Consider the following 72,089-nt stretch of genomic DNA (forward strand, 5'->3'; position numbering starts at 1 on the left):
TTGGTTGTCCAGACCATTGAAATATTAAAGCTGGTGAGTGCCTTGGGATCACCTATTTAGAGCTCCTTCCAATTTAACTCACACATTTGTTCAACATTAATTTTGTCTTCTTGAGTGAGTGTAAGAAAAACCCATCCATACACAGCAGAAAACTAAACTGGTGAATCTGTATCTTGAGGATAAATCCTGGGCTTTCTACTATAATTCACCAACTCCTGATGCTTTGTCTTTGGAGCAGTTGACCTGAAACACTTACTCGCTTTTTCCAGAGCTTTCCACGTCTTAGTTTTCCTCAGTGGATAGAGTTTGAGCAAACTAAATGCCCTGAGGAAAATTATGAGTAGCGTCTGAAAGCTAGTAAGTGGACCTCGAGTTGAGTCTTTAAGGGCGTTCACAGCAGCCGTGATGGGTCTAGTTGAACCAAACCCCGGAGCGTTCGTATCCTTGGTGCGGTTCGTTTGGGTTGGTGTGAACGCAGGATTCGAACACTGCTACGGACCAACCGCTCTCTGATCCCCCTTGAAGGGTTTGTCTCAGACCGCTGTCAATTTAACACTAGAGCGTTTCATTTCTGGGGAAATGTGCAAGATAGCTACCTAGATAGCAAGCCTCTAAAAGGGTGAAAGGTTTGCATCATCCAAAAAGTGTAGGAACGCACATCACATGTTGAGTCATGCGCGTCATTGAAAGTCAACTATATGACCAATAATGGACCGTTTAAATTTTGCCTTTGTAAACCAAACCAAATCAGTTAGAGAATTGGTCCGCTTCCGGAACCGGACCTCCAGATGTGAACTTGCCCTAAAATGTCCGACGACTGTTTCCAGATTGAAACAGTCGTACTGAATGTTTTTAAGATTTGAGATAATGGAAACTAAAACATGGTTATTATAGAACATTAAATGATAACTGAATTAAAAGTAAACCCTCACCATGTATTCAAGTTGTTACTGACTCTTGGACAATGTAAATCCAAAGCATCAGTTGCCCTTTAACCTTTTGAGTATAACACTGTGGACAGCAAACAGGTCTGAAGCAAATCAACCAAAAGACTAAGGCAACAACAAAAGAGAAAAATTGTAAGCACTTGATGTCTATCTTTGACATGCTGACTGACCAGACCTGACCTGGACAGGATAACTATGCAAGAATGAGTGACAGACTGAATGTGCATACTAGAGTTCACATCCTTCCTGTAAACTGTAGTAAACTGACATGTTACATAAGAGCTGATAGATGCTGACAGGATTACAATGAGAACGATATATGACACTGTTAACTATTCTCTGATAACTTTGGCGACCAACTCTTTCATCTTTAGCATTTCATATTTACCAACCAACATAAAAGCAGCTGCAATAAACTCAATTAACACTGAACCGAAGCGTTTGTACATCGTTGTCGGAATTATTCAAACAATGCAGGCACAACTAAATGCAAGCGAAGAATTAAATACTCCCTTCATTCATCCAATTTGACAACCCCCAAAATGAGACATACAAAATATAAAATGTAAACATTCATTTGGACCGGTGACGTTTTTCTGTAGCTTGCCATAATTACAGCTGAGACAAAAAACAACAACACAAACGAGTATAAAGACATTAGCACGAGCTGAAAATCAATGATAAAAAGTTCTTCAGTGTTCCAAAGAGTGACTGATTCTGTGTTCACACTGTGAGCAACAAGACATAACAAGTTCAACAATGGGATGCTGCTTTTCAGAGGAGTTATGGAAAAACAAGGCAATGATGTATTCTGACACAAATGCTCACATGGAAAACCATGAGATTCATGTTAACGTGTACAAGTGTGAATTATAAGTTCCATTATAAAATGCAATGTCTTTCACAATTAATTAAATAAAAAAGCTAAAGCAGCATGTGGATATATTCAGTATACCTTCAGTAGATAGCATAGCAAATTAATGCTGCGCAAATGTAATCTGCCTATTTTAGCTCCATGGGTTTTATAAACATACCATTGATGAGAGTCTGTGGAGCAGAGACAGATACATGTCAGAGCTGGCTAAAGCTGCGCTATTATTTAATAGTCTGATTTCGAGGGACGGGACTTAGCGAAGGGTCGATTATGACAGCATTTACCAAGCAGTGAAAAAGGCATAAGGAGCTTAATATTGTAGATGCAGACCTTTACAGCTCATTAAACCATCCAGAACTGTTCAGAAAACAGACACTTATCAGTCAAGTTGCTCTCAGCGTGGACGGAACAGACAGACACCCATCACATGTAAGACTGCACTGTATGTATACAAGTTATACACATCATTGATTCTATGAATAATTTACACCTGAAGTCTGTGTCTTGACAGCTACAGTTTGGAGGACGCATGTATGAGAGGCGTCAGCCACACATGTGATGGTCCCGGTAAGGCATGGTTTTACTGACACTGGTACATAAATACACGACAGACAGGGATTCCCTGCTCCCCCAAGCCTTTCAATTCATCCAGACTTTAAAAAAAGACCCTCTTTGTTTTTATTATTAAAAAAAAGGAAAACTGAAACCCCTCCTTTCTCACCCACCCATCCAATCCCTGCAGTGCTACAACCTTCCCCGACCACCCGAACCCACCCCAACCCCAAACACAGGCTGAGACACAGGACAGCTTTAGTTTCAAGCCATTCAAAGCAACAAGTCCACTGATTGGCTGAGATCACAGGCCTACCAACGACACAAGAGTGAGCAGAAGCAAGCCGGTGAAGAGGTGGAGCTGTTGACTGGACAGTGTGGAGGTGGCCTCGTTCTGCACCATCATACCAGTTCCTGTGTGAGAGACAGTATCTAACAAATCAATTTAACAAAATGCAACATTACATTACTGTGAATCAAAGGAGTATGGCTCTAACTTTATCACATGCTTTTCCTTCTGCTAATAATAGTTAGACATCACAGATGCTGCATCGGACCAGTGAGCTCACTGCTCATGCAGCACGCTAAACTACTAGAGAGATGGAGAGAAAACATTGCTAACAAGCCAAAATGTTAGAGAAATGGAAAGAAAATGTTGCTAATAGGCAAAACTATTTGAGAGATGGAGAGGAAATGTTGATAATAGGCTAAAATACTAGAAAGATGGAGATAGAATGTTGCAGGTAGGCAAACATTTTAGAGAAATGGAAAGAAAATGTTGCTACGGTTAAACAGATGGACAGAAATGTTGCTCATTGGCTAAAGTAGTAGCAAGATGGAGACAGGATATTGCTAATAGTGTGAACTATTTGACAGATGGAGAGAAATGTTACTAAAAGGCTGAAGTGATGGAGAGAAAATGTTTCTAATAGTTTAGCCCTGTGAGCTTTTGGCTGCAGTTAGGAAAAGCTAATAAGGTGCATTTTTTCTTCATCTCTGAAATGTGCCTATAATGTTAGACTCTATTTTTTAATAACTTTGCTTGTCAGTTTTTGGTTAGATGCCTGAAATAAGGTCTGTGGTTAACACACACTTAACTCATTCATAAGCTCTGTTCTATGTTATATAATACCCCTCCTGTGAATGTGAAGTGTCTTAAAAAAGGCTGTTGCTAACAAGTGGCTAAATGAGGCAACAAAACGTCATGTCGAATAGTCCGCCTTTACAGCCCTGTTGTGTTTACTCAAGCACATGCAACCAAGGTGTAGTTTGCCATAAAGAAAAATTCATTTCTGCAATAATCCAAAATCCTGTGTTAGCGTGGAGAGATCGGCCAAGGTTTGTTATTGGTCAATATTAATTTAATATAACTTAAGAAACACTGATGACTGTACATATTTAGAGAAACTTGTATTTTAAAAAGGTTTTTGAAAAAAGCCCAAAATTAAGTTTGCAATTGTGTTCACATAATTATTCTACCTCCCACAAAGATACCTCATTTGGTAAAACTCAATATGTCCCTTGGTACTCACCGATATGTATCTATAGCACTAAAGTATCAAAAACAATCAAGAAAAGGTGGCATCAAATGTCAGATTAGGTAGTTTAACATTGTAATCAAAATGTTGCCAATATTGGACTAATTGATTTAGGTTAATAAAGTGTTTACGTTTAAACATTTTAAAAAAGGTGTTCTGTTGCTTAATGTGAATAGTTTATATATTTTAAAAAAGAAAGTAATTCAGTTTTTTCAATTCAGTTTAGCCCAATATCACAAATTATTAATTTGCCTCAGAGGGCTTTACAATCTGTACACATACGCCATCCCTGTCTCACATCGGATCAGGAAAAACTCCCCAAAAATAACCTTTCACAGGGAAAAAAGGGAAGAAACCTTCAGGAGAGCAACAGAGGAGGATCTCTCTCCCCAGATGGACAGAAGCAATAGATGTCATGTGTACAGAATGAACAGCGTTACAGAGTTACAACACATTCAATGAATATGACAGATATGTATGAATAATGAGTAGTAGGCATGGACCACGATCCAGTAAAGTAAGGTAAAGTAAGCTATCAAAGAAGCCTCTTTTGTTCCTCTTGACCTTTCCTTTATAACCAAAGCACCTGAAATGTCTGACCATAATAAACTCTCACTGTCCTATGTCTGTTTTAGATACTGCTGTTTATGATCAAAATAACAGATATCCTGATGTTCCTATCTCTAATATAGCACATCCTTTCAAGTTTCTTAGAAGGGGTTACTGCCTCTTAGAGCACCGCCGATAACCGATGATTAAAAGTCTTATTAGATGTCATTATATTATGTCATGACAATAGTTATCAATCTTTCAACATAAGACCCAGAAATCTTTATATAAGCCTGTCAGATTTTTTAAAATTCCAATGTCGATGTGTCTTTGGGCAAGACACTTAACCCCAAATTGCTCCCGCAGCGGTGCCTACGGTGTGTGAATGTTAGTAAGTTAGTGTTAAAGCGCTTCGAGTGGTCGGAGGACTAGAAAAGTGATTTACAAGTACAGGTCCATTACCAATGTGCAGATTAAACAAACTGAAATAAATGTCATTCTTGTTCTTTTGTTCATTACGCAGCCCCCAGAGGTCATATGTGGAAATCCATGCAAAATGTATCAACCTCTATGCACAGATTGCTAATAGAGCGTGCATGTTTTACCCCCACTGCTCTCTGTTATCACCTATACTGGGTTTTAATCAGCCAAATTCACAATAAATCACTGAGTCCTTATAAAGCCACGGTCTCTGTCTTGCAAATCTGACTAGTGTCATTCCTGCTGTATTTCTATCTATTATTTGGTGATTTCAATGGACATTTAAACCATCACAGCAGACTGAAGAACATCCACAATTGCCCCACTAGAGAGCTGCGCTCCCTAAATGCGGGGCTACTTGTGGTGAGTCCTAAAAAGTAGGATGGAAGCCAGAGCCTTCCGTTACCAAGCTCCTCCTCTATGGAACTAGCTTCCACTTTCAGTCCGTGGGGCAGACACAGTCACCTTAGAGTAGACTTAAGACTTTCCTCTTTAATAGCGCTTGAGATAAGATAAGATAATCCTTTATTAGTCCCGCAGTGGGGAAATTTACAGGATTACAGAAGCAAAGGGGTAAAGTGCACACAAGCAATAGTAAGATCAAATATAAATAATAGGCAGTAAACAGTAAATAAAACAGTAAATAATCTACGGTAACTGAATAATATATACACAGGCAGAATAAATATGGCTATTTCCACAGTGTATTTATATTAATATTGCACAGGTTGGAGTGAATCAAGTGATTGAAGTGTTTTTAAGTGTTTTTTGGTCTACTGGGAGCTCAGCTGGTTGTGCAGCCTGACAGCAGCAGGAAGGAAGGACTTGCGGTACCTCTCCTTCACACACCGGGGGTGAAGCGGCCAGTGGCTGAAGGAGCTGTACAGAGCTGCCAGAGTGTCCTGCATGAGGTGGGAGGTGTTGTTCATCAGGGATGATAGCTTAGCCATCATCCTCCTGTCTCCCACCACCTCCACCGTATCTGGTGGACACCCCAGCACACTGCTGGCCTTCTTAACAAGTTTGTTCAGTCTCTTCCTGTCAGCTGTCGAGTCAAAGGAGGTCTTGAGGAGTGTCTCTTTGTATAGAGTGCATGTGTGTGATCAGACCAGTCCAGTTTATTGTTCAAGTGAACACACAGGTACCGTATTTTCCGCACTATAAGGCGCACTTAAAGGCGCACTTAAAGGCGCACTTAAAGGCGCACTTAAAGGCACACTTAAAAGCGCACTTAAAAGCGCACTTAAAGGCGCACTTAAAGGCCTTTAATTTTCTCAAAAAACGACAGTGCGCCTTATAATCCGGAGTGCCTTATATATGAATTAATTCTGGCTGTGCTTACTGACCTCGAAGCGATTTTGTGTGTTACACGGCGCTCTGTCAAAATGTTTTAGTACGACTTTGGTAAACTACAAAGCCGCACCGCTTGCAGCATTATGGTGCGTTCACACCAAACGGCTTTATAACTCGCATCAGTTTATTCGCCAGTCAAGTTGTGTTCATTTGTGTCTTTCGCAACCAGTTGCGAAAAGGGGGCGTGGCTTATCTCCGTGGCTTGTCTCGGTAAAAACAATTATAATTTCCTTCATCCACCACGGTCGAAATAAACACTAGTTCTGCTTTATACTTGTTGAGGACATCCCATAAACGTCGGAACATCTAACGCCCTCGTGTTTGGGTTCATAACATCACCCGTAGGCTCACACAGTTCGGGGAGTTTCACCGACTCCGCCTCAATAACTTCCGCTTCCAGCGCTACCAGAGCAGCAGCAGCCCAACGGGCTGATTGGCTGGCGAGTTGCGAAAGTTTCGCAATTCGCGTTGGAAGTTGAAATATTTAAACTCTGGCAAAACGCATCTATCGCAACGTCCGGCGAATTTCAACCAAACGCGTCTGTGCGTTGACTTTACATGGGATCCAGACGCGCGAAAGATTCGCAACGCATTTGGTGTGAACGCCCCTTTATGGCTACCGTAGTCAGGAGCGTCGCGGAGTAATACATTCGCCATAATATTACAGTGTGTGTGTATAAGGACCGCAAAATGGCACCTGTCAAGAGACACGCTTACGACGCGGACTTCAAAGTCAAGGCTATCAGTTTTGCAGTAGAACATGGGAATAGAGCCGCTGTGTGAGAATTCAACATTAATGAATCAATGGTACGGAAGTGGAGAAAGCAAGTAAAGAAGACCACACAGAGTTACGCTAACGTTTGATTTAGCAGTATCAGACTGTTTTTTTTTACGTGTTACAACTGAACAAGGTTGGGAGTTATTGTGAATACGCTCATTGACGTTTGAACAATGTTGAGAGTTATTGTGAACACGTTTAATAAAGTTTGACTGACTGACTGTTTTGTTTCGCTTAATGCGCCTTATAGTCGGGTGCGCTTTATATATGAAAAAAGATCGAAAATAGACCATTCATTGACAGTGCGCCTTATAATCCAGTGCGCCCTATAGTGCGGAAAATATGGTACTTATAAGATTTTAAAATCTCAATGTCCATTCAGTGGATGTTCACTGGTTCCGGGGGAGAGCGTTTACATTACATTACATTACATGCCATGCCATTTAGCTGACGCTTTTATCCAAAGCGATTTACAATCATGTTACATTCATACACTGTAGACACAGCTACAGGGAACAACTCAGGGTTAAGTGTCTTGCTCAAGGACACATTGACTAGGGGGGGGATTGAGCCACCAACCCCCTGAATGAAAGACGGACCTGCTAACCACTGACCCACAGTCGCCCAGTTTACCCTGGCAGAAGTCCACCACCAGTTCTTTGGTTTTACCAGAGTTGATCTGTAGGCGGTTCCGCTTATAGTTAGGGCTGGCTCAGGTTTGTCCTGGTCCAGCCCCTAGTTATGCTGTTATAGGCTTATAGGCTGCTGGGGGACGTTTTAGGATACACTGAGCTCCTCTCCCCTCTTCTTTCTCTACTTATGGACAAATGTATGTGTCTTCATTGCACATTACTAACTCTACTTCTCCCCCTATATATTTGTGCCTTCTCGCCCCACAGGGTCCATTAGACCTGGCTGTGTCTGAAGCCGGTCCTGGTTCCTAACCCCCCCCCTGCCTCCTTGCCCCTGCTTCCTGCATCCAGCCCCCGGACTGGGCCTGGACTCCTTCCCAATGGCCCTGCCTCCTTCTTTGTGCTCCCTGCCTCAAGGGCCTGGCCTCATTGGTCCGGCCTCTTTCGCGATGCATCCTGCCTGGTGGGCCGGCCTCCTGCCTATGTGGCCCCTGCTGATGTTTCATGGATTGTGAAGGTCTGGATCGTGGTCCATGCCTACTACTCATTATTCATACATTTCTGTCATATTCATTGAATGTGTTGTAACTCTATAACGCTGTTCATTCTGTACACATGACATTTATTGTGTCTGTCCATCCGGGAGAGGGATCCTCCTCTGTTCCTCTCCTGAAGGTTTCTTCGCTTTTTCCCAGTGAAAAGTTTTTTTTCTGTTTTTCTGAGGAGTTATTCCTGATCCGATGTGAGGTCGTATGTGTAAAGATTTAAAGATTTAAAGCCCTCTGAGGCAAATTTGTAATTTGTGATATTGTGCTATACAAAATAAACAGAATTTAATTAATTTCCTCCACATGATACTGTCACATCAGCTATTAAATGGTAAATGGACGGTACTTGTATAGCACTTTTCTAGTCTTCTGACCACTCGAAATGCTTTAACACTACTTCATCATTCACCCATTCACACCCATCCATATACACTGATGGGAGGGGCTACCATGCAAGGTACCAACTGCATCTAACATACATGCAACATTCATACACAGCCTGCAGGAACAATTTGGGGTTAAGTGTTATGCCTAAGGACACATTGACACGGACTAGCGGAGCCGGGGATTGAACTTCCGATCTTCTGATTAAAGGACGACCCGGCTATACCACTGAACTACAGTCGCCCCTATAAATATTAAACATAGGGTTTGTGTTGATGCCAAATTAGAACCTGTCTTAGCCACTAGTGACACATAAAACCACTGAATTGAAAATATAGGCCACCATAGCCCGAGAGGAAAGGAGTGCTGTAGGGCTGTTTGATCCCCGGATTGTGGGTACAGATACAGTTATTTCTGTCAATGTTTCTGTGAGTCCTCCAAGATCACTTCATTTGATCATCAATGCCCATTTCACACTGCTTATTACTCAAAAAACATCCCTGTCCCCCAGAGAAAGGTGTGTGCTTCTCAGTTCCTCACCTGAGTCCCGGGACACAATAATCTCGTGTGCCGGCCCGTCCCCGCCTTCTCCCCAGGACCGGATCTCCAACACCACGTAGCCGCTGTCTTTTGGCAGCGGCAGGCTCATGGACGTCTTGGCCTTGTCCAGAACCTTCAGTGAGATCTGGCCCTCATGTTTGTACAGAACCTGAGAACATAGCAGGTCAAGAGTTTAGTTCAGACCTCAACGTTACAACACAAAGTGCAAGGTCAGAATTCACAATGTTTTTTAGTGATTTGCGCACTGCAACTATAAGTGTTTGTGTTAGAATCAAAGGACCATTGTTACAGCTGTTATCTTTTGATGACACCTTCATGCATAAGCTGATACAAGGCTCATCAACATGATCTTTGATTTCGTTATACTGCCTCTTTATTGCTTTGCATATCTCACATGTGGAGCAGATTACACATTGTGATGGGACAAAACATCATGATGTGGTTCTACCTGGGAGAACCCTTTTAGAGAAAGATGTGCCACATTACATGCAGACAAACACACACACACTTTTAGTCAGACAGCACTCACTTTGTAGCCCAGCACTGCAGACTCATTGTGCATGGCCTTCACGTGATCCCACCTCACCGTTACCGATGAGCCATCAGCCTTCCATGACACGTTGCCCGGACGACGATTAGGGGCTGTTATGGAAACACACAAATGTTGAAAATTGATAGGAAAAGAACAGAGTGAAAGCAGTGATTGTAGCATTGCAATAGATTGAGAACAGAATCATGAGTGTCGTCAGTGTTTTATGCTTCCAAGAAGAACTGTGTTGCAGGCAATAAAGAGATTTAAGTGTGTGCTACTAAGCTGCTTGCTCTGTGGAGCTGAGTAAACTCCACCACATACTGTTACTTCCCTGTGCTCCAGGAGCCTTTTTACAAAGTGCTCTCTCACCTCTGGTTCGGTTCCTTTGGTCCAAACATATGCTGATGAGCAGATGGATTTAACAGTATAGCTTTAGGATTTGAGCTAAAAACACAGGTTCAGTCATGAAATCCAGTTGGAGGCAGAGACCGTTTTAAAGCAGTCTCCGTATGGTTCGACTGAGATTGAAACCACCCTCACTAAACTGGCACGGCAGCCATTTTAATATTCTTAAATATGTTTTTTTCTGTGAATCTGTCCCTCTTTGAGACCCAAAGCTTGTGAGTAGTTTGCACACATGAGACCGTGTATGCATGTGTGCGTGCTGCAGCCGTACGTGGTTTCCTGGTGGTGACAGTGGTGCGCGGCGAGGGAGGCCCAGTGCCGGCACTGTTATACGCCAGAACTGCGACGTGGTACCGAGTGCTGGGTCTCAGTCCGGACACTCTGGCTGTCGCTTCCAGTCCCGCTGTCCGCACACGGTCTGCTGCCGCTTCGCGCTCGTGCTGCCGCCAGTACCGGATCTGAGGACCCATAGAGACGCCCCCCCCAAAAAACACATTAACACACATCACCTAAAACACTTTCTTTCAAGTGTGGTTTTAAAATAAAGCATTCTGCTGTCACAGCAGCAGATGCACTAAACATGTCAATCTTTTCACTGATTTATTTGCTTTGTATTAATGCATGTTGTAAATATTGGCGGTGGATATAACATAGAAAGAAAATAGTTGGTTATGTGATGTTGTTTCTCTCTCTCCTCCCTAATCTTTATGTATATGGTATTATACATTTATAATTACTTCCTGATTTCTTTTCTGTGATTAATTTGTTCAGTGGGTTTACACTATGTGTATTTGCTCAATAAACGTTATAAGACAATAGTCATTTTAAAGGACTAGATGGACTGAGACTGATTTGAGATGATACTTTTATGCTTTCTGGGATTATTTTGAAAGTAAACCTTCCCATTGATACCATATGAGCTGCATTTTATTACGACTGGTGACAAGTCAATGTTCTGTATCCCTGGGCTTTTGTGTTTCCCCTCCAACCAAAACTACTACAATAAAAAACAGACACTTCATGCTGAAGGCCAGGACACATTCATGTTAAACAACATGTCCCTGATAATAAAGTGTAGCAACATGGGAATTTAAACCTTCTCTTGTATTCTTGTAGTCACATAAGAAAGTAAAAGGTATTTCATTTATTTTCTTACCCTGTTGTGTGGTTTAGTAAGATGCTGTTGAATGAGGGCATGCTGATTGAGCTGGACTATATTTAGGAAATGTAAATGCATGTCCTACATTTCTCTGTACTTTGTAAACCAAATCGGTCCGTTCATGACTTCATCAGTTCATTTTTAGTCCCTCTGATTTTGACCCAACCACATTTTCTTATTCCCTCTCTAGCAGTCAGGTGCAGTCTACTGTGCTGGGCGAACATCCACATGTGTATCCATGCAGCTCATCACCTCATATCCTCTGAGGATGCCGTTGGCGCTGAGCTGCTGGACGGGCTCCCATGACACCTGGATCTCAAAGGCGGTCAGTGCCGTGGCGTTGATGTTTGACGGTCCCACTGTTGGCTCTGTGAGGATTCGGTGAGAGGTAAGGAGGTCAGTGTGTGCAGCTTCATGATGTACAAACAGTAAATCAGTTAATTCACAAGTGAGCTGACTGTGGTCCATCTACTACAGGCTGCCCTCTAATGGTGGCAAAACATACTGCAGCTTTCTTCCACTACCAGCTGTTGAGTAGTATTGCATGAATGTGTCTCCATCTGTTTCACTCCACTAACAATAATATATCTCTGAAATAAAACTTGATTTATTAAATGACCAATCTTAAGTGTATGTCCAGAAGGTACAGTAGGTAAAACACCTAAGCATAATATGGTGATGTTAGAAAAACGTTGGGCAATATCTCCATGACAACACTGGGCTGTGCTTTTTTGGGGATCTTGAAACTAGACTTCCTCTTATTCCGTTTATCTTCAATCAAGATGTGCTTTAAGAGCTCATGGAGGGCCCTGAAACTCTCCTCCTGCCCATCCCCCAATCTTAGATTATATGAAGCCTGTCTCACCTGTCTCTGTGGAAATGACTTGCAAAGTCTCCTCCAGTTATATCATTATTATTATTATTATTATTATTATCATCATAGTGGGAGTAACAGGATTCAGTGAGGAGCCAGATCAGGATGTTTTGTGGTCTGATCATAATAGAACAGCTATAAATAGGGCACACCTACTCTTTATAATTCATTATAAAGACCTCCATAGAGCACACTGAGCACTACACCTTACAAGAGAGACTATGTCTTCTCATGTTCTGACATGTTATTGGAGTCATGTTATTAGAGTTTTAGCAGATCTTACTGACGATGTCTACCTCATCTCTGTCTCCTGACATAGTTCTGCTATTAGTCTGAAGTGGATAAAAAAGAGTGTTTTTTGCTGGATTTATGGCGGCTGAAATCCAGAATTACACTTGGTGTTTGCCATCATATCTCTGAACGATCTGAACACAGGGAACCCTGAATGGCCTGGCATTCCTTCACCTCCTGGGCACTGCAGAGGTGCCGTTGAGCAAGGCAAGAATAATAATGCAGTTGTGATCTGCTATATTTATGGTGAATGCTCTCCACAGAGGCTTCCTCTTTACAGGCCTCCTTACATGTCATTATAATGATATTGTCTATTGTCCTTCTGTTTGGATTAAATGTTTTCTTGGTTCAATAAAAAAAGAAAACTGCGAGGCAGTAATGCAAAAATATTTGAATGTATTTTATATTATTTATATCAAAAGTCGGCATAAAAGTACATTAACAAAAGGCAGGTTGACTGCCAGGATGCCACATTTGTGCACAAAATTGTTTATAAAAAATTAGTTTTATTTTGCAGCAGACTCAATGTTCTTTCCTGCAATCCTTTATTTGTCAAAAAAATAAAATAATCCCAATAGCAAATATTCATTATAATATTGATATTGAATGTAAATGTTGTCATGAAAATGAGAATAAGACAAGCTTAAGAAGAGGCTCACTGGAGGTGTAGCACTAGGAACCTGCTGGTTAAACTCACCCTCCTCTGCAGAGTAGACCCCAGCGATCTGGCTGAACGGACCTTCTCCTCGGCGGTTGAAAGCTTTGATCCTCACCTCGAAGGGGCTGTACGGCGTCAGGCTGTCGTTGTAGTAAACATATCGTGACGACTCCACGTGAGGGATACGCATCACCATCCAAGATTGTGTGTCCTTCTTCCTGAATGCCAGAACGTAGCCAAAGCCATCACCGTTCTGGTACTCTCTGGCCATGGGCTGCAAGGTTCAGCAGAGAATTAAGCTCTGGCCCTCTACGCAGACAAATGTTCCAACAGACATCTGACAGAACTTTCCAGTGTGTTTTTGTGTGTGTGTGTGTGTTTGTGTGTGTGTGAACTGCAACATCAGCAAGCAAATTAGGTCTCTAAGGACAGATTCACACTCTTAAAATGATAGTTCGGGAACACGGATTCCTTCTGTACATACTGGCCGTTAGGAGAGCACTTCCTACTGTAATGCACAACCAAGAGTGATAGAGGATCAAATCCATCCATCCAATCCATGTGAACAAATTTATTTGAACAGTCTAAGTAAGACAAATCATGAATATCTTCCAAAGTAAGACTTTTTAGTCAAAAATCCCCACTTTGTATTCCTTTCCTTCCACCGCAGCTCAACAAGAAAAGAGTTGAGCTGAGTTGATTTTGTAACCCGAGAATATCCACTAGATTAGACTCACATGGACTGCAGAATATTGTTATTTATGTTACTGTGGATTCTGTCCCCCATTATTCACATTTCCATTCTTCAGGAAAAGTTCCATTCATGGCCCGAATATAACAGGAAGATGAAGAATGATTACAGCAAGCAAAGACTATTGAGCTGTCATACTGTATAGGCTTGTGTGTGAATGTGGTTTTAAGATAGACTTAGACACATGTGAACCTGTCCTATAAGACCAAAACCTTGCAGGTATCATATAATGATCATATGATCATATATTATTCTAGAATTCCAAGTGGAATAGTGGCATATACTATATAAGAAACACTAGTTGTATATAAAACAGTGGTTTAAGTGAATTACAGTTTTTTAACATTATTATGAGTCATCCACTCACCGTCCAGGTCACAATGAGTTCGTTGTGGTCTCCTCCTCCTCCTCCAAGACCACTGGGGGCCACAGTGGGAGCTGAGGGACAGGTATACAGACATAAGATGATATACATGGAATGTAGCATGGAACAACATAATGCTTTCAGTTCCCTCACCCACATACTGAATCATTTTTAGTGTGAACAATCAGTTTTCATCTTCATTATTTGTTTACATGGCAGACACATAGATGTATTAACAGAATGGTCGTCATAACACTGCATGGCCTGGCGCTTGGTGAGATGCCTTATGGCTAATTTAGGCACCAGATGTTGACAAGGAAGAAGAATGTGAGCGGAATAAAAAAGATGACATCTCTGGTTCTTCTGCATTGACTTCGCTGCTAAGTGGAGTGCCCTTATGACTATAACTAATTCAGAGCTATGGCAAAAAATGGTTAAGTTGCAATGACCAGAACAATATTTTGCAGCCTTAACCCTGCTCTAACAGCTCCCTTATCCCTGTATTTAAAGCTCCCTTAGCCCCGTGCTAACAGTGCCCTGGATTAAAAACTCATCGTAGTGAAGCTGGTGCAAGGCACGGCAGGTGCGTGGCGCTCGCAGGCTTCATAAGTTGTTGCTTGGTTGGCACCACTGAATTTTTGTAACTTGGAGCACCACCGCAATCACGCGAAAAGCACTATTTATACAATTATACTAAGAAGACCAATTTGCTTTTGAATGCTTTAGAATCATAATTATTATATCTTCTTGTTGTGGAGGTTGGTTTAGGGCTTTTTGCTGGTTACACCTACAGTCTATGTTCATATTTACATGTTATTCGTCGTCTTTTTGATTCTTCAGTTCATTTTGTTAGAATAATGCAGCTCACAGCGGCCTCCATTCATGCTCAGAGATGCGACCTGTGGCCCCTCACCTGCTTGCTGTGTGCGGATGGTGTGAGAGGGCATGCTGGGCTCTCCGCTGCCCAGGATGTTGCTGGCGATGACCTGGAATTCATAATCCATCCAGGGCATCAGTCCTATCACACGAGCCGACTCCGCATTCCCCTCGATGTTTACCGGGTCTGGCGCACAATTATTCACACGGAAATATATATGAAGCATCAATAATCAATAATCAGTGTCAATGTATGTTTTTTCTTCTGGATCTGGATGACCAGATTGTTTCATTATTTTACACACACACACACACACACACACCTGTCCTTATCTTCTTCCACTCTGATGAGAGTGATGATCGGCCCATGATGACGTATTTGCCAATGGGACTGTGGTTATCGTAGCCACGACTCCACCGGAGCTCCACCGATGCCTCGGCCACGTTCTTCACTAGTAAACCTCCAGGAGGTCCTGGGGGGCCTGGACACAATGCAAATATTTTATTGATTCAATGAGTAAGTTAAATGATTCATATCTCAGTCCTTGAGTAACAGGAGTTTGATCAGTACTTCATCAGTTAGATGTCCCATGACTGTCCCATGAGCACACTGACATCAGAAAGGAACTGTGGCTGGACGTTACTACATCTATACACTTTAGTTCAACAAATCTATATACTGTAGTTCAACACATCTATATACTTTAGTTCAATACATTGTAGTTCAACACATCTATATATTGTAGTTCAATACATCTATATACTTCAACACATCTATATACTTTAGTTCAACACATGTATATATTGTAGTTCAATACATCTATATACTTCACCACATCTATATACTGTAGTTCAACACATGTATATACTTCAACACATCTATATATTGTAGTTCAATACATCTATGTACTGTAGTTCAACACATCTATATACTTTAGTTCAACACATCTATATACTGTAGTTCAACACATCTATATACTTCACCACATCTATATACTGTAGTTCAACACATCTATATACTGTAGTTCAACACATCTATATACTGTAGTTCAACACATGTATATACTTCACCACATCTATATACTGTAGTTCAACACATCTATATACTTCACCACATCTATATACTGTAGTTCAATACATCTATATACTTCAACACATCTATATACTGTAGTTCAACACATCTATATACTGTAGTTCAACACATGTATATACTTCACCACATCTATATACTGTAGTTCAACACATGTATATACTTCAACACATCTATATACTGTAGTTCAACACATCTATATACTTCAACACATCTATATAATGTAGTTCAACACATCTATATACTGTAGTTCAACACATCTATATACTTCAACACATCTATATAATGTAGTACTTACTGTGACAAACTGGTATTTCCTGATTCAGTGGGACTGTTTTTAACATTTTGATAGAAATGTAGTTTTTAAAGGTCAAAACCGAAGGCTGCTAACATTTATTACCAATCACTACAGTTGTTTGATATAAATAAATAAATAAATTCAGAACCACAGTTGCCCTCAATAAAGCCTAATGTTAACATGTCTGTGTTTTCTTTCTGCTGATCTTATCAGACAGACTTCCATACAGCCCTCCCTCTGAAATTGATGACATGCAAATATTTATAATCGTTCTCTCTGTGTTTTGCAGGACTGTATTGTTCGCAAGTCATAACCCAGAGAACACAATTTTACAAAACAACTTTTTGACACGCCTACAAATCTTCCCACCGTAGGTTGTTTTTTGAAAGCAAGTCAAGTAGCTATAATGCATGGAAAGGGATATGGGTCTGACTATTGCAGTAGTTTTGCCATCCCTAGCGAAGTCTCTTTAAATGAGCGTTGAGTGGCGGGAGAGAAAGCCACAGCTGTGCTGGTGGGTCATGTTCGTCCACATAACAGCCAACATCTAGAGTTGTCCGAAACCAGTATCGGAAATTCCTCCAATACAGCCTAAAATGCTGGAGTAGCGAGTAGTGACTACGTAAGTCTACGCACCGATCTGATATCACGTCATCATATCATATTTATCAGCTCATTTATGCTGCACAGGAACAACAACAACAACACTGCAAACTAGTACGACACAGCTGTTGTTAAACATCCTGTTTGTTCGATGATAATGCCACATTGTGAAGTACAAATCTGTGTTGAAATCAGCAGGAAGAGAGCTAGTTTACTGCTAACATTAGCTGTTAGCAGCCGTTGGGCAGCACAGTCCTGTTTGGCTCAATAACGGAGCTAATGGCTAATGTTAACGGAGGTTCCATTGAGTTACAATATGATGTGTTCAAGCTCTATTCAGTAAAAATAAGATATTTTCACAGCAATAAAAAATAGAAAGGGAATAACGAGCTGTTTTACGTTTTAACGGACTGGAATCTGCCCATACGCAAGTTCAGGTATTGGAAGCGGGAGGGAATAAATTGACTCAAAGCACGATTGATTTGAAAGAGGTCCCATGAGACGTGAGAAGAGAAGACTAAAACCAAATACTGATTGTAAGCAACACAAACTGGTCAAATTGTTTATTATGGAACCTTTTTGCATTTTCGATCGCACAGAGGGCAAAACCATAATACAAATACGATCATTATAGTACATCTGGCAACACTGTTTCTTTGTCTCAAAGGTTTTCCTTTTCCCTCTAATAGTAAATGCAGTGGTATTGAGGACGTGACATGAGAAGACAGCTGGGAGGCATCTTACCTCGGACCACTAGCTTGGCTGAAGCTGAAGCGCTGTCCACCACAGTCTGAGCTGTGCACGTGTACATCCCTGCTTGACTCAGTTTAGCGCTCAAGGTCAACAGGTCACCAATATTTTCCTTCTGAAAGGGCACAGACAGAACACATTAGTTCAACATTGTGGTCGCCAGGAGTGCAGCAGACAGTGAAGAAGATCTGTATGCTGTAGAGGAACTGACCATAACTGAGCTGAGGTGAAGATTACAGGAGCTCATTTTCAGCTAGACCCACCACGAACTAATGGCAGCGCCTTATTACATCAACACTCATTAAACATAGAGACATAAAGAGCAGGGACATGAAATGGATAGTTAATCTCATTTGGGACCTTATTTCTGCCCGGCCCTGTGCTCAGGTACTGTGAAATGTTCAACTTACTTCCTGAAATGAAGTAATTACGGCTGGAAAATATCTAGCACACAGTGGCATAGTCAATTTAGTCTCACTGCCAACAGGTTTTTTGAGTTCACGGTGACCTTTGACAACCAAATTATAATCTATTTATCCTTAAATCTAATTGGACAAATATGGAGAAATTCCCGGACAACATGAAACCTTGTGTATGTTGGTGATGTCCCTCCAAACATTGTTGCCAGTGTAGCAGCATTTACTTTCGGCACTAGATCTCCAGCACATAAATACAGTCAAAAACCATATCAGCATAATAAGTAGGCCCAGTGTTGACGAGGGAAGCCTCGACCACACAACACTGCATTTTATTTGGACTTTTAGGGAACTGTAGAGCACCTGATCCTCAGTTCTAAAAAATCCCTAGTATTATAAGTATTGTATTAAAGCCTGATATATATTCTCCCTTCTGTTCCATAGAGCTCCATTAAAAACAGTGAGTCACACTGTTGAAAAGGTTGACATATTCCTTCATTATCATGAACACTGACACTGTAGATTATTTTGACTCAATCCTGCATAAACTGTACTGCTACCAGAAACACTCCAAATGTGGATTAATCCACTGCTGAAAAACAAAAGAACAATGTCCTACTGTTGGGAGCCACACATAGTGAGAAACATGGAGAGAATCGTCAAACACGTCGTTGGTGTTTGTTGGTTGGTCAAATCAAAGAAATTATTTGTAAAATAGAGAAAACTGCTAAATTACTTTCAGAGCAACACAGCTTACGTTTTCAGTTTGGTGGAGAGTGTAAAAGGCCAATGGAAACATCAGGAAAAGGTTTATCATCTTCAGTAAAAACTTTGATCATAGGAGCAGCAATTGATTTGCAGTCATTTTATGAGAATTAGACACTAACAACCTCAAAGCTCAGGTGGATTCTGCTCATGGTACACCATGGTTATTTGTTGTTTGATGCTTTGAAGCTTAAATGGAACTAATGAGAGTCCATGTCAGCCTCAGCTATCAACCAAGTCCTCTCTTTCCACCGATTATTTTTACAAACAGCATGGAGGAACCTCCATGCAGTAGGATTGTTCAACAGGGCTTCCTTCTTTCCATCATGCTTCGCAGGACTCACCCCCTCCACCCGATGGTACGGCCCGGCAGCGTCTTCCAGATCCAGCAGTACCCCGTTGAGGGCCCAGGTGAAGGTCAGGTCCATGGTGGGGTCGTGGGAGGCGTGACACTGCAGCGTCACGTTCTCCCCTTGGTTGATGTCGGCGTTGGAAGGAGCCAGCGTGATCTTAGTGGCATCTGCATAAAAATTCATGCTAGTTCAGATTCAAAGTAGCAGGGGTGTAAGTGCTCCAGGCTCTATGTGAGAACCACGCAAACAATCCAAAAGAAAGAAGAAAAGATGTACTTTTTTTCACAGCAGACATTTTGTCTTGTCCTATCAGGGCTGCTGTCTAATTGACTTTCTTTCTTAGTGTTTGAAATGACCTGGAAGTATGTAAGTGGCAGCCATGATAAGAGCTGGTGAAATTCGCCAAATACTAAGAAAAGGTGATTTGGTACTTCCTTTCTTATCTCCTTTAGCACAGGACACACTTGACCATCCTTTAGCAAGGGAAAGAAGATAATAACGTCCCACAATTCCTTGCGGCAGTAACAATTAAAGGACAGATATCGGGCTCATTTCCAGGTTCATACTTGTATTTGGGGTTTCTAGTCGTACAAGTGTCCATGTTTTAATGTTGTAAAAACTCTGTAAAATACATGTATTCCCCCTATGTCACGATGAATTGTACAATGCTCATTTTCTATGTGTTCTAAATAAAGTTCATAAAAAAAAAACACACGCATTAAAAACATCCACCATAACATAATTGCAGTGGGATTCTCTGAACACAGCGATGTCTTTTCATAAGCCCGTATTTGTTCTCCTTCACATCTGTGTCTCTTTGACTGCAGCCCGTGGATCGTGTGTTCAGGCTCACGGTCATGGCTTCATGGGACTCTTGATGGAACTGAGCCATTGTTAACAAATATGTGTTTCACCTGCTGTTTCCTGCCTGGGGATGACAGACTAGCAACAGCCAATGAGAGTTCAGTTTATAGAAAAGTGACAGAGTAGGTTTTATTAGTCTACCTGCAAATTAGAAGTGCTTATATCAAGAATTAAAAAGATCAGTCAATTAGAATGTGAATCATACCTCCTTCCTCTATAACAATCTACTGAGAGACAAAACTATGTGTGCTATTATTTTCCTGATGATTTTGGATTAAATAATTTTGGCCACGTCATGAACTGGGGAGTATATTTGATCATAAACATATCTTTGATATTTCCATTCTGCAATTGGTTTGCTTAAGTGTGTGTGTGTGTGTGTGTGTTTACCTCTGACAGACAGGTGTCCGGTGCTGTTGGCTTTGCCCAGGTAGTTCTCAGCAAAGCAGGTGTATTTCCCTTCGTCTGCCCTGCTGATGTTGTGGATCCACAGGATGCCGTCTGGAGTTACAGTGACTCTGACGAGACAGAAGCATACGGAGGGTAAAGAATGCCCGCAGCTCGCTGACTTCAGTACCTCAGTACCAACTCAAGGCAAAACACTGGGAACAATGTCATGTAATCCGATAAAACATCACAAACAATTTCTTCAAATATAAATCACAGAATATGGACATTTTGGCATCACAACGATAGTATTTGTAGGTGTTCCTGTTATTGCGTCCACCAGGAGAGCTTTCACTCTATGTGGTGTAGCAGTGACAAAGAAATAAATGAGTGTAGTGAATCACAATGTCAAGGTTATTCCGGCCATTTGCATGCTTTAACCGTTCCAGTTGCATCTTGCTGAATGTTAATAATAATCCCAGCGGGTCTGCTTCATCCACAAACCCACTGCTCTAACCTTCAGACTGTGGCTGCACAAGTCATCAGCTTAGCTTCAAGGGGCATTCTGTTTTTTTTTTTTTACTTAGATCTTAGTTTTTATGCTATATTCTTTATTAGTCATTTTATTCTCCAAACTAATTTATTAAATCTGGGAATGTGGTGAAGCCACTAGTCACAGCTTTATGTGTGATCAGGACAAATCCAATCAATAATTATCATCAGAAAAAAAAGAAAAATAGAAGTTATTGCCTTAACTTGTAAATGTTCCATTATAGCTTCACCTTTTCATTCTGCAGTACTGCAGTATTATGTGAGTGCACTCAAATGTGTGAGTACACTCACATAGAGCAGCAATATTAGCATGCGAATACAGATATATGTCATATGTGAGTATGTTACCAGTCGGCAACCTCCGGGTCTGAAAAGTGAAGCCAATGTTAAAATGCCTTAAAGCTGCATTCCCTTTAGTGTCCATCAGGGGGCGACTCCTCTGGTTGTATAGAAGTCTATGAGAAAATGACTCTCTTCTCTCTTGATTTATTACATTGTAAAGATGAGTTCATGGTTTCAATCTCTAATAACCTTTTGAATGCAAGACTTTAACTCTCTATTGTGTATTTAATGCCAACACTCAGATCGTTTCCGACTTTTCAGAATGTGTGTGACAGAATCTGATGAAATCAATGGAAATTAAACCTGCAGACGATGACATCACTGCGGCTTCTGCTGTTTATCGCTTGAGTCTGGGGTTAGGAGTGGAACGGCTGTTATTATCATAGTTTGCCTGGAGCTGTGTGAGACTGTGGCAGTGAACTCGATATCAAGAGAGAAGCATCTACTGCTATGAGTCAGTGGCCCAATCCCAATAGTATAAGGCCTCAAACCCCAAACCCTGGTAAATGGTTGAGTGTGAGAGACTGTAAGGGCTTGAAATGGTGTCAATATGAATGGGACAGCACTTTGCTGCAACATATCACGTTACCATGACAACGTCAAAAAAATATTGTGTACAATTGGGAGTATTTTTTTTTTTTTCACTCCCTGATTTCAACATCTGCCAGGCTTGTTTCTCACGAGATGAGGTCATTTCAACTAATCTATTTACTCGTTTTTGTCAAAACAGCTTCAATTACAAAGCGAAATGTTATATGCATAAATATAAATATAACATAACATAATATAAATATTTTTTAAGATGCTTATATATTTTAAATGCTTTTATTTTCCATCTTTAATCCTTTATGCTGTTTTGTAAATGTAACTTTCCAGGCTGAACACCCATGTGCCCGCCTCTTTGTTTACCTTTTTTTTACGTCTACATGCTTCCATTGGTAACTGCATGTTCAACATCACATGGCTATGAATTGTGGGTAATTCCCTTGAGCAAAGTCTGCATCTAATGCTGATTTACGGAAAGGGTTCATTAAGGGCTCAAAATGTCTGCCAGAGACCCCTCAAAAACTCGACGAAGTGACAGTGGGACAGTCCTAAACCCTCACGGCCTCCAAGTCTGTGAGTCCGTGAGGGGGGATATTGAGATTCGGCCAATTATTCATACAGGATGTGTTATTCAATCATAAACATTCTCATCATAATCACTGGTATATTCCCCTACGTGGGGGTTGGGGGGCAGCACATACAGTACCATGCAGACATATTATGTTTGGGAGTAGATTACATAAATGGTGTAGTACAATCTACAGATTTATAGTTAGAGAATGTTTCTTGGCTTCACAAAGATCTTCTACAAAACACACAATGCAACATTTCAAATAAATCCATGGATGGAATGCCTAATCCCCAAGAAGTGGAGCACATGGTTATAATAGATGATCTTCAAATATCATGAATATAGTTCATGACCCTCAGAATTGCTGGGCAACGTCAAGCTTAACAGGAAGGGGTTCACATGTCAGAGTTTGCATTTATAACATCGGGAAAGAGAGAAATTTTGAAAACAGGCCATTTGTTGATTTGTGTCACTGTTCACTGCTATTTGTCCAGTTTTTTAGTTGTTGGTTACCCAAACACCAGGCTCTCTATCTGAGCCCCTCCATCTGAACCTTGAGTTTCAATACTGACACATTCATATACGACTGAAATCAAACTGGTCCATCATAGGTGTTACTGTCTAGGTACTATGTTGTAAGGCTAATACATATCTAGCTATCTAAAAGTCAATCTGCACCATCCAGCCAATCAGAACCCATGAGTCTCAAGGGCCATGTTATGAAAATGATTAAACATCTGATTGGTTCATGGCTCAGGTTACAGATGTAAAGTAAAACTTGCTATTTAATGGGAACATTTAAGGTTAACTTCTATGGAGGAGTGGATTGAGCAGTGCCTATCACCAGAAAAGAATCCACGTGCAGCACTACGTAAACAGGAAGTGCTACTGTTCGACACTGTTGCCCAGAATATTCAAGCAGGCAGGAAAGCAGAAGGTAAACACTAACATTGCCTTTGCAGCACCAAGATTCACAGACTGTCTGATAGGTCTTGACAGCGGCGAGATTATGGCTGTAAATTAAGACAAGTGGGAAACCTCTTTCCAGAGCTATTGCAGCTGAAACTCAGAGACCGGCAAAAGTGGAGCAAGATCCTTGCTAAGCCAAGCAACACACCTCCACCTAACAAAAAGCCTAGTATAAGCAGGAGTCAGAGCCATCGTACTGATGCTGGATAGATTCTCAGTGATAACACAATAAATAGAAACATACAAATAACATATATAAAGAGACAAATAATAAAATCAATGAAACGCTAGCCTAGAATGACAAAAAAAGAAATGCTAGCTGCTAGTGTACGTTCCATAACAACTGCCTCAGTATGTGCAGGCAGCTCGGGAGGGTCTTTTATATTGTGAACATCATCATTTATTAATGCAAAATTACCTCTTTAAATTGGAATACGTCTCTAATTTCACATTGCCGTAGTTGATGACCTGTTTTAAAAAAGCAATAGCTCACTTCAGACCGCGATATGTTGTAATTATATCACAACTGAGGGGAGCTATTGACCAAAACAACTCAGGACACACTCATTATGTACTACCACCTACGTTTTTGTTTCTAGAGTAAGACTAAAAGTAAAGCATAACGACTGAGGTGGTGTGTTACACATAAAACACTGAGGTAAAGGCCTAGTACAGTATATGATACAGCAATCTGCATCTAGCCATCCATACTTTCGTGTACTGAATGCATATCCAGCTATCCCGTTAATGTCATGCCTCATGGTGTCTCTATTTATGTATTTTGTTTTATTTGTTTTATTTTTATTTTTTTTGCAATACAATAAGTAACTGAACTCTGAAATCAGAGTCCAGGTCTTCCTCAGGTTAACTCAGTATTACCTGCTGCTGTTGGTGAGGAGCTCCGTCCCACGGCTCCAGAACAGGCTGGGCTTGGGAGCAGCTCGAGGGCGACACTCGATCATCACCTGCCCCCCTCTGGCTGCTGGAATCAGTCTCCTTACTGGGTTCAACCTGAAGTCTGGAGCCTGAACTGGAAGGGCAGGTGGCAGGATAACAGCGCAGAGCAGAAAACAAGCAGGTTGATGGATGCGATGCAGAGGAGAAGAGTATGGGAGATGGAGGAAGAGTAGAAGACAAAATGCTATTATTTTGAGGCTAGAGTGTGGTACAGTATTACATCATATTAAAATCAAATGTGCATAAATACAAGGAAAATGTGCAACCAACCAACAGAAACCTGGTCTAAAGTCAATGGCACAGTATGTCCCTGCTATTTATTCTGATAGTAAGACATGGATGGGTTCACAACACATGTTTTTTTGCTTGTTTTTTTGCATGTAAATTCACTAAGCCCGGTAATTCTGAAAAGTTGCAGATAAAGATCAGGCTACACTAATGATATTAATATAACACTATTGGTAGATTTAGAGTCCAGTTGTGGCTACGTAGGATTGTTTCAAAGTCCTGTGATCCAAACATTTCCAATAACTCTTAAAGAGCATCCAAGAGTCCAAAAGTCAAAGTTTATTGAAAAAAGACAGATGTAATTTATTTAGATTTTAGATGTAAGATGTTTTAACAAAATATTCTACATTGATCCATATTTTTGTTGGCATTTAGCCTTTTAAAAACAACGTTTCCACTTCAGAGAACAACAGGCTTCTCTAATCTGTCATTTAAATCAGTCCTCCTTAGACGTCTACCTTGGACCCTGAGCTCAGCAGTGGAGTAGACAGTGCCATGTTTGTTCTCAGCGACACACTGGTACATCCCAGAATCCTCCAGAGCCAGATTGTTGATCTTAAGACGAGCCCCGTTCACCTCTACCCGGACCTGGGGGGTAGAAGAAGAGAGAGAAAAGAAAGTGAGGGATGGGATATGTAAGCTGTGAAACAAAGCATAAATACATACATGCCATTTTTTTAAGTCGCTTTGTGTCTCTGTGTAGTTCATTTATGTCTCTTCATGGTTGTTTTGGTCTTTTTTAGTTATTTTTGCATCTGTGGTTGCTATGCCTATTTTTGTAGTCGTTTTACGTCTCTGTGTAGTTGTTTGGTCCCTTTGTAGTCTTCCTGTGTCTCTTTGTAGTTGTTTTGCGTCTCTTTGAAGTTGCTTTGTGTCCTGAATCTTTCACAACCCTCATTATTATAATAATAATAATACGCAAACTAAATCAACATCTACAAATCTAATCCATTTCAGTGTCAGCAATAGACACTGGTCAAGTTACCAGCAAGTTCATACTTAATTTATGAGTAATCATTTACTACATGTCATGTCATGTCATTTAGCTGACACTTTTATCCAAAGCGACTTACAACTGTATTCATACACTGTAGAACAGCTACAGGGAGCCATTCAGGGTTAAGTGTCTTGCTCAAGGACACATCGACTAGGGCGGGGATTGAACCACCAAGTATTCCTGTTACTGAGATTCTTTATCAATTTGGTGACTGACCATTGACAATCACTGCTAAAGTAATTTTTGGGGGGGTTCCTGTACCGATGTGAGGGTCATGGGACAGAGGATGTCGTATGTGTAGAGATTGTAAAGTCCTCTGAGGCAAATTTGTGATTTTGGATGATACAAAATAAATTTAATTGAATTGAAAAAGAAGACAAAAACTCAGTAGAAGGAGATTTTAACATATTTGTGTGTGGAGGTATAACGAGCAGTGAGACAGCACCCTGCATGTGTTACCTGTGTGCTGAGTGGCTGTCCGTTGCGTAGCCAGCGGATGGAGGGTCTGGGTTTACCGGCAGCAATGCAACTCCAGAGAAGGTCTGAGCTGATCTCCACCTCTGAGTCGCTCATCACCTGCAACCACTCGGGCTGAGCTAGAGGTTTGGAGAAGAGAGATAAGGAAAATGTAACATAGATATAAAACATAAATGCATACATATATAAATACTTTAAGGAAATGCACTAAAGGTGACCTTTTGTCCGCTTCAGACATGAAATATGTGATATTGCTGATATGTTTAAGTGATGATTTTTACACAGATTTTTCCCAATGGCTTCATTCAGACATTTACTGACAGGGCAGAGCTGAAAAGTTATGATAGCGAGAAAGAGGAGTGTTCTGTTCTCTCATAAGCTGCTTCACTGATGGACTTTAAAACATATTTGCCCTTGAAGTCTTGAGTGTGAAAGACAAACAGTGAACACCACTGCTACATTCTCACATCAGTTTAACCAGTAAGGTCATGTACATATATCTTACGATAAGTCGATAACGTGAAAATGAGTTAGGTCATGTCCACATATCGTGCGATAAATCGATAACATTAAATGATTGAGGTCATGTACGTATATCGTACGATAAGTCAATAACATTAAATTATTGAGGTCATGTTATAGTGACAGGTATGTGCTTCATTGCAACACCACTAGATATTCATAGTATGTCTTCTGTACCTTGCACGTTGATGCGTCCCTGGTATGAGTCACTGCCCTCTGAGTTGTAGGCTTCACATTCGTAAACGCCCTCGTCATCGAAGGAGAGTTCTGGCAGGATGAGGGTGGGGGCCTCGGCACTTGAGCCCGCTTTGGACGGCATCAAACCGTCCACCTTCCTCCATCGCAGTTTTGGGACTGGACTATGAGACAAAACATAGAAAGAGACCGAGGTGAAACAAAGGAAGAGTTTCAGCACACAGACCAGATGGGGAGGAAGTATTAAAGAAGTTTTAGGGGAAGAAATACAAGTAAGAAGTATAGACAAGTTTAAAGCTGGACAAGGCACACATTTCGATCCAAAATACATTGCAGACATTTTTTCATTGATTAGATTAGATTAGAAAATGTTATTAATCCCCAGTGGGGAAACTCATATTGACTTCAGGGTGGTAAACTTACTTCCCATAGGCGAAGCACTCTAACTGGGTGGTGTGTCCTGCTAGGTCGTAAGTCTCTGCTGGGAAGCGCACCTTGATGCTTGGAGGTGATTTCCTGGGATTGACTGAAATAAAATACGATTGTAAACATTCACATGAAATCCCTTTCATAATGTATATCTCAATGTTACACACATGCATATGCATACACACAACAATAGAGACATTGTGTTTTTCTCTGAAGCAACATACTGATCCATTTACTGGCAAGATAGTTTTGAGATTATATTCATGATCTCTCATGGAGGATTACTACCATTACTATTTCAGGGATCGCCTGACCTTATGCTGCCTTGTTACCGGCCATGTTTTACACCAACAATAATCGTAAAAAACGGTACCAATAAAAACAACACATCAGGTTCTCCAGAGGATAAACCCAGGCCATTTTGAGCACCAATAAATCCCAGCAAAGCTCTAGCTGAGGCCTGAGGCTGCCCTGCTACTATCACTTCAATGCCAGTTTGTCACGTATAATACGGTGGTAGAGAAGTGAAGACACTATTTGGAGAGTCATTTTCTGCGTTTTGGACAATAGCATATTAGCATGAAACAAGATAGAAAAATTGCCCTAATGGAGGACAGCAGGACCTCATCCCCTCCCCTCCCACCACTTTCTTGCCAGCCCTGTAGGTGTTGCTGCCGAAGCATTTTAATCAGAATTTCAATGATCAAGTTTTTTCCCATAGTGAGAAAGAGAAAACAATTATTTTTTTAATTATAATGAGATTTGGAAATGAAAATGGTTTATTTCAAATCAATACCAATGATAAGAAATAAAGGAGGAGCAACCGCCTCTTCCTCTATGGGCCAACCACCCCTGGTTCACATATTCCCAGCAAATCAAACCTTTTGGGTGAAAAGCTCCAGACGAGCTAGTTGTGAATATACCCTAAGGCAGGCTACCACTTATAACATTAACACCACACCAGATCTTCTCAGCTATCCCTCTGTCCTCCATTATTTTTTACATTTATTCATCAGTTACACACACTTTCTGCATAACGTGGCTGCTAATAAATCATTCCTTCATACCGTCCGGCAGCACAGTGAGCTGGTTGGCCTTGCTGAAGGTGCTCTTGGTGCTGATGTCCATGTTGATCGTGGTGAAGCAGAAGTAGTTCCCGGTGTCGTTTGGCTCTGCTTTGGCCACGTACAAGTTGCCTGTGACTTGCGACACAAACCAGCGGCCGTCGTCCTTCTTGATGAAGTTGGGGAATTCGTTGATCAACCAGCGGTAGGACAGAGCTGCAGAGGAGACACATTCATTCGGAATGTAGTCGGAATGTACCGGGTCGTAATTATTGCCGTCCTACTAGTACTAGTAGATTTCAATATGGAATTCTTATCCCAGAACAGGTAAAACATAATTATTCTGATTTAAAACTCTGTGACCTGTGGACCACCTATGGACCCTTATGTGAGCTGCAGGTTTTCTGACAGCTAATTCTCATTTTTTTATGCTGTCTAACTGTTTTCTCTTATCTTCCAGGTGGTTTGAAATGCTAAATACTGTCATGGAACCCTGAAGTAGAGTGGATACCTGGATAATGTATAGGGGGCTGGCAGGCCAGGAATGCTCCGATGCCTTCATATGCTGTCTGAGGTCTCCTGCTGTCTGGAGGGAAGTCATGGAGGTCTGGAGAAACAATAGATTACTGTCATATACAAATGGTAAACAGAGGCAGTAATAGTACACAGTTGATAGTAACCAAAGCACTGTAGTGTTACGTCTCTCACACCTTCTATCTCTGCCTCAGTGACCAACTCACTGCAGCTCATACAGGTGAAAAGGTTAAAAGGCCTGCTCTCACTCACAGCCAAATTTGAGGTTCGCTGCCCGGCTGATGATGGTGCCACAGCGGTTGATGGCCAGACATTGATAGGAGCCTGTGTCTCGAATGGACTCTGGGCTGCTGATCACCAGGTTGCCGGCAACAAGGGTGTAGCGCAGGTCCAAACCCAGAGGGACCTCTGTGCCGTTCACAAGCCATCTGCAGAGAGACAGAGTGACGAAGAGCAAAAGGAGAGCAAACAAGGGAGCATTAAAAGGGTGAAGAGGCTGGAAAGAGTTGATGATGTTGGTGGTGAAGCCAGTGTCCTCGTGTGTGGTAGATTTTAGCACATAGGCATTGCTGCAGGACAGTAACATGCTGTTAAGAGTGGCTGAGCTACTGGAGACATCAATCAAGAATCTAGTGGAGCCCAGGCGAAGTCCTCTGAAGAACACACCTTCAGATGCCAGGTTCTGAGGAATAAGTGGTCCCGAAAAGTGAGCACAGCTAGAGAGAGAGAGAGTGTGTGTGTGTGTGTGTGTGTGTGTGTGTGTGTGTGTGTGTGTGTGTGTGTGTGTGTGTGTGTGTGTTACCCACCTGTAGGATGCGGCTGGACTAGCTCTGGCCTGACAGCTGAGGGTCACCTTGCCTTCACTCAGGCCTTCTGGGTAGATTAAACTGCTCGGCTGTTCTTCAAACAGTGGCCCGCTGTCATGACCCGACACACACACGTCTCCACCTGGTAACATGTTCAACAACACTTTAGTTACACACCACAGTTTATGCCAGAGACGTCCCAATGGTGAGGACCTACTGCTGTGTCTTGGACAATTATATTGTGTACTCTTAGACAGTAATTGCAACCAGCCATTACTTACATCTTGCCATTTATAGCTAGTGCAGTGTTCATGAAGTATGGTGTAAAGATTAAGCTGTAGCAGCTTTACTGCTGCATACAATAATGCTTTTTGCATATACAGTATATATACAATATATATTTATCATTGCAATACACATTCATTTTCTTTTTATAAGAATCCATTTAAGAGCTCTTAATTAATTAAAGAAAAGTAAATACAAATATTTCAATCAAGTTGAGGGCTGTTTGAACAAACAAACAAAGATGCTTCAGGGTGGGGCTACTGTGGCTACTGGTCTGAGAGATGTCCGTATGTTTGTCTTACAACTTAAACCCTTTAACAGTGTGTTTTCAGTTCATGAAAGTTAATTGCAATATTTTGGTCGCCTATAAATGTTAAGTTGTAATTAGCTCCGCCCTCTTGTGTCACTTTTGGTTGCAAAAAAACAAGATGGTGACGGACAAAAACCAAGATGGCGACAGCTGAAATACCAAATTGGAGGCCTAAAAAACGGGGGCTGCAAACCAATGGGGGCTTTCCTCTTGTGCTTTTGACGTCATGTGGAGCCAGAGTCTGCACAGTGTGATCAGGGGGCTTGAGGGCAGGTGCATGGTCCCGCCCACGCACCTGCCCAAGCCAATTGCTAGCCGAGCACAGCCACAGCTTGTTAGCGTAGCCACCTAGCTGCTCCATTAGCACCACAGTTTGGCACAACAGCGAACCATAATATCTATACAAATACATGTATGATGAAAAAGACTGGGGGGGGTTTATGACCTATACTGCAGTCAACCATCCCGGGGCGATGGAGATAATTTGGCTTCACTGTTGGGGAGCTGTGATGTCATCCATCTTTCAAAAGAGTTATGAATACTGTTAAAACAGTCACCCAATGTGCAAAGCTACAGACACCCATCACACTGTACAGCTTTATGACCCCAATAAGGAATAAGCCTATATTATGCAGTCTGGCTTGAAATGCAGGTCTGATAAAAGACATGCATTTTTTATGAGTGTAGTCTTCTTTTTGAAGACAGACGCAAAGAGCCTTATTGTCTGTAGCAGTAAAGCTGCACACAGATACCGTGGGGAAACTACAACTTAATCATTACACAATACTTCCGCTCAGCATGAACACTGCACCAGCTGCAAATGGCAAGAAATGTATAACACAGAATGTAAGATGTCCTTGTTCGAAAGCAGAGGATTGTGTGACATAAATTAGATATTTACATTGTTGGAAAAAGGTTTTAGGTCCAAAATGAAGACATCCCTATGCTTCTGCTGATACATGACTTCAGTGCTATATCACGGTAGCTGGTCTCATTTGTGTTCCTGCGTTCAAGTAAGATAACCCAGCAAACATTTGTGAATTCAATTAATTTCATTAGAACTTCTGATATTCTCAGAATATAAGGGCTGGGAAAAGAGAGCTCCTGGGTGACACAATGATACATTTCAAAAGCATAACGGGGCATCTCAGAAATACTGCTGAGTAACAAGGGATTTCCAACCTGAGTAGTATTTCTGTCGAAGGGTGGAGGAGGACAGGAGGGAAGGAAGAGAATACATATGTCCATCACTGAGCTGTGTATCTACTGAACACAATCAGTCGCTTTTATCCCAAGCGATTTACATTCATACACCGTAGACACAGCTACGAGGAGAAAATTCGGGGTTAAGTGTCTTGCTCAAGGACACATCGACTAGGGCTAGCAGAGGGGGGTCGAACCATTGATCCTCTGATTGAAAGACGGACCTGCTAACCACTGACACACAGTGGCCCTTTTTTTTTTTTCTCAATATACTCAATAAAGAATTCAATAAATTCTTCACACTATTCCCCTCAGCACAGAGGAACACACTGGTTCTTGATTGGTTCAGAAACACCACGTCGGTTTATCAAACAGCGCAAACATTCCCTCTGGATTATAGCCCTAAATTCAACATATGACAATAATATATTCCTATCCATATGTAACAGAAGTTGTTCAACACGTTTCCGAAAAGTCTGCAAAAGAAGAAGTTGTAAATATGCATTCAACGTCTTGTTAAATATAAATGTCTCTAGACGTCAAGATAACAAACTTACTGCAAAACAGAATCAATAACTCTGGCAGTGGTGGGAAGTACTCCAGTACTGAACTAAAGTACAGTTGAGAGATATTTCTACTTTACCTGGCAATATCCACTTTATTCTATTTTACACTTCTACATGTACTTCACTACGTTTCAATGATAAATAGTGTACTGTACTTAACTACATTTAAGGTGACAGGTATAGATACTAGTCCCTTTAGAGTTGTTTTATACAAAACACATAATCAGGTGACATCCTTAACATTAGTCTTTCAGAGGCTGTACTTTTAACTCTGCAGTGAAGGTATTGGTATCATCCATTGGTACCAATGTTAGCTTGACGGCTAAATAAGCTAAATAGGGCTCACAACCAGATACAACTTTATAATCACAAACTAGAGACCTACATCATTCAGAGAATGTTTGGCTTTCCTAGTTATATTGACAAGAAGGGGGTTTCTGAGCAGGTTCTACAACAGAAGTGCTTGTTTTCACAGAAAAATTCATTCATTTCAAATCACGGCATATATTTTCCCATGGTGTTCCTCTGGGTTTTGGTATTTTGTGTACATTTTTGATCATTCCTATCAATTCAAATTGATCGATAACAATGAAGTGTTATATTTAGAACTGTGTAACCAAAGGAATTTTTTTACAATCTTTTATAAGCAAATGTTGCTCTGTGGCTGTAAATAAGCAACTATTGTTGACACGTTCACCATAACGTCATGCAGGCATAATGAGTCAGTCTTGTGTTTACAGCTACTGTTGCAGCTTTAAAGGTGCAGTGTTGTAGTAGGAGTCAGCATTTCACCTCTACTAAGTCCATACAATGTGTATTTGTATTTGCTGGCTGGAGGTTCAAGGGTCCCATTTATAAAACAGTGCGTAGGATCCACAGTAAATGTTTGCGTACGTTCAAAGAACAAAATGCACGTAGGCCGAACAATTATAATATTTATAAAACCTTGCGTATGCCTGCCAGTAAGCTATTTCTTTTTATAAATTAACCTGTAAGTGTAAGCAGCCGGTTCAGCCTCACATCCCTCTACATGCCCACATTCAACCATAAATGATAAATGCACAACACCTCATAAATGGTGATGCATAGAGATGAGCTGCTGATCAGTGAAATCACCCGTGAATCTCAGAGACTACCGAGAGGATGAACACTCGCTCTCTCTGAATTCCTCCATTGATCTAGCAGTCTCACTGTAGGATATCATTAAAAAAAAAGAAGGAAGTTTGACAGGTGAACCGAATTAATGTATTCATGTACTTGTGTTTATGTCATTATGATTAGGACTTATAATGACAAAATGGAGTGACAGTCACCATGGTTACCCCTCTGCTCCAGTGAGCTGCGATACATTAAATAGCTGTTTACAGTGTGTCTGTGTATGCTGGATCTGTCACTATGGAATAAACCATAAATGAATCAATAAAGTTGTGTTCACTGCAGTGAATTCACTTTATGAAAACTAACATTGATCTGTTCTGCATTTCTTTAACACTCATCAATGGTATCTTACAGATGATGATATATTCATCAGCTGACCACGAGTGCCGGTAGTTCGGTCTCTAACCCTAACCCGGCTTCAGTTCACCACCTCATCATCTGTGTTTCTTAAATGTTCGTACATGGGTCAGAGTTTCCGTCAGGTTTGTTTTTATCGGTCTGCCTGGGAAGTGGCGTCCGCCTCTTTCAGGCCCCAGGTTAATGAGCCCCCTGATCTTACACACCACACCTTTCAGTAAAAGAGCTGGATGCTTATTTCACCACTGAACATCTTTAACATCTGAAACCTTTTTAGTACAACACATTTCATTGCTGCTTCAAACCTACTATGGCATTCATGTCCTCGCATATTCATTTGAATTCTCTGTCAACACCACATCACATGTTGTCTGTTTGTCATTGTGTATGATTTGGTTTGTTCTTCCTCAGAGGTCTGGTGGAGTGGAGCCATGGAACCGAGGGTGGCAGCACTCTACTGCTGTGTTTATGTTGCAGATAATGAAAGTCAATGAAAAACAACATATTTGCTTATTCAGAAAATGTGTTTCCGTCAGCCTTTAGAAGATCTTTTGCTTTATCCGTACACAGACTTTATCAGCCAGGGCGGATTAAATATGAAAGCATGTTTTTTAATGAAGCATTTTCAGGTTTCTTTGCTCTATTTTCTTCTATTCCACCATTTAATGGAAACCTTCCACCCCACAATTTGGTCTTTTTAATACTCGCTGAGTTTACGTAAACTTGTAGAACCTTAGCACGCACAGTGTTTGTTGGTATAATGCCTACTCATTTCAACAGAACAAAAACATATATATCTTTCTTCCTTCAAACATTTCACAAAACAATGTGTGCAGAGCGTTGTTACTCCCCATCCAGTGTATAAGCTTTATCACTATACACACACACACACACAGACACACACAATACCATATCTGTAGTCGAGCAGTGACTCACTCCTTGCGAGCTTATCTTTTAGTTGTACACAATGTCACCTCAACAGTTTAGCTTCATGATGGCTGCAGCTGCATTCTAGAGAATACATTTTGAGGCTTATATAGCTGCAGCCAAGTATATTGGTTTGTGTTGTGCACACATTCAATCAAACAGTGTGGATAGATTTTACGTCTGTGTCTGTGACACCTGTTATTCAGCTCAGCACTGATGATGATAAAGAGCACTTTTTACATGTGCTGTGTTCAGGGGACTGAGCCCCATACTGGCGCAGCTGGTTAATTCCAACAGAAGCTACAGCCGATTACCATCTACCTGCACCATCCATCAAACCGGTGCAACAGTTCAACGCCACGGCCCGCTAGAGAAGACGGTCTCCATGGAGACAATTGAATCCTCTCTCCTGACTGTGTGAAACAACAATGATGAAAATGTAATCCAGCCCATAACTCCCAAAACGAGCCACAACCAACACATGTAACTCGCTCTCCTTCTCTCTCACACTCAAACTCAAGCAAAAGCAAAATTGAAACTTTTTTGGTTCAATTAATAATTCTAATTCTGTTTTGCAATCAAAAGTAGTAAAACGTATTTAGATAATTAATACATAGTACATTAATATATAGCAATAATCTACAAGTCTCATTCTTCAATTTATCTTTATGAAATAAATGTCTAATGAATGTAGAACAATGACACAATCTGAGTTTGGACTGGTTCCCTGTAAGCTTGGCTGTCTATATTCAGTTCTGTCTGCCTGAAGGGCCAATTTACAGCACAGCGGAATAGGACAGACCTTGAGTTATGTTTATGCTGATGAAGGTAATGACATGGAGGCTCCATAGTCCATGCAATGCTACAGCTACACTCTTACCTTTCACAATAAAAGCCCTGGACAGATATCACTGCTTACCAAAGAGTATTTCACTAAGAAAATAGCTTCCAGTAGTTATCCCCAGGTAGTGGAGATGGTAATGGAAATGTTACCGTGTGCAGTGGGAAATCTACCCGTTAACCAAGGAGGCTAAGAGGGAGAGTGAAATGTTCTTTCTACTAAGCTGGATCACTCAGTGACAAAACCTGCCTACTTATTAATACCACTGGTTGTTTTAGTGTGTGGTCGTGTCTTCTTCTTCTGTAGTGGTTTAACAGCCCCCCACTGGACCATAAGCGGGGGTTCAGATTTGCGCTAAATTTGAGTCGACACACAGTTAAGAATGAACAGAACAACGTCAATTTCTTCAGCGCATTTTAGCATTTGGATACATTGGGCTGTGTTTTAATTTATTCAAATAAATGATGTGTTCTTTTTAACGGCTCTGACTGATACCGACATTTGGTCACGAGTTTAATCTGTTGAATGTGCTGACTAGCTCATTAGCTATCTATCAGCAGCCAGCAAACTGACACCAGAAGACATCTCCGCTGATTGTAGTTAAGAATGCGACACAGAAAGCTAATGTGGGTCTCACGTCAAAGGCTGATGCTCACTGTTGTGTTGAGTCTGTTCTCTGGCTGTTAGTCTCATCGTCAGCCAATGGCAGAACAAATAGAAAAGTAAAATGATCTGATGGCACGGGATTCATCTGTCTGCACAGAGGGGTCAGCATCATTCTGACTGGAACATGCATCATCGGGAGGTCATTTACAGAGCAGATGCTGTAGCAATCTACTGTCAGCCCTCATTATCTCCCTCTGTTACATTAGTGTCGATGTTAGCTTTCATGTGCTGTGCTATCTTGTTTCGACAATGATCACAGCTCCAAAAGAACCCGGTTATTTTGTTGCATTGTCAAATCAATATGCCGACAGGACTCATGTGCAGTAAAGAGGAACTTACCGACAGCCTCCTTCAGAGCTACTGAGCTGAGGACCAGCAGGCACAGCAGGCGCTCCATTATCCGGATCCAGCTGGATTATAACAGGATCGAAAACGGATCAGGAGCAGATGCGATCAAAACCTGATCACTTTATCTCACGAGAGGAAGAGGCGTTCAATCTGGGCCTGTGAAGGAAAAATAAGATTACTTACATGACAGCTCCAGTAACTCCATGGAGGAAGTGAATTCATTAAGCATTGATTGCTTAAAATGTTTTCATTAAAGTTGACTTCCCATCCATTAAACCCAGGTGTCAACCTGAAAAGTGAAGCCAATGCTCCAGGGGGCGACTCCTCTGCTCTTTACGGGAAGAACATTTTTGTCGGATAGTTTTTTAGCTAATCAAAATTAGCAGCGCAAAATACTAGCTAGCTAGTGCTAGTATTAGCTGGCAATTAAGCGTTTGCTGTGCTAACAGTACCTGGGTCCACTCATCGCCTACTCCACCATGAACTCCACCCCTTTGTCAAAATATGTTCACTTCTGCCACCAAAAACAAGATGGCCACGGCCAAAATGCCACATTTGTGACTTCAAACTTGTAGTCCACAAACCAACAGCTAACTTCTCGGTGAAGCCCTCAACTTCTTTTTACACGCTTGTCTATGCTAAAACCCCTTGGTCATTGGTCCCGACAGTCAAACTCTGCTTTTAACAACACTGTTCGTAGTAATGTATACATGTTCTGAAAAACATTCTTTTATTTGTTCCTTCTCACTCTAGATTCTTTCCATCAATTTATCATGTTGGGATCTAGTCCTGTTTCCCTTTGGAGGCTAACAACATTTCTAAGTCTGTCCATCATAAACTCCACCGATATCTTTTGCTTTGTAAATAAATCATGATAATTTTTTTTGGACAGCCCCACCAGCATCAGAGCACCCTTGTGTATTCACAGATAGGTTAAACTTTTGTTAAGCTACATCTTTTTCCAACAGTCGAGTTACCCATAACACCACCCCCACATATGGTCCTCCTACTGCAAATCATACTTGTCAGTAGCTAAAAGCTTTGTGGAAACCTCAGATCATTTTAACTCCAGTTACCACCTTTGTCTGGTCCTGAACACAGCCCTGTCTCCTGCTAGCTGCTTCAGGTAAAAGACTAATTGAAAAAGTTATTTTACTCTTTTTGACACATGGAGGTAGAGGTTCGCTGACAGTTCTTCAGTCATTATAGTGTTCCGTTCTGAGGCACTACACTCATTAAAAGTCTTACAAAGAACACTATTGGATCCGTTGGTGCTCCCCTTCAAATTATCAATATATGGAGGGCAATATTTTCCTTTTTCATGTCTCTGCTCCAGAGACAACCATGGATGGAGGCATTATGTCTGAAAACATTGACTGCATTTCTTCAAAAGTGGCACAAACAAACTCTTAAGCTGAAGGGTGAATTTGTTATAATTTAGTGGTCAAAGATCACTGTGACCTCACGAAATACATTTGGCCATCACTCAAGAACTGATTAGCTAATTATGGCAATTTCACGTGAACTTGTATGCATGCTAACATGTTAATAATAGTAAAGAAAAGTTAAATTATGTGACAAAAGTGTTATATTTTGTCATCAACCTCTAATTTGCCCTAGTCACTACAATACAAAACAATCGACTACTCTAATCCAAAGGAAGTAAACACGTTTCTCTTTCAACATAAAAATGTGTTTTAAAACAGAAGTGGTGGATTTATTGGCCTGTTTCAACATGTTGAAGCCACAGTAAACAACGTGTTGCATTGCTGCATGGCCCTTTGTTGCTGCTGAAATGCTCAGCTCATTTAAATCAGAACTCAAAACATTGTTGTTTACTGTGGCTTTACAACAACATTTGATACATAACTTATTTTACCCTGTAATTCTTTATCTGTTTGCTTTGTATTGCTTTTTAAAATTCATTTTTTGTTTTATGTTCTTTTTAATGCAATTGTGTTTAATCTCTACGCCTCTGTAAATCACTTTGAATGGCCTCGTGTCTGAATGCTTCTCTATGAATAACATTTCCTTGCAAACACTGTATTGTTTCCATGAGTATTGTTTAATCATGGATAGTAAGTGTAGTGATTTAGGAACTGAGCGTCTCAGAGACTATGTGGCCACATATAGTTCTGAGTAATTAAAGAAATCTGATTGTTGAGCTCCGATTGTTTTTTTCTACACATAAGGTCCTTCCCAGGAGACGACCCTGCGATTCAGGCTCTGATTCGCTCCGTATAAAGAAGGATTACAATCCACAAAGCGTCACAAGGCCTGGCTGACTTCACCCAGTGAAATACACATCACTGTTAGGATTCACGCGTAAAAGTAAAAGTGGGAGCGACGCACGACAGAGGCCATGGCGGAGGAACTCCAACTGGCCACTCACTGTCCATGCATCACAACATACCCAAGACAAGAAGCACATTCAATGATTTGCTGTAGTAGTTCAAAGTTCAAAGTTCAAAGTTAGCTTTATTGTCACTTCTTCCATTTGTGCAAACATACAGAAGATCTGAAAGTACGTTTCTCTCCTGTCCAACATAAAGTGATTGTAGTAATAATAAGAATAAATAAAAGTAATAAAGTGCAAACAGTTAACAACAACAACAAAGAACATGTAAACAATATATAAAGCAGCATTTGACATATGAGTCTACTTTAGGAGTGGGAGAGTGGGGAGAGAGTTCAGCTTCCTGACAGCCTGGTGGATGAAGCTGTTTGACAGTCTGGTATCTCCTCCCAGAGGGCAGGAGGCTGAAGAGACCGTGTGAGGGGTGGCAGGAATCGCTCACAATCATGGTCACTTTGCGGGTGAGGCGGGTGTTATATATGTCCTGCAGGGAGGGGAGGGGGGGGAGTGAGGCACCGATGATGCCTCACAGTAAAAGTGGAATGCTCAGCTGCTCACTGTGCATGCTGACGTCTGATGTCACGCACATCTGCTAACTGAGCTGGCAACAAAAATCCATGTTAATTTCCCACTATGGGCCTTCTGTCATTTGTTTTTAGACACAGGGATGTCACCCATCTGTCACCCTGGTTCTTGCTGAGGGAAGCCAATGCTGAAGTGCCTTCAAGCAGTATTCTCTCTACTGCCCAACAGGGGGCGACTCTTCTGGTTGTATAGAAGTCTATGAGAAAATGACTACATCACTCAGTCTTACACATATCAAATATGGTCACTTGTGTTCATTGGCTGCATAAAAACAACATGGCAACGGCCATAATCACATGCTGTGCCGAACTCAAGGCTTCAAAACGTCAGTATACAAACCAATGGAGGACGTCTCAATGACTATCCACTTCTTATAGACAGTCTATGATTTCATCAGACCAGGAACTTCCAGAATAAGTACTTCTTCCAAGATTCTCAATACCCAAGTAAAAACAAAACAAAACATTTTACAAGATTTCATTTAAACACATCATAACTATGTTATAATTGTTTTGTTTGAAGAGAAATGTCTCAATGATAGATGTGTCCAATGTTTTGGTTTATCCATCTGACATTTCTGGTCTTCTCTTCAAATACCATTACGGCCTTACAGAGCCCGTAGCACTGCTGTCTGTCTGTCTGTCTGTCTGTCTATCTATCTATAAACATAAAATGTTTTACTGATTGCATCAGATTCTTCCAAACTCCTCATAGCTGGTAATCAGCTAAAGAAGGTGTCATTTATTTCTTACTCTAGACATCCTTTACACCGACCAGTAATTAGTAAGAGAACATTACATGGGCAGATAAAAATAATGAGCTAAAAATAATATAAACACAATATACTGTATGCGCTGAAGCAAGATGTGAAGATAATCGACGCTGCTGTGTTCATTATTTTGTTGCAGGGAGACGGTTCCCCTCATGGTCAGCTTTTCAGTAGCAAGACCTTGCCGAAGACAAAAACAAAATCATTTTCCTCCTTAATTCCTGTCAAACTGTGTTTTCCTGTGGCCCTGAATGTTTACTTCTCATCTCTCATTACATATCTCATGATATGTGTGAGCTGTGGCTCACAAGTTGTCATCTGGAACTGGAAAACAATAATCTTAAAATATCAATCTGTCACAGGCTGTCATCATCAGAAAATAAAACAATTAAACTAACACACACAACAGAGATGTAGTTAAAGTAAAATGTATATGTTCTACTAAAAAGCTGCAGCATGGAGCTGCTGTTGGACCGCCAGTTTAGCCAACACATACACTTTTTTTAGTCGTCTGAAGTGTCTCTATCTTCCACTTCCACAGTTGAGTCTAGTGAAGGAAACTTGAAGACAGCAGCATAAAAGGTCTAAAGGGCTCTTCGCAGCAAAACTGTGGGACACACACACTCTATCTGTCCTTCACCACAATGTGTCTCTCTCACACCTTCACGCTTCATAAAGGAGAATGACCGCCCAAGGCTGAGGGTCTTTGAGGGCTGTGTGGACATCTGCTGATGGAGCGCACGCTCCCTTCAAGGACCACCACACACACTCACACACACACAGGGCAGCACAGTATCATTTAAATGGAGGTAGAGAGCATGTAAAGGCTGGGTGGAGGACAGATGTATGACCCTAGTTGAAGGTCAACCTTTAAGGGACAGTTTGGATTATTTAAAGGGGGGTTGTGTGAGGTATAGGGACACAATTATGATAATTGTTATTTTTTATCAATGTATAGATCACGATTATTCATCCCGATAATTTATTTAATTTAGGGACAAAATACTTGCTTTTAAACTTTGACATTTGAATAAACAGAGGCCATGTTGTGCTACATTCCTGCACAAATTAGGGCTGCAACAATAATGGAAAAAATATTGGACATTGCAATGCATTTTTTCCAGCGATATTAATTTCTTAATGATAAAAATGCAGGAACGTTCACACTAGATTTTGTAGACTACATATTAAATGCTTACGCCTGGACCTCATTTCCCAATAATCATCAATCTTATGAATTAAGAATCTTTTCTAAGAATGCTCTGTAATCTCTGAACGTCTTTCTCAAAGCAGTATTGAAAAGGTCTGTCTGTGGTGCTGAAGATGCTGACGTCACTTTAGTGTCTTTAAGACATGCTACATTGTAATAATACATACATCACAACGCCTTATGAACCATGCAATAGTGTCACACATTCCCCTTCATATTAGTTGTTTTCACCCTGTCTGCCTGGTCAATTAACTCTCATGTCATTTCAGATCCTGCCCGTCACACCTGATCATCCCTAATGCCCTTCGCCTGGTCCTCTGCCAGATTGTCTTGTGTCTTGTGCACAAACCCTCCAGTGTACCGTTGTCTCATGCCTGATCTACCTGTTCTGACCCTGTTTCCCCTGTCCCGTCGACGCTGGATTTTTGCCTTCCCCTTTTCGTATTTGTTTGCCTGTCTCGACTGACCTCCCGGTTTTGACCCTGCCTGAAACTGCAGTAAAAGTATTTTTCTTGTCCATCTGCCTCTGAGTCGTGCTTGTGAGTTCCAGTAGCTGTAACCCTTACAAATAGAAATGCTTCATATCCAATGAGCGTTCTACAGCATTGTTGCTCTTTATGATTCATGTTCCTGGGTGGTCAGTTGCAAATGGATTTTGTTTGATTTCGCTGCTGCGTCAAATGATACTCGCATTAAACCTTAAATGATGTGCGCTCCATCAGCAGTCCTGTAGGATTCATGAATATGCATCACACCTGCTGTATGTAAGCATGTAAACATACACACCATAAATGACAAGCAAATAACTCAGCTAATAAAATATACCACCAGGACAGCTTCAGTCAGAACAGATGATCATAAATTAGCCAGGAGGGAGACAGACGGATCAATTCTTTATTTTTATGTCATATTTTCAAATTCTCTAATTTTATGCTCTTTTAGTCATTTTACATCAAACATCACTTGAATTTAAGGTCATTATATATACGAGACTGGGAGCATTTCTGTTGCTTCTAAATGGCTCTCAACATGGAGACGCAGAGCCGTCAGCTAGGAGCTAGCGGTGCTAGCAGTAGAAACTGGGACAAGCTCACACTGAAATACATGTATACAATTGTTTTAAGGATCATCACCGCCTTAGACTGAGTTTCTTGTATAAGTGTTGTGTAAGAAATCAGATTACCGCAGAAGGACAAATGGAACAGTGTGGATAGACAGCTCACGACTTCATGGTGACGAATCGTTTTTGGTATCTTTTTAGGAATGTTTCTGAAATATATCCGTAATGAGAAATAAATACTAATCCAGGGGAATAAATATCTGATCAAACGTTATGAACTCAATACCTTTCTTGAGAGGTCACTGAAAACCACCAATAAAGAGCAAAAATAGGAAGACATGAGAACTAAGAATTCTAACACTCAAACAGCCATATCCTCCTGATAAAATACAAACAAACGCACCCTCAGGGGTGAGAGCATATCGGAGCAACACAAACACACACACACGGGCCCTGTGTTGAAGGCACCATTAGCACGCTCCGTTAGCTGAGCAGACTCCCCAGATTGATGTGTGAAAGGTGCATCTCTCGGTGGTGAGCTGTTTGTGTATGTGCTCGTATCATCCCCTCTGTGACGGTGAGGAGAGGTGGGCTGTATACCAGTTTAATCACTGACCCACTTGCCCGACTGAGCAAATGGAAAAACAACACATCAACGTTAAACGAAGCAGAGAGAAGATCTGATGACATCACACAATGAGGGATTTAGACTTTACTGCAAGAGTTGTCTTAACAGTGACAAGAGTTGTTTGTTGCTGTATTAATGCTCTATATATCTGAAGAGAACCGAGAGAAAAGTACTACCAAAATGCCCTTCTGGGGCTAAATATCTCAGTGAAGTCCAATATCTTACTCATTTTCTTTATTTAATATTAATTGGTCATATGGTCAGTCTATTTGCCCACCATTGTTTGTGTTTAGAGAACAGAAGCACGGGGCACCAGACTTTAATCTTTGGTGTGGAGCAATTCAATTCAATTCAGTTTATTTTGTATAGCCCAATATCACAAATTACAAATTTGCCTCAGAGGGCTTTACAATCTGTACACATACGACATCCCTGTCCCAGGACCTCACATCGAATCAGGAAAAACTCCCCAAAAATAACCTTTGACAGGGAAAAAAGGGAAGAAACCTTCAGGAAAGCAACAGAGGAGGATCCCTCTCCCCGGATGGACAGAAGCAATAGATGTCATGTGTACAGAATGAACAGCATTTACAAAGTTACATAAACACATTACATGAATATGACAATGTATGAATGGAACTCCAATCCATGAAACAGAAGGAGGTAGAGAGGAGGCGCATCAGCAGGGCCAACGCGGGAGGCCGGCTCACCAGGCATCAGACACCTCCAGGTCCAATGGACCCTATGAGATGTGAAGTCACAACGACTCCGGGGAGGAAGCAGAGTTAATAAGGTGCAATGGAGAGATGTAAATTCATCCATAAGGAGAGAGAGAAGATGAGATAGGTGCTCAGTGTATCCTAAAACATCCCCCAGCAGCCTATAAGCCTATAGCAGCTGTGGCATCACAAGGGGACAGGTAGTGGAGGGGCGCTACAGAGTGGCCACCAGTGCAAAAACTACATCTCCCAGCCTGCCTCACCGCTCACCCAGCTGCAGCTGCTTAAGGCACCTGATTGAGGCAGGGCTGGGAGACTTAAGGGAGAGCACCTGGGAAGGAGAAAGGAGAGCGGAAGGTGAACCCACGAGCACCTGGAAGAGGACAACAAGGGAGAGGACCTCGTAGCCTGAATTCACCAGGATTGAGTTTTTGTTTGGTTAATTAACCACTTTCTCTTCCGAGATGTTTTGTGTTATCTAACTGGACCTTTTTTTTGATACTTTGTTGTTTTTGGATGTTACCTTGCTGGTGGGATGGGAAATAAACCTGGACTTTTTGTTAAATACCCTCGGACGTGCCTGTGTTCATCTCTCTCTTTGCACCGCCCCAGGCTAGCCTGTCCTAGCGACAGCCCGTGACACTACACAGCATATCAAGGGGCTCAACCAGGGCAAACCTGATTCAGCCCTAACTATAAGCACTATCAAACAGGAAAGTCTTAAGTCTATTCTTGAATGAGGTGACTGTGTCTGCCTCCCGGACTGAAAGTGGAAGCTGGTTCCATAAAAGAGGAGCTTGATAACTGAAGGCTCTTGCTCCCATCCTACTTTTTAGGACTCTAGGAACCACAAGTAGCCCCGCATTTAGTGAGCGCAGCTCTCTAGTGGGGCAATATGGTACTACAAGCTCCTTAAGATATGATGGTGCATCACCAATCAAGGCTTTGTAGGTGAGGAGAAGAATTTTAAATGTGATTCTTGATTTTACAGGGAGCCAGTGCAGAGCAGCTAATACAGGAGTCATGTGATCTCTTTTCTTAGTTTTTGTGAGTACACGAGCTGCAGCATTCTGGATCAACTGGAGAGATTCAAGAGACTTATTAGAGCAGCCTGATAATAAAGAGTTGCAGTAATCTAGTCTGGAAGTAACAAACGCGTGAGCCAGCTTTTCTGCATCTTTTTGAGACAAGATATGCCTGATTTTTGAAATGTTACGTAGATGAAAAAATGCAATCCTTGAGATTTGCTTAACGTGGGAGTTAAAGGACAAGTCTCGGTCAAAGATAACGCCTAGATTCTTTACAGTGGTGTTGGATGCCAGGGAAATGCCATCTGCAGAAACCACATCACCAGATAATTGATCTCTGAGGTGTTCAGGGCCCAGTAAAATAACTTCAGTTTTGTCAGAGTTTAACATCAGGAAGTTACAGGTCATCCATGTTTTTATGTCTTTAAGACATTCTTGAATTTTAGCGAGCTGGTTGGTCTCCTCTGGTTTGATCGATAGATATAATTGAGTATCGTCTGCATAGCAATGAAAGTTTATGCAGTGTTTCCTGATAATATTGCCCAAAGGAAGCATATATAAGGTAAATAAAATTGGTCCAAGCACAGAACCTTGTGGAACTCCGTGATTAACGTTGGTGGTCATTGAGGCTTCATCGTTTACAAATACAAATTGAGATCGATCTGATAAATAGGATTTAAACCAACTTAGTGCGGTACCTGAAATGCCAATCGACTGATCCAGTCTCTGTAATAGGATGTCATGATCAATGGTGTCGAACGCAGCACTAAGGTCTAATAATACCAGTACGGAGATGAGTCCTTTATCTGATGCAATTAGGAGGTCATTTGTAATTGTCACCAGTGCTGTCTCTGTGCTGTGGTGTTTTCTAAATCCTGACTGAAACTCCTCAAATAAACTATTCTGATGTAGGAAGTCGCACAACTGATTTGCGACTACTTTCTCAAGGATCTTAGAGAGGAAGGGAAGGTTAGAGATTGGTCTGTAGTTAGCCAACACCTCTGGATTAAGAGTGGGCTTTTTCAGGAGAGGTTTAATTACAGCTACTTTGAAGGAATGTGGTACATGCCCTATTAGCAAAGACACATTAACAATATCCAGCAGAGAGGTGCCAATTAAAGGCAACACGTCTTTAAGCAGGCTCGTTGGGATGGGGTCTAAGAGACAGGTAGACGGTTTAGAAGTAGAAACCGTTGAGGACAATTGGTCTAGGTTAATGGGAGAAAAGCTATCCAAATATACACCAGGGCATACAGCCGTTTCCAAGGCCACTCCTCTTGATGACAGATCGGCAGTAGTTGAGGGCAAGAGATCATCAATCTTGCCTCTAATAGTTAAAATCTTTTCATTGAAGAAGTTCATGAAGTCATTACTATAGGAATACACGGCTCCACAGAGCTGTGACTCTCTGTCAGCCTGGCTACAGTGCTAAAGAGAACCCTGGGGTTGTTCTTATTTTTCTCTATTACTGATGAGTAATAGGCTGCTCTGGCATTACGGAGAGCCTTTTTATATGTTTTAAGGCTATCTCGCCAAACTAAGCGTGATTCTTCCAGATTGGTGGAACGCCATATACTTTCGAGCTTTCGTGAAGTTTGCTTTAGGTCGCGGGTCTGAGGGTTATACCAGGGAGCAAACCTCTTTTGCCTCACTGTCTTTTTCTTCAGTGGAGCTATCAAGTCTAGTGTCATTCTCAGTAAGCCTGTAGCACTATCGACAATATGATCAATCTGGGACGGACTAAAGTTAGCACAGGAGTCCTCCGTCACATTGAGACATGGTATTGAATCAAATGCAGAAGGAATCGCTAATTTAAATTTAGCTACAGCACTGTCAGTTAGACATTTGGTGTAGAAACTTTTGACTAACGGTGTATACTCCGGGAGTATAAACTCAAAAGTTATGAGGTAATGGTCTGACAGAAGAGGGTTCTGTGGGAAGACCTCCAAATGCTCAATGTCAATGCCATATGTAAGAACAAGGTCGAGGGTGTGGCCAAAGCAGTGAGTGGGTTTCTGTACTGTTGAGCACTGTTGTGTGAAGGGCCCCTCTGGAAAAGCAGAAGAGAAATACTTGGCATTTGAAAAGTACGACTGGAGGGATTATTTTGCATTCAGACAGAATGTGGGTTCAACTGTGCGCCTAACCCCACCTTGAGCTTTCTGTCTGTGTGAGAATATTCAAATACTCCATCTGGAAATACAAACTATCAAAATGTTGACATTTAAAGATCTGTAAGTGTGTATGTGTATTTCAATTCATCTGATATGTGTACCCTTCAGCCTAATGACACATAATTACTGCCACAACAGTTTCATTCTTGTTTTAAGTATTGGCTGGTATTCTGCTGGTATTTGACAAAAATGAACCGTGAGCTAAGACAATCTAGAATAAGACACTAAGGAGTCCTGTTTAGACGTAGTCCTTCCTTACAGTCACTTTAACCTGCCATGTTTCTTAGGTCATTTCCTTGCTTGCTTTTACAGAAGCTGTTTGTACAGAAGCCCTCCTTATACCAATGTATTTTTAATGGGTGCTGAGTCAAGAGAGTGCGGTGTATCAGTGCAGTGCTTCTTGACCTTACTCTGGCCTTCTGTCTTTCTGATCGATACACTTCCGACACCGTCTCAGAGCGGCTCTACTATTCTACTATTTATCAAACAGGATTATATTCTGTGTCAGTGGATGAGGTTCTTAGTGGGGTCGAGGTTCGAGGACTCTGTCCTCAATTGGATTCTCCTCCGGGCATAGTATGGATAAGACTGGATGGCACAAAAGGTTAAGCATGATTCAGAAAAACCACGCAAAAGATGTTGCGAATGAATGCACCTGAAGGAAGCGTGATCAGCCTGCCGTCTTAGAGAGGGGAAGACGCAATGAATGGTGCAGATGGGGATAGTGGAGCACACTTTTACTCTCTAGTGTTCCGCTTGTCTGATTGTCGGTTTCGAAAAGCAAAAACTTGATCGACACACTGACATTGTTATGTTACATTTATAAAAAAGACCGAAATCCTTCCCAAAGGAACGCTAATTTTACGGCAAAGGAAAATATAAAGATTTTCATCCATATGTTTATATAATATTATTATTATATACCTTATCTTTGTGTACCAGTGAAGACGCAAAGAGTGCTACTCTTAGCTTCGGCAGCTTTGTGGCACGATGCCGATCCAAAACACCCTCTTGCTCTTCGCTTTAGTTACGTTTCCAACAGTGAAAATGGAGAGGAGAGCGAAGGTTCCGGAACGTTCAGTTACAGTACGGTGCGTTCTGGCTCTGTTCAGAGAAAATGAGTATCGGGAAAAGTAATTAAGGTAATTTATAATGTTATCGTAATGTGTTCACGTAATCTGGTGAAATGTAGTGTTGGTGAGAAACTTGAGTAAATCCAGTAGTTTGAAGGAGATGTTTTCACAACAACATCAATAGATATTAGAGATGAATTATGAGCTGTTATCACTAGCTCAAAGAAGAATATTATACATCATTAAAATGACGTTTTTTCATCCATAAAAATTGAATCTATTATGTTTATTATTTAAATTGTATTTTAACATATAACATTCGTAATTGTTGATGGTTTACAGACTTCAGAGCAGTTAAAATAATCATTTGTGATGGTTGCAAAAAAGAAATAGTCTGGATCCTTGTAGACCAGCTGCTAAAATCAAACAACAAAGGGATCTGTATCTGTTAATATCTATCATCAATGATAGGCAATAAGAATACGCTTCAAACAATATCAGGGAAAAAAGTTACATTTGCTCCATTTTTTCTTTTGTGCTGATATGATACATGAGTTTTATGATACGTGAGTTTTATGATACGTAAGTTTCATGATTCATTTAAAAGAAAAGGTTTGTGAAATGTGAATAGGAATTTAGACCACCAAGCAGATCAATCATCTAATTAGCCCTCCAGGCTAATGCCTACTCCTACATAGTGTACACTTGCGCCCCCCCCCCCCCCCCGCCACACCCTTTTCGCAAATTAGGCATTAATTGAGGGACCACATACAGGGAAAAACACAATTACTGCGGAACTAACGGATGGAAAACATAAGCGGTCATATCAGGACGTGCTGAACTGTGAAACTGGAGAGGACGGTGTGTAATGAGGAGTCCTGAGCCGGTACCCAGAGGGAAAGATAAACATCTCCATGCTGCACCCTGAACCAGCTATTAGTTCCCCATCCTCTCACAGGGAGAGCAGGATGACTTCACGCATACTGAGGATGACTTCACTAGGACACACACACACACACACACACACACACACACACGCTCACACACACGGACACACATGTGTGTGTGTGTGTGTGTGTCCGATCATTACAGAACAACAGAGGGTCTGTGAGTCCCCTTCGCCACCTCTGGCCCTGTTGAACAGAGAACCATTTACTGAAGCACAATGGCTGATACACGCACACAGCGACTGACCACGCAGCACTCACAGAACACTCTCTAATCACAGTCACTTGACTTGAGAGCAGAAGTGAGTTGACATATGAAGAGGTTCTTTGTCCTCTCTACCTGTGTTCTGTAAAAGGACACACCTAGTTGGGACCGATTAGTCTGTAGTCGATTTGACCACAAAGACAAATTCAAACATGATACTAATCAAATCCATGGTTTGCTAATAATGCTGGTATATAAATAAAGAATGAGGTTTAAACTAGGGAAATATGTATTAAGATCCTGTTACTGTATTACCAATTTATCTTCCAATTTTTTTAGGAACATATTTTAATTACTGTTTTGCAGTGAAAATATATTTTTTTAAGTTATCAACTTTAGCTTTAATTGATACTTTCTTTGTTTGGTAAAAGCTTGTTTTATCTCAAAAAGCCAAAAAGAATACAGAATGTAATTAACTAAATTAAGATTGAACCAGGAAATATGTGAATATGTTAAAAAGCCCACTGTAAGAACCTGACCACTTTTACTGCTTGAGGATGGTAAACACAAAAAAATGTAGTAATTATACAAAAAGTGCATAAACCTAAACACTCATGCACAAAGGTGACTACACTTTCTCCTCTCTGCTTCACTGCCTTGTTGTTCTACTTTCTTCCTGGCTGGAGGACAAACTCCACAGACTCAGTCTGTGTGTGATTGTGTGTATTAGCAGATGTGAGGTGTCGTGGCCTATAATCGCCGGATGTGTGACCTCTGACCTCCGATGTAAGTGTGGCCTCTCTGTAATCACCACCGCCTCCTCTGACTTCCCTGACTTCCAGCTGACCTCATGTCAGAGAAGGTTGTGAATAAGGTCAGCAGTGCAGACAGGGCCGTGCATGGACAGCTTGGCTGTTGAAGTTCTGAAGAGAGCCCTTCTGGGCTTTTATTTACTAAATATCTCAGTGATGTCCAAAGTTTCTTAAACTACAAACGTCCTCCATCAGGAGTTATGATAGGCATGAGTCTCTCCGAACCCTGAGCCAGTCAGCACTCTATTTAGGAAATGTGCTTAGCAGGCATTTGGCAATCACAGTGGAGCCCCGAAACAGCACTCACACACTCATGTACTTTGACACTACATTTGGTTCATCGAACCCTTCCATACTGGCCATGAAGAGATCCCAAGAGATTAAAAAACGAAACAATTACAGCATAGCTGCCATAGACTGACCTTTATTCAACAGAACTGTGCCATAAAATGCACAGGTAACAGGTACCGTAAATTCAGGACTATAGAGCGCACCTATCTATAGGCCGCACCTGCTAATTTTTAAAAGAAAAAAGAAATTGTACATAAATAAGACGCACTTATTTATAAACCGCAGGAAAAGGGGGCGTGGCTTGTCTCCGTGGCTTGTCTCGGTAAAAACAGTTATTTCCGCCGTTCACCACGGAATAAATAACCACTAGTTCTGCTTTATACTTGTTGTGGACATCCCATAAACGTCGGAACATCTAACGCCCTGGTGTTTGGGTTCATAACATCACCCGTAGGCTCACACAGCTCGGGGAATTTCACCGACTCCGTCTCGATAACTCCCGCTTCCAGCGTTGCCGGAGCAGCAGCAGCATGCAGGCGGGCAGGAAGGGGGGGGCGTGGCTTGTCTCCGTAAAAACAGCCGTTCACCACCGGGGAAATGACCATTAGTTCTCACACAACGTTACGGCTCTCTCCGATGGTCTTTGCTCTACCGGCTTCTTTTTTTTTGCTCCGCTCCTCTCTGCGCTCAACTCAACTTTTTTTATTTTTTTTTTATACTCAAACATCTCCGTATCTTATTGGGTGGCGCAATAATCGCGCAACACAACAAATCGATAATGCAATTCGTTGCCAACTATTTTAATAATCGATTTTAATCGATTTTATCGATTCGTTGTTGCAGCCCTAGACTGAATATAATAATTCACCATTTTCTGTACGCTTCTCCATATGAACAAAAACACTTTTGGGTTCAGCTTTCGTCCATCAACAGAGCGAAGCTGCCCCTAACAGTGAGCTTTGGAAGCAGGAGGCCTCAAGATGACTGTTTCTGTCAGTAACGTAACTCATCTTAAATTAGTTGCCAGGGTTTACAGTGCCACCCGAAGAGTTAATGACACCGCGGGAGGCAGTATCATTGATTCTTCAGACTGCAGAATGAAAATACAATGTGGGAGTGAGTTTGGGAATTGTTCAAAGTATGTCTTGGAAAATGTATCTATCTAAAAGGAGAGGAGTTTTCTGGAGAGGACACAAACAGGGACAGGAACACAGCAAGAGAGAGCTCCTTGGTGAGCAGCTTTTTGGCCGCCATATTGATTTTTGTATAGTTTTGGATCTGTGGCTATATATCGACTTAGTGTTATCTTCGACTCGCTTTCAGTACATTTTTAAATGCACGCGGAGCTGCGCTGGCATTTTAAAGCCCTACTAGAATTCCACTCGTACTGTACACTATATAGGCACAAGGGCTATTAACTCCAAATAGATTTTTCTGATACTGCCAGTGATGATCCTGCTTATCTTTGAACTCCCCGGTGTCCAACCAGCCAACATTAAAATAGATAAGTGGCCCCACCCACCCTTTCCATGCTCTCCCGAGACCCCGACCCAGACACTGTGACTGCTAAAGTCAGGCATCGGCGCCGCCACAGTCCCAGCGGAGAACCAGCCCTGGTAACATTGGTCTGTCTGTCCCAGCTCATCTGTCACACACTGCACACACTGCCAAGAGAGACAGAGCGAGGAGAAGACAGGGACAGGGAGGTGAAATCTGGGGTTACACTGAAGTATGAGGCCAATATTAGCCTATCAGAACAATCCAGATCCTAAATCCAGTGTGTTTAGCCAAGAATGATGGACCTGTCTGCGCTCTTTGCTCTGTTTTACTTTCTACAGTTCGAATCAAACAAGATTTGACAAAGAAGATGAATAAATGGGCAAGGAGGTTGGCCTCATCTATATTTGGGCATTTTCACCCACTTGGATTTGTTTTATACAGAGAACCACATAAGGTCACCCACATAAGGCGCTTATAACTGGAACATGAAACTAAGGAAAGATGGACCTTCTCTGGAACCGGGTCATTGTTGCCATTGCATAGTTTGTACTGACATAGTTTGCTGTCTCATTCAGGACATATTTCAGTCACAATCATTGGAAACATTTTTTTTCAGGTATCCTCATTTGAGTGTTTTGAAAAATATGTAACATACATACAAAAATGTAACTCATACAAAAATGTAACTCATCATATCAACATAATCCTCAAAGGTGCAGTATTGGTCAGGCATGAGAAAAGAACCAATAGAGAAGCAATCATGAAGAGACAAGTAGTGATTGGCAAATTGGTGAGATTATTGAAATTCCTGTCGGTGGAATAAAAAGTGCTGATTAAAATTGAGGGTATAAGTCTCAGGGCCACTAAGCAGTATATCTTTTTAATAAGGAAAAGTCAAATATTTTTTCTTTTTAAACAGAAAGGAAAATAGTAAACGATATTGATAGTCTCATGACCATTGAGCAATATGTTTTGCGAAAGAGATAAAAAAAACAATATTATAATTGGGATCCCAGTGTACTACTGAAAGTAAAGCTACTTCTGTCAATATGTAAAAAAAGCTGACACCAAAGGCCCATTCAAACACCTCATTTATCCTCCTATGGTGCACTGGAACAGCCTGGAGGATCTGAGATGCCAACATCACAGGACCAGCAGTTTTTCTTTTTATGTAAGACAGACAGATACCTATTAATCTAAATAATGAAGGAGCTGGTTAAAAACTATGAAGAGGACCAGATATGATACATATGAAACTAGATAATGTGACATTGGAAGACGTATCAATCTGTAGTTGCTGGTACTACACAAACACCTGCTGCTGTACAGTGGTGTTACAGGCTGAAGCTTCTCGAACCTATTTACTAAACTTTGAGTTTAGACTGCAGAGAGCACACAAACCTGACAACAACAAAGTGTTATTTTGGTCTGCCATCAAGTTACAAACTTAGTGACAGCTGATGTGACCTAACGATGGCGACGTTTTCGTCATTTAAACCAGTCTATTAGTAGTAGTAGTAGTAGAATTATTATTAATCAATAATCTATCACTTTCATACAATATCATCGTCTATAAATATAGCTTTTAATTCCTTTTCGCCCTCTCCAAACACAAACTGCGTCTGAAGAAAACAGCTTTGGTCGCTGCGTCCTCATTTGTCGTTCCTAAATTGAAACAAGATCGAATCAGAGGCGTAAAAGCAGTTGGACGCGCCTCATTTACGCTTGTGGTGCATGTTTGGCCATTTTAAAGGTGTACTTTAAAATGCGTGGCTGACAGAGATCCAGAGATAGAATTCTAACTTGTTAGTTGAGGTTTTTTCTATTTGATACATACTTTGCAGCAACTCCAAAAGTGTTGCAGAGGACATTTCTCCAAGCAAGAAAGGATTCAGGCAATAATCCCCAAGACACTTTGATTCCCACCATATTCAGCATCACAGTTGGGTGTCAGGCTTGCACAGCTCCGCTTGTAAATACCCATTCATTCACTTCAATGAGAGCCACTGACTTCTGCCAAGCTGTGCAGAAATAACAATCACTACGCCTTCACAACGTTTAGCTTGAGTCCTCTTTACGGCTGCATGTTCGGACCAAAATGTCGAGGTGACAAAAACAGTCCAACAGACAATTAAAAACCCAGTTTGTGACAGGAGCCATGATGTGGAAAGATTGGAAAGACTTCAGAGGAATGTCAGAAAGAAGTGGCAGAGATGGCTGTGGGTTCATATTCACATCATATCTGATATCTGTTCTGTGTGGGTGTTTGCTGTCCGGTGTTCAGACTTAAAGCTTGCAGACAATGTTGCTCCGCTTCTAGCCCAGTGTCTGTGTGGAATGGCTCACTGCCGGGTTCCCGGAGCGTGGGCGGCTATATTTACATAAAGCGGAGTTATTAATGATTTCAGGTCAGACAGTATTGGCGCTCAGTGAGAAAGCAATTTTGTGTGTGATTACACAAACAACAAAACGGTGAAGATCTAAAAATTGCAGCTTTATGATTAAGTCACCGATGACGTCATATACTGTACGTCATGGATGCTAAAAATTAATGAGGCTCCACATTGGAAATTTGAACCATCCCTTGTTTATCTGATATCATGTGCATCATTAGAAAATGTTATTTACTCATTGAGTCACAATAATTACCATATCAACTCATCATGCGATATATATGGACCTCGATCATTTTTACGTTACAATATGTGGACATGACCTCGATAATTTTTACGTTACAATATATGGACATTACCTTGATAATTTTTACGTTACAATATATGGACATTACCTTGATAATTTTTAAGTTATTAATTTATCGTACGATATATGGACATCGATAATTTTTACATTATCGACATATTTTACAATATATGGACATGACCTTGATAGTTTTTATGTTATCAACTTATCGAACGATGGCCGTTTATCAATATGCGTTCTTGTCTGTAGGGTGGAAGCATGAAACGTCATCAGTCGCGGCCCAAGTACATGTTCCAATTCAAAGTCTGCTTCTCGCCAAGCACGGTCCAAATGCCCGGATGTGACTTGATCCGCCCATTTCACCAAGGACGCATCAGAGGTGACTTGTGCATACACTGGACAGCCAATATCCCACAATGCATTTCGCACCAGCGATGGGGAACAATGCCGGAAGAGAAAATACTAAACTGAAAGTTGACTTTTTATAAATACTACTGTTGTTGATTACTACTGTTGTAGTTTAAACATCAAATTTATGGTCAGTTTGTCGAGCTTCAGCCGACAAAAAATATGTGCCGACGGTTTCGGAGATTTGAGATCCTGCTCGCGGGACCAGTGAGCCTCGCAGCACCGGGCGGTCAGCGCTCAGTGTGGCCGCCGAGAACAGCCTCATCTCGGCAGGACTTGATGAGCCGCTGGCTCTGATGTCTCCGTAGCGGTTACACATGAGATATAATTCGGTTTTGGAGGATCTAACAAGCACTCTAGAGTTTATTATTAGTTCACAGGTAACGTTAAATCAGTTTGACTGAGGGTTAAGATTTATAACTTAATATTTTAATTAAACTTTAACGTTGAACTATAGCGGTGTCTTTTTACTTTTGACCGAATTGTTTGCAATTACATGTATGTATGTATATACATGTATGTATATATATGTATGTATATATATATATATATATATATATATATATATATATATATATATATATATATATATATATATATATATATATATATATATAAGGAAAACAAAAAAAGCAGGGTTGTCATATTTTTGACTGTAAAAAATACTTTACAGTGAATAATTGGGGTAAACAAGTCAGTTGGCCCAATTACAGAAAGACCATCCTGCGTCCTCCTGTCCTTTGGAGTCTGGACTCTCAAGTCCAAACTCCAAAAGTACACAAGTCTGTACTCAGTGTACTTGGTATTGATAAACGGACGATATATATGGATATGACCGTTATCATTTTTACATTATCAACTTAGCGTATGATGTATGGACATGACCTTGATCATTTGTACATTATCGACTTACCGTACAATGTATGGACATAACCTTGATCGTGTTTACATTATCGACTTATCAACTTATACTACGATATATGGACATGACCTTGATCATTTCTACGTTATCGACTTATCGTATGATATAAGGACATTAGCTTTATAATTTTTACATGATCAATTTAGCTAAAATGATTCCAGATTAGCAGGCAGAGTAGAGTGGGTGTTGTTTTTTTTTTTGACTGAGGATCTGAAGCATTTGGTGGCAACTTTCAGAGCAGTACTATTTGATAGTCTGGGTGGTGGAAACACTTCAGACGGTTCTCAATAAGGCCTGATGTTCCAGATTCAGCCTTTGTCGTATGAACACTTTTGTAAGATTTGTGGTTATGTAGTCGGATGTCAATGGCTCATCTCTCATCAATCTAGTTACACAGGTTGCTGAAAAAGTATCGCTTCTGAAAGAATATCCAGACCTCGCGTCCCCGTGGCCGCAGGAAATTCAATGAATAAAAGTTTAACAATATTTAATGGCAAAGATAACAGTCATATAGCGTTCACGGCCGTGGAGCTAGTAAGGGAGAGCTCTCCACAGACGGACACCGCCGCTCCCAAAGCATCTCTCTTTTAGCCAGGAGCAGCGTAGAGCCCGGGGCTGTCTAGAGGTCTCTCGAACCAAACAGAACTCTCGAACCAAACAGAACTCTCTCTCCGGAACAAATGCTTGGTCGTTAATATAGCCATGCAAATGAGTTCACACCTAAAGGTTAGTTCCATTGGCTAGTTTAAAGAATGCCACTGTTCTGTTCGCTAAACTAGACCCCGCCACCTCATAATATCCCTAATTCATTATCATAACTTCCTCTATGTATTAATTTAAAACATAAACTTTCTTCTTTACATGTGCACGTATATATATATATAAAATCCACTACAACTCTACACTTCACTTCACAGATATTATGTCACTATAACACAAAAAGATAGTATGTAGTTTGATTGGGGGAAGCCAGAAGCCACAGAAGAGTCAGAGGAGATGTCTCTTTTATCAGCAGCAGGGGAATGAAAGATAGGCCATGTGATACTAGAGATATTAAATACTAAGCCTAAAAGAATAAATAAAGTATAAGTAACCTACTGCGAATAGAGACATGCAGATTCACAGATTATCTGTGCTGCGACTTCAGCGAAAGGACTGAAATGGATCAAATTGGACATTTAAGTATTTTTTTCTCCCCAGGACTGATCTTGTTCCACACCTACACTCATATTACCCTTACCCTGTGGGTAACACAACACCAACATTTTATGTGCCGGGATTCTTAAACTGTGGTTTGATTTCTGTGAACACTTGATAACCTTGAGTTTACGGTATATTACAATGATCAATACAGATTTGATTTGCCATTCTAGAAGAAAATGTGAAATGTTACTCATTTTTAGATATCTACCTTCAAACCGTCTCAGCTCATAATGTTAAACCTGAAATCCAGACTAAAGCCTCATCAGCCTGGCCAACACAATCTTGTTATCCAGATATGTTAATATTGGTGTCATATTGGTGAAAAAGTATCGCTGTTACATATGTCCACCAGAGAGAATGGACAAGTTTATTTGTCCTATTCAGTGGGCTACTCACCTCGGGCCGGATAACTAAACGAATCCAGATGAACAAGTTTAGGGGATCTTTACAAAACATGTATGAGAAAAAATTTTTCATAGCTTCCAAATTCAAATGTAATTTACTGAAGTGACAAAGTTAGATCGTTGTGCCATTGTCCGCCAGTCAACACAACAAACCTGATCAGCATTCCACAACAGCAGTTTAGCCAGTCATCTCCAAACAGAAGACATTTTAGAGTAGCAGGGTAGACTAACCTTTAACCTCTGGTTAGATACGGTGAGCAAGATGGTACTACACACTTAAGCCCTGTGGGCTGGCGCTAGCTTACCTAACATTATCAGTGCACTGGCTCCTGCTGCTGTCCTGCTATTAGCAGTCTGCAGCATGTTCCTCTGCACAGCGCTTCACTGACTTTTAATTTGGACTCAGAGTGTTGGAAGGCTTCTATCTACAGCCTCAACACTTCCCAGACACCAGCCGGCTTCCAGCAAGTCATCCCTGACTCTGAGTAACACACTACTGCAAGAAAAAGTGTTCATATACGCTCTCACCGAATATCAAGCTTCTTCTTTTTCTGCATGACTGGGCCTTTTATAAAGGTTTAAGGTAGCTTATTCTCCAGTCAGGAGTAAATAGAACAATACAAAAAACTAATGATGACATTACTAATTGTAATGTCATCGTGATTATACTGAAGACTTTAATTACTGGAGGTTTGCTTGCCCCCACTAAATTATAGAATATATGAATAAATCAGAATGCATGTAAGAGCTGCAGAATGTAAACACTTTGTATTGTGCAAACAGCGACATAGTAAAGAACAAGAACTTCAAAATAAAGAAGTTAGACATGCCAACAACTTTCTCTTCAAAACGACATATTTTAAGATTAATGTAAAAGCACTACAAATGTACAAAAGGTGTTGTGTTGCAGAAAAGTGGGTGATCACTATTCCTCACTACTTACATGAGATTCAGACGATGCATTTAATTACCACTGAAAAGTATGTTTACTTCCTAATTCCTATGATTGCCTTCTGTGACTGCTGAGGTCCACTGAAGCTTTTAGACACATTTGGATCTGAAGTTATTGTGAGCTGTATTTGACTTCAAAGCCCCATTAAACCACATATTGGGTACTGAAAACCCAGCCACGAGCATAAATGATAATGCAAAAAAGAAAAGTGGCATTTGACTGTGGCATTTCAGTCAGCAGTTGACACTTCCCCTGCAGATGTGTTCCCAGATCAGCTATCGGGAGGCTTTCTTTGAGCAGAACAAAGCATTCTCCCTCTCACCAGCTCCATATCTCCACTTCTATCCAACACTTCGGAGCGCTGCAGAGGTTCATCAGTCATGACGGCTCAAACCTCTGAGATGGGCTGACCTCTCTGGTCTCACCCCATATGAGAGCACAAAGAGTTGCAGAGCTTGCTGGGCACACTGACAGGGATCTTCTATGAGGGAGGGAGAGGGGGTCTGAGCGAAGGCTACCGCTCCGCTCCGGCTCAAAGCGTGTCACATATGAACTGGAGAGTCTGGTCCATTCAACTGGTAGCCTTGATGGAGCCGTGGCGACTGTATTGATGCAATGGGGAAATAACATATAAAACATCTCAAGATCAGGACTTAACTATCTTGGTTAGTCCTAAGATCTCGTCACCATCTCTAGATAACCGATTCGTAATTAATTAGAAATAATTAATAATACACCACAGCCCCAGCGTTCTTTGTGCCATGCCCCATCCACAGTACAAAACATCCGCACAGCCGATGCACAGCAGCTGGGACGGGGGTGAGAAAGAGGGTGCTGTAATGTAACGATACAATGTTCACGTCCTTCATTATACATACAACAGCTCAGTTCTATTAGTCATTACTTTTTTGATTTGTGAACAAAGAAGTTTTTCACAAAGCTTTACAGTAATAATAATTATAATAATGATCTAAAATGATGTCATGAGTCAAAAACCTTCCAGTTTACTTGGGGGAGTATATTGGCACTTATTTCGTTCCACTTTAAGTACTGTATCTGCGTCCATTATGAATATGAAAATCTGCTCAATGAAATATAGAGATAGTATCGCCATTCCATAGTTTGTCCACGAGAGAGCACTTACAAGAATATGTTTCTATTGTAAGACGTCCCCCTCAGTTCATATTTCGGTCACAACTCTTGAATAAATACATTGAGGTGATCCTTATCCAAATGTTTGTCTTGTCATAACGTTTGAAAGTGATCATGAGCCAATGCATATACATTCTCAAAAATCATTGAAAAAGTGTGCCGCCTACACCCTCTAGTGCTCTTCTAGGCCACACTGCGGTCATGGATGAAGGCATATTTGTGCTTCGTTAAGAAGACACAAAAACATTATAATTATTAATGGCTGCAAATACCTGATATTGGTCATGATCTCAATAAATCTGAATTATGTCAGAACCTATGTACATTATGATCTTCCCAAATGGGTTCCGTTGTAGGAGGTAAGTCTACGCGTGTTACCGTTGTGAGCACCGTTTGGTACAATGACATAACTCTGTTTGCAGATACCGATATAAGCTGATTGCAAGGGCCGACCCAATCTTTTCACCATCTGTGCAAACATCGGATTCCAGTCGCCAGCTAATCACAAGCAGCTAATCGCACATGACGAGATGACTATATGAGCACCAGTCTGACACCAGACTACACAATGTTCCTGTAAACACCTGCTGACTCTCTGAAAGAAATATAGAGAAACCAGCCGGGGCCGTTTCCCCCAACAGGGCGAGGACTACTCAGGAGCAGGAAGATTATGTTCAGACTTTAAGGGAATACAATGAACAATAAACAGGCAAATACAACGGCTCTGGAGTTGGTTTTGGCGGAGGGCGAAGCTAGCAGTTTCACCCTGCTCCCAGTCTTTGCGCTGAACAACTCGTCGTCGGTGACCGATGAAACTAATGGATCTGACTAATGGATCTGACTGGAGATGGTGACAAGTGTGTTTTTTTTGTTGACATACTGGACAGTCAGTGAGCACTTGGTACTTTAGCTAAACAACAAGGATCTAAACCATTCGGTGTCGCCATGACCTAGACTTAAAGCCGCTGAGGGGCTGCTTAGACAGGCTACTTAATAATGAATGAACTGAGGGGCTCACGTAGCACCGCTGAGTAGTGTCTAGCCAAATAACAGAGTGCAACTTCTGCTTCTTCTTTGGCTTTGATGGATTCTCATTGCTTATTGTTCCTGGCCCTCAACATGTTAGATGCCAGAAGCATTCATCAATGCAGTGACAGAACATAGCATGTTGTTGGGCATCATTTCAGCTCAGTGTCTTTCCAGCTTTTTGCCGTCATTTACTGTCCGTCAGGCTTGTTTCCCCCCTCTGACGGTGGAGCTTACATACTCTGTAGTCTGATGGCTTGTTGCTTTCGCTACCAATATTCTTTATAAGCTTCTTTGACTCAACAATGTTGGGATGGAAAAGAGTTGACATCAACCGTGTTCACCTAAACCAACTTTAAAGTAGAAGAGCTCTGGGTGAGAAAAGTAACCAACTTAAGGCTAATTATTGTTGTGTCAAATGCCACAGGCCTTCAGGGAGTGCCATGTCTTCCAGCTGCTGTGTGAAAACCCTATTTGTGTAGCTTTCAGCACACTTTTAATCCACTCCATTCATGTTATATATATATATATATATATATATATATATATATATATAAAATATGCAGCTTTTTATATATTAAGAGAATGTTGTAGTCTGATTTTCAAAAGCACTTTCTACACTTTGTACTAATTGCCAATGTGTTCTGGCATCAGGTGTTTTGCTTGAGCCTTGCCATGATGCTGCATGCTGGCAGCGCCGCACCAGTCCCTTGGCTGCCCTGTAGTCAACTGTTGCAGGTATTATAAACCATCATCTCTGCTGACCTTTGCCTTTACATATTTACTCTATGTAATCCCCTGCCATTGTATCGGGTCTGTTTGAAGTAGCTGCCTTTCTTTATTCATTTACCGGGTAGGAGTTTGTTGCATTTGATGATGCTTTGGGGAAATGGTCAAAGGCCTGGAGAACTGTTACTTTAGCAGCAGTCACAGTTAGCATAGCTTCCAGCTCAAGTTGCTCTCTTCACCTTTTCAGCATTTGCTCTTGTTCCTCCGAAGTATGCTTTTCCTTTAAAGCTGCTATGCGAGCAAGCAGCACAGCCCTGTCTGCCTCTGCTTTGATTCTGCAGAGAACGTGGTGCTAGATGTCCCACTGCATGCACTTTTTCTGCGTGTGTATTTGGGAGCAACATTTGAGACACTCTGTCCTCTGGCTTACTACCATCATCATCATTCAAGGCATAATGTTCAGAAAATGCGACCTAATCTTTCACATCACAAATAAATTCATCATTAACATATGTTTTTCTTCGTAGCACGCCTTTCCTTTTCATCACCAGGTAACATCCCATCAAAGAACCTTTGACACCTTTTTTCTCGTGACAAAAAACATCAAGTGCACAATGTACCTCGGCTTTTATCTCTTTTAATGCATCATGTTTCTTAACTTGGTAGCATTATTTAGCATGGCTTTCCTTTCCTAACTCCCTGCAACCTTTCCAGCTTTTCTGCAGTCTTTTCAGTAAACTTCACGCCATATGCTTCCTTTGTCCGCGTCACTGGTTATACTGGTCGACACTTGACTTGACTTTATTTGATACGGACATCACAGTGGCATTATAATTTGTACAATAACTAGATGCACTGTGTTAAGTGCTTGTAGCGAAACGCTAATTTACACCTGTCCAGTTGTACGCGCATCCAATAAGTTAATTGTCCTCTCTCTCTCTCTCAGCACCGGCACTTAGGATTCACTCCCCGATATATGCGAGTAGCGATCACTGTGCACACCAACATGATCGGCCATACCTGCCGTTGGGCCCCGGTGAGGGACTCCCCTGCCCGGCATTGAAGAGTAGCTCCCGGTGACATGAAGCAACTTCATTATGTGTAGCGGCACATGGGGCTACACAAACATGCTAATTAACTGAGGCAACAAACTAAAGAACCAAACAACAAGGTTTGTGTTCTTCAACGTGGTAACCTTTCATGCAAGAATCCATAACGATTCAATCAATCGCCATACAGTGACACATTTCATCTTTACAGCAGCGTAAATTCCTACCTGTATCATGACCCAAGAGACAATGGGGTTACCTACTGGACCACACATTTTTATTTCATACTAGACTCAAAAGTAATATTTTATGTTATGATGTGAATACATTTAATTCAATTTAATTGACGTGGCTTCTTCAAGTGCAATCTTGCGAATGCCGCTAATGTTGTTTTTAACATTAGCAAGTAAACCTGATTATTGGTCACCTCATTGCATCTGTTTAAATGTAGCCAGAGACTCTCACCGTTCATACATCCTACAGCCTCATTACTACTGTGACTACAGCCTTATCTACACAATATTATGTCACAGTATTAAACTATTACGCTCTGCAAAACCCTTAATTTCAGCTCGGAGCTGCTAACATCTCTACTTGTTTTCATTTTAGTAGTGTTCCACAAGCAAAATATCTCAACTGGGAGGAAATAAGCGTGCGAAGACACACCAGATGACCAAGATAACGTATGAGGGCGTTACTCTCTGTATGCATAAATACTGTTATAGAATGGAGGATCATTGAAGTGCCTTCCAAAGCTCACTGAGATACGTATCTGAGGAACATCCTTCCGCTTGCAAGCAATAAACGACAAAGACAACTTTTGATTATTTCAAAGACTCTGTTTGTTTGCAAATTATTAATTTGAACCACAACTCTTCTCCCGATCAAACATAGAAATATTCTACAACACTAGCCAGACACTTAATGAGCTGTGCTGTGATTGTGATGCAACACAGCGGTTACTAAGAAAAGCAAAAAGTAAAAGCGATACACGCTGTGTGGAGAGGAGACGAGGGGGATTGATTAGAGGACGTTATCAGGCGGCAACGTCGGGGTCCTCTGAGTAAAGGCAATGCAGAAGTGTCTTAAAACCTGCATTCTCTTTAATGACCATCAGGGGGCGACTACTCCTGTTGCAAAATGAAGTTCAGTTGTATGGAAGTCTAATAGAAAATGACTCTACTTCTCTTGATTTATTCCCTCAGTAAACATTGTAGACATGAGTTTATGGTCTCAATCTCTAGTTTCAAGTCTTCTTCAATACAGCATGATGATTATTTAGTAAATGATGGTCCATTTAGAGTTAAATAGACCATAAAGCAGGGTAAGATTTAGGGCAGGGCTTAGTGTGATTGACAAAGTTGCTGCCGCTTCCAGACACATATACGGCGCTTCAAAACATCTGTCTACAAACCAATGGATGATCCGATGTGAGGTCCTGGGACAGGGATGTCGTATGTGTACAGATTGTAAAGCCCTCTGAGGCAAATTTTTTATTTGTGATATTGGGCAATACAAAATAAACTGAATTGAATTGAATGGCGGCAGTATGACCACGTCCATTTCTTATATATAGTCTATGGTTAACATTCTTTTTTTTCATGATGTAGATTCCTTTCTCAACGGTCCACTCTCAAAATTGGCTGCTTCATGACAGTAGATGCCGAGCATTGATATCTACGACCATGAAATACAGATTTATTAACATTTTGTAAGAAATGTACATTTTAACACCAGCATTGATGTGCTTCATCGCAGTACAGTCAAGCCATTTAGTTTATAGCTTAAAAAGTATGTTTAAATGTGCAGTTAGCAGTAGGCTAAATTTAGAATACTTTCACAACTAAACCATTCCCCGACCGGGACATGAAGCACTTATCTACGATCTCTTCAAAGCCATCAGACTCAAAATATTCTAAAATATAGCATACACTAAAACTGATATAGATCTTTTTAGGTGCCTAAAATACGACCACAGCAGCTCCTGTCTGTTTCTCCAAACTCCATCTTCTGTAGTAATACACTGTGGAGAAGTATTCAAACAACCTCACTTCTCAACACTTGAAATATCCCTTTAAAGCGTGAAGATTGAAGTGATGATGAATATGTACATATTTGCAGTATTACGAATGTCTGTGGTGACATTCCCAGAATAAATGTCTGTCTCAGCATAGATGTGTTCAGTATTAATACAAGTATGTGTGTGAGTGTTACTGGAAAGCACACTCTGATTTTAAGGACATGTAACTTGGATCATTCATGAAATATCTATATTTGCATGGAAGCACAGGTTATACTGAATCACCAGCTGGTCACCTCATCCCCCATCCACGAGTTCCTCGCCTTCATATTGCATTCAATGAGGGGAACTGATAATTAGTCATGTGTGCCGTGGTGCTCCAGTGCAGGATTATTTTTAATTATATTTTGTAAAGCACAGCTGGACCTGGTTCAGTCCGCCAAAAGGAGCCTCAGCACAAAATGAGTCTGCATGACTACAAACCCCCTTTTCCAGACTCAACACAGTATAATGTCCAAAACATGAACATGGCTCCTGTCAAGTACATGGAAATTAGCTTTGGCCGGAGAACACAGGTGTAGAGTAGCATGACTTAACCCTGCGTGGTTCCGCGTCTTCAGCAAACAGCCGGAGCCCGAACCCCTTCCGTAAAATGACCGACGCCCTCGCATTGAGCGCTCAAAGACGTCCCCGGTTGAAGTTCACCTGAATGAAATGCGACTTGTTTCCGCCGAGGCGAGCAGCGGGCTCGCTTCGCCAACGGTCCTCGCGGATGTTTTTAGAGGTGTAGCATTAAATTGCCAGATTTAACATGAAGTTTGGCGCTACGTGGTGAACAGGGTTTTGTAACTGTAACTCCTGCGGAGGGATACTCCGGGTCTGTCCGAGGCAGCCGACACTGCTATTGCGTCAAAAAGATAAATAAGCGGGACCCCGGTTCCCACTGAAGCTCTCGGGGAAACCGCGTTCAACAACATCCCGGGGGAGGAAAAACCCGCATCTGCTGTTGTGTTTTCAGCGCATGTTGCGCAAGAGGGTGGGCTGAATGAGACAAAACCAGGCGAGGCAACAGATAACGGGGTTTGGGGACAGGTGTGGGTTTTGTTTACCTACCTATGATGCGGATAGTCGTCTCCGCGGGCAGCTGCGGATGCGGAGCCGCGGATGATGCGCAGGAGGCTGGGTGATGCTGCTCGCGACGTCCGTGGAACCAGCGCCGTGTTTCAGATGTCAGAAGCACCGCTTTGTTACTATAACTCTCCTTCTGCCCGCACTCAAGGACGAGCCAGCTTCTCGCTCTCTCTCGCTCTCTCTCTCTCTCTCTCTAATTTCTTCCTCTCCTGCGCATCCCTGTTTTCTTTCTATCACCTTATGGTCTCATTTTACCAGTGTCAAGCCCGTGAAGATTCAGCAAGAGTACTTCCGGTATCCAAATGACAAAATAAACGTTTGACGCCAAATAATTTCAAACACAATTACACAACTATTTATACATTGTTGTGTTTATTTGTAAACTAATGATGTTTTCAAAAACAACATTCAGAAACAAAACATTTTTTGAAATGTATTTTGCGTCTTTACTATAAATCAAAGCAGGTATAGGCTGAGGGGCACGGGGGACAGAGGAGCGTCTTCTGGGGGGCTATGGCCCAAACAGTTCTCAAAAGCACAGAATCTTTGTTTTTTAAAATACCGTCAACTTAATTTATCCTTTGTCTCTCTGACGCGACCAGAGGAATGAAGCAAACGTTCTATTACTGTGGAATACTACAACTATGCTATTACCCAAACAAATCTAATATACTAAAGTAAATGTTATTATGTTGGCCTACTGTTCTATTCAGGGTTTCAAGACCACATTCACGTGGCTTTGTTGGGGACCCTCGATTTAGATAAGCCTTATGTATTTAATTTGTCGGCTAAAGAGTCCCTCTGTGATCTCTACTCTAGCATAGTTTATTAAAAAAAGGTTTGTAAGATGACTAATGCTTATGGCAAATTCCTATCCTATATATGTTATGTAACTTTAAAAAATACTAACATTACACAACTGTTGCCTCTTTTTAGGTGGCTGAAGTGTAAATAGTCATCCTCAACATTAGTTATGTTTTCAGAATGATGAGGATAGTTGCAAAACAATTACACACTAAAGAAGATGTAGGCTCAATAGGATGATTTCCTCGGCAAGATGTTAAGGTATTCTGTTATCAAATGGCTTGAAAAATAGTGCATATAGCTGCCGTAAATAGGACCCTCCGTTTACCCGAATGTTTCCAACATAAGTCCCTACGCCTGGTTAGCCTAATATACGTCCTCTAGCAAAGAGCCTCAAATAAAATGCTTTTATTGTGAAAGTAAAATCGAATAACTTCCGGTATCTTTCTTGCTTCCCCCGGCGAGCTTGACGCAGCAGCATCTCCGTCGTTGGACGGCGCCAGTTTGCGTCTCCTTTTGTTGTGGGCTCTTCTGCTGCCTGGAAGTGAAGCAGAGGGGGCAGGTGCGGCTCCCGACCTCGCTCCACACCCCAGCTCCCCAGGGACCAGCGCGGAGAAAGAGACCCCTCCAATAAAGCCCTGCATGAAGATAGATCACACCTAAATTATGTTCCTCAAATGTAATAAATTATATTGCGCTGAAGAATCTTTTCATTTTACTATGCTTCACTTTACAAAATATCATAATAACAAAACATCACAAAATAAATAAAGTGATTCATGAATAATACTAATAATAATGTTATTAGTCTATTTCCATATGACGAAAATGTTTTAAAAGGCAGGTTTATTTCTTATGGTCTTGTATTTTTCTAGAACGTTCCACTTAATATTCAGTACTTGAAGTAGTATTAAAAGCTTCCTAAATCGGTTGTGATTTTCATACATTCAATTTATAAGTGCAACCGTTTTTTGAAAAATTAAATTGAGCTATTCTTGATGTGCTTATCAATTAACAAAAAAAGTAGAATGCTTTGTGGTTTCACAGATGGAATGGGCACAAATGGAATGGACACAAATGGAAAAATATATATTCTCTCACGCATGGAACTAGCTGATTTGTTTAGAATATTATTCATTAGTCAACATTTCAAAGAAGGCTAACAGGCCATATTTCATAATGAAGGTGAGAATGGGGGGGTGAAAAGAAAAGTTTGACAATGTTCTGCTGCGAAGGTGATAGGCCTCCTTATCGTTTGCTAGAGAGGACAAGAACATAATGCATCAACAATGAACAGGAGACACAACTCCTAATGTAAAAGCATTGAAACACTTTCTGTGAGAGTAACAGCAGGACAGTGGAATCTGTCAAACAATGGATTACTGTGTGAGCAATACGCACAGATCCGACTCTATAATTTCATATTTCGGTCTCAGGGTCATCCGAGCAGAGCCGGCAACGCACAAATTGCCACCAATTAGACAGACGGGGTCATCTTCTGACAACACGCAGCAACAGACGGCATGCAGAGCAAGCAGGTCCTTTCTGATTGGTAATTACTCTAGTCACAGTGCCTCAAGGAAGACTTAATTCACACTCTTGTTTGGCCTGTTAAATAACGAGTGCAGATTGATTCAGAGTCCGTTTGAGCAGCAAAGAGAGGCAGCCAGTGAGTCTCGGTGTTCACAGAAAGGGTATTCATAAATTGAAGCTGAAAAAAATACAACGAACACACAACATTCTTTTATCGATGGTGAAGAACACAATGTCTTTCTTCCCTCTGATAACTCCTCTGGCATGGGAATCGATTTCTTATTTTTAGACATTATCGCAGTAGGAAAAAGCACAGCTAACATCTCTCTGTTTTTATTTAGCTCAACATCCTAGATATAGCTTTTAAAGGCATATTGTAGCCTAGACCACTCTTAATGCTTTTTGTCTGGAATCACTTTTTTCCTTTGCCATAATATATATCTTCAGTGAGTGCAAACACCTTGGAACGAACAAATGGAATTTCCCTCAATTTCAATGACGTACTCATGTAACAATTTGTCATTAATTTCCAGTCGGTTTTCAATAACAGTGGTCGTATTCAAACAATTCCTGTACATGTTATACAGGTACATGCATCCTCATGGGCCGAGGGGTGTGTGAAGAGTGGGACTGTAAAGCCCATCAGAGAGAGGCACAGTTGTGTCACCAGATGCTCTCTGCCTGCTCCAGCTATAGTCAAGTCACAGGCAATTGAGTTAAATTAAGTAAAAGATTACATCAAATACCCTGAGTGGTTGCCATGAAAGGATTTCCAATTAATTTATTTTGGCCATATTCCAGGGACTTTCATTTGCCCACTTTTCCTTTTACACTCCTATTTGATGTGAGTGCCATTTTTATTTTTCTCTGAACCAATTCCCTCTGAGCCTCTTTGCTCTCAGATTTACTGATTTGTCCAGGTCTCAACTTTCAAAACACCTTGAGGATCTGAAGCCACACACACACACACGCACACACACGCACACACACACAACAGGCACTTAATGTGTATTATTTTCCTTCTAACCGACAAAATTCTGAATATCAGACCAGCAGTCAGAGCTTCCATATCAGGTACTTGACATGTGTTGTCCCTGTGCCCCTCTAAAATCCATTTAAATGCTCTGACGCAATTTGATCTAATCAACCATAAAACTCTGGAGGACAATATACAACATTGGAAATCCTGCTGCCTTGATTTTCAAAAATTTTGCAAATTGAATGGACTCTTTTACAGAATGTGAACATGCCTTTTCTCTCAAGTGTCCTCCCACGGGGTTAGGGCTACAACATACGGCGAGGCTCATAATCAAAAGCATAACCAACTAAACTGGTTGCATAAGGACTACTACTGTCCACAGATATGTCTACAATTAAACAAAGATAAAACCGAGGTAGTTGTTTTTTGAGCCAAGGAGGAACGTTTAAAAGTCAGCGTAGAGCTTTAGTCGGCATGCTTCAAACCAAAAAACAATCCAGAAATCTATCGTTGTAATCATGGACTGAGACCTGATTATCAAAAGTCACACAAAGTCAGCCTATATCACTTTAAGAATATCAGGTGGTCAAAACTTAACCTGGAGGAGCGTTCAGTTTCTATGCACCATATATCTCAAACAAACTCCCAGAACTCTCACTTCTGAAGACTTTTCTGTTTGCCACTGGCTGCTTTAATTGTGTTTATTGCCATTTAAAAAAACTGTGTTCTTCTATTTTAGCTTTCATTTTGATATTCTCTGGGGTCTGATGACTGAAGCTATAATTGTACTTAAATATCCTTTTACAATATGTATCTTTTGCACTTGCGTAAAACCCTTTAAATTGCCTTGTTGCTGAAATGTGCCATAGAAATGAACTTACTTAGGTAAGTTCATTTCTATGGCACATTTCACCCCCTCATCCTTCTCTGCTGCTTTCACTGGCCTCGTCCATAGTTTGACCTCAGACCACCTTTTTTTAAGGGCATTAAAAAAAAATCCTAAACTTAAGGCAAAAATGTCTTAGGGCTTTCAGATACTAAAACTTTCCACTAAATTACTCTTTTAATCACTAACTATTCTCTGATCGCCAATCAACTCGGCACTGCAGGGATCTCTTCTGCTCTCCGTGGTGGTTAATGTGAACCTTCTATCAAAACCACCTTTTAATTATTCAGACTTTTTATACCTCATACAGTATCTCAGTACAAGAATAGTTTGTTGAGTTCATATATACTGTACCATTAGCTACACTGAAGCAACTCAGCGACCTCAATATACAGCCATGCATTTAGAAATGCTCTAAAATCACCACATGGCCACGTATGAGCATTGGTGGGCCTCGCGGTGTCCACCAATAGCATGGAAGCGTCAATCAGCACTGGTGTGATACCATATCACAATACAATACGTTAACATGCGCTAAACATGTTAAGATGCCAGATTATAAACGGTTAAATACACTAAATGTCAGCAGTAAATTAATACATTTTAAAGAGACTTGCTTCAAACTGTGGATACTGTCCACTTCTTGTTTAGAAAAGCTCACTAAAAGAAAATTATTACCCCAAAATGTTGACTAAATGTGAGAACAGAGTAATTACACTCCCCCTCACTGCCCCTCCTTTGGGTCTTTGGCTAACCCAGACACTCACCAGTCCCCCCCCCCACCACTGTCTGCCCTCTGTGCTCCCTACCGTCCTATTCATTTTCATTTGGGCTCTGCATGCACATCAACTATCCACCAACTGTCACATGTCATCTTCCCCAGAGTGGCTGTGTGTGTGGTGTCAGATTTTCTGAAATTAAGTTTACAAAGAGTGATGTGTAGCAAGAGCAAATTAATTGAATATGGTAAATGGACTGTACTTGTATAGTGCTTTTTCTAGTCTTCCGAAAACTCAATATATGTCGCTTAATGAAATACCAGTGACAAATGTATCAAGTGGTCACAATGAAATGAACTTTGAAGATGTTTGTTTCCTTGTGTGACAGTAGACAGAGATGCAGTTCACCTAAAGTGTCCTTTACTCCAGTTACTCATCAGAGTTGAGCAGGGACGCCTACTGGTGGACATTTGTCCCACCAGAGAACTGAATTATACTTATTGCACCTTGAGAATTTGACACTTTAAAAAAGGGCTAGTGCGTAGGATTTAGGGTGATTTTTTTATACATCCTGCCATGTTTCTAAAGTAGCCCAGAATGGACAAACCAAACACTGGCTCTACAGTGGGTCAATCACATGTTCACATTACCTGAAGGTTCTCCGACATGCTTCAAAAAGGGAGGGGTGAGCAAAGGGATAAATCCTACACACTGGACCTTAAGTATGTTTTAATTTGTTCCCAAATTTAGTTTCAAATTATTGTAAAAAGGCTTATGGCGAACAAGGCAATAAGGGGGAAAAAAGAAGAAGAAATTCAGCTCAGTGAACTGAGATTCACATAAGTTTGTTTCCAGAACACAATCCTGGAAGTTCACCATTCATTTAGCGAACGGTGACCTAAACTCACGACTGATTTTAGCTTGATTAACATGTTCCTGGTTTAGAGGTGTAACGCTGGCTTGTTTGCCAGCGAGCTGAATTACAGATGAGGAACCACTAATGATTGAATCATGACATGCATATAAAAAATGTTTATGAACAAATTACATTGGTGAAACAGACACATTAAAAACATACTCTATATAGAACAGCCAACAACATGGAGGCTCTGTAGGACGAATCAAGACGGCACACTTTATCTCTCCTTTCAACCTTGACAAAAGGTTGCACAGACGAGATCCAGTTTGTCCTTCACTTTCACAATAAAAACCCTAAACGTACACACCGTGTAACTGTTTACAAGAGGCAACTTTCACTAACAGGAAACTCGAAATAGCATGTTTACTGGTTAAATGAAATCCTGGTAGTCGGTCGTCTGCAAGAATCTATTCTAACCTTTTATTGAAAGTGTGTCACAACTCACAGTTCAGCTATCACTCGCACCTGCCCACCCTACTACACTCACTCCCTTCTGTATTACATCATCAGCTCTATCACTGTCACCTGTCCACTCTGCTGCACTCACCTAATCAGCTCATTTAGTGCACCTGTTAGTCACACCCACATCATCTTATTCTGTTGACCTGTTAGTCACACCCACCTCATCTTATTCTGTTCACCTGTTAGTACACC

General features: G+C 41.1%; 1 protein-coding gene across 1 annotated transcript; it reads right to left on the reverse strand.

The window, feature by feature from the left end:
• Positions 1–2,677: 2,677 nt before the first annotated feature.
• On the reverse strand, positions 2,678–37,008 carry cntn2 (contactin 2). The gene is made up of 23 exons (XM_034532089.1): positions 36,995–37,008; positions 36,534–36,604; positions 29,882–30,023; positions 29,328–29,503; positions 29,053–29,148; positions 28,545–28,757; positions 27,472–27,574; positions 27,031–27,212; positions 26,314–26,450; positions 25,316–25,445; positions 24,492–24,642; positions 20,636–20,763; positions 19,373–19,548; positions 17,842–17,962; positions 15,430–15,588; positions 15,144–15,293; positions 14,234–14,304; positions 13,155–13,389; positions 11,545–11,660; positions 10,405–10,591; positions 9,726–9,838; positions 9,176–9,344; positions 2,678–2,787 (listed from the first exon to the last, which is right to left on the reverse strand). The coding sequence occupies exons 1-23, from the start codon at positions 37,006–37,008 to the stop codon at positions 2,678–2,680; spliced, it is 3,150 nt and encodes a 1,049-aa protein (XP_034387980.1).
• Positions 37,009–72,089: the final 35,081 nt, after the last annotated feature.

The sequence above is a fragment of the Cyclopterus lumpus genome, chromosome 5 (genome assembly GCF_009769545.1).
Source record: "Cyclopterus lumpus isolate fCycLum1 chromosome 5, fCycLum1.pri, whole genome shotgun sequence".
In the NCBI taxonomy this organism is placed as follows: Eukaryota; Metazoa; Chordata; class Actinopteri; order Perciformes; family Cyclopteridae; genus Cyclopterus; species Cyclopterus lumpus.

Bases quoted from the DNA above. Each gene is read 5' to 3' on its own strand.
- cntn2 (XM_034532089.1), bottom strand. The intron at 19,549-20,635 runs GTAAACACACAC...ATTTTTATGCAG, and splicing joins CGGACACCTGTCTGTCAGAG to ATGCCACTAAGATCACGCTG. The intron at 9,839-10,404 runs GTACGGCTGCAG...TTTCCATAACAG, and splicing joins TGTCACCACCAGGAAACCAC to CCCCTAATCGTCGTCCGGGC.